The following is a 71624-nucleotide window of genomic DNA, read 5'->3' as shown; positions in this document are numbered from 1 at the left end:
TAAACACAGTTCTATATATCAGAGTTAATTAAAACCTTCGCGGAATAATATAAAACATCAACCATTCGTTACAAATATCCATAATTTTGTCTTTTAAAACATAACATAAAATATAACATTCAAAACATCATGACAATCTTCAGATGCCAGCCTCTTCAATCCTGCCATGTGTCCATCTGATACCAACTGTCTCAATCTGTTAACCTGCGTGCATACTAAAAGTCAGCTACGCTGAGTGAGTTATAGTTAATCACATAACTTACTTTACATACACATATACGTGCCCGAAGGTATGCATTACATACATATCCTATTCATCATTTGTCCATACACATTCATAGTTAACCATACATCATAAAGGGCATTTCACCCTACTTACTTCGGATATTAGTAGGGTCCGGTACTCTCCATCATCGGATATTATTAGGGTCTGGTCTCCCTTCATCCTCGGATATTATTAGGGTCCGGTCTCCCTTCATCCTCGGATATTATTAGGGTCGGTACCCTCCATCCTCAGATATTATTAGGGTCCGGTACCCTCCATCCTCGGATATTATTAGGGTTCGGTCACCCTTTCTTCCATATCTCCATACCATACTTTTCTATATACATAATTGTAAGTTTCATGCGTACATACATCAAACCATTACCTGGCAGTACATGCAATATCCGAAGATCGTTCATGTACCGACAAGAATCATTCATACATTTCACATAATACACATAAGACATACACTTATCACTTAGGATAAGTGTATTAACTAATCACATCGAGTATGCACACATCCCCAAAACATAACAAGGAATGAGGCTAGAAACTCACCTGAACTCGATTACGTTCACCGTTAATTGTTATTCATTTCCTTAGCTGTTCTCGACTAACTGTATAACAATTACACGTATCAATTACTATCACTACTCACATCGTGTTTCTCGTCTAGTTATAACCCTCAACGAACGGGGTCCGGGGGCAGCGCCCCTGACAGCGGGGTCTAGGGGCGGCAGCCCCTAGCAGGGTCCAAGGGGCAGAGCCCCTAGCAGCTGTTAATGGAAATTTTTATTTCCATTAACTGTCTTAACACATTTTCCATTAGAATTTTAAATCATTAATTAATTTACTAACTTAAAAGTTCAAGGGCTTCTTTGTAATTATATCATTCTTTTTCTAAGTCCAGGGACCATTCTGTCATTTTGTTAAACTTCTAGTTCGTTACATTGCTCTTAACGAATTGGGTTATCATAATGAACTGGTCCTTGTAACGAATTAGACCTTATAACGAACCGGTCTTTTTAATGAACTGGATCTCATAACGAACTGGTCCTTTGACGAATTGAACCTCATAGCGAATGACCCCTCTCTATAACGAATTGGACCTTCTAGTTCGTTATCTCCTTTTAACGAATGACTATAACGAATTGGGGGCTAATTCGTTATCTTTTCCTTAACGAATCTGGATACGAACTAAGGCTAGTTCGTTAAGCTTCTTGTAACGAATCATATGACGAATGGCCTCTAATTCGTTAACTCTCCGTTAACGAATTAGGGTTAGGTCAGAGAATGTTAGAAACATTCTCTGACATTCCCTTCCTCGTACCCGCCGCTTTTCCGGCGCCGTCGTCGCCGGAAAACCGCGGGCTCGCCGGAAAAGCGTATTTTTGCACCATTTTTACCGTTTTTTGTCCCGTTCGATCCAGATCTGAGCTAGGGTGACCCCTAACCTCATCTTAGGTTCGGTTTATACCCGATTCCACCCGTATCTCGTGACTTTAACGGTTTAAAGGTGTCGGCTCACCGTTTCGCAACTAGATCTAACGGTTTTGAGCTCATACAATATCATACTATCATTACCTTGGATCGGGATCGGTTTTACTTGGTGATTTCGGCTAGAGAGAGAGAGAGAGAGCAAGATGAGAGAGAGCTAATTGTGTGTTTTGGTGGTGTATGGAATATGTGTAAATGAATGAAAATGGGTAATTAAGGTTTATATAATTATGGATCATGGGCTTAATCCCATGGTCTTTTCCTTCTTTCCTTCATGACCCAAGTCCATAACCCATATCCATTTTACCCAACACTAGCCCGACTCATAATAATTCATATTCTCATTTTATTAACCGAAACTAGGAAAAGGGATGTTACAAAAATCTGCAACTTCTATCAAATAATATAGTTCAAATAACTACTTATCATGTTAAAATGTATTTTCAGGTGAATCCAAGCCTCAAACGAATGAAAAGGCAAAGAAAAATAAAAGAAAACAGAAAAACATACCCCATGCTTCATGGAACTCGCCCCATGCTTTCCTATGCAAGTAAAGACAAAAATATGCAAGAAAAGATAAAATACTAGACATGGGGCCGTGCTTCAGAGAACATGGGGTCGTGGTAACCTTTCATAAAAGACAAAAGAAAATATAACAGATACCCAAAAACACGGGGCCGTGCCTCATGAAGCACGCCCCTGTGGTGAGTCAGCTTGTACGATCTGACAGAGCATTAAATGCGAGTAGACACCTAGACTGTCACACCCCAACCTACGGCGGAAATGTTGGGGCGTGAACTGATTGCCCACAACTCTCAAGGTTACTATCATGCAAAATTATAAATTTTAATATCTATTTAATAAATTCAAATAAAATATTCAATACAATATCCAAACAAAAACCATAAAACAATTGTCTCATACAAATTCTCTAGCTTTATTCCTTAAGTGATCTTCCAAACCAGAACTACTTCACATCACAAGATGACCTGCATATGCGTTAAAAATAAAGTAGTTTTGTCAACACAAGGTTGAGTGAACAACACACCAGTTTAATGTACATATAATATATATAAAAATAAGTAGTGCAAAGTCATATGAGATAAATAAATTAACAAATGAGCAAAGACAATGAGATGTCGAGAAGCACAATGTCTATAACGACTGACGTATGATAATACTATTCTGAAATTATGTTGGACTTCTCCGAATGCAATTCACATTGAACACATAAGCACATAACAAATATGGTATAAATTGTTAACACAAAAGACAATAGTTGCAGTTTGAGTATAAGTATATATAGGAAAAATATGTTTACGCATATGTCCCCAAAACGTGGAAAAACAAGTAAAATATGGGGAATGTGGTACTCACCTCAATAGACGATCAAAGGTGAATGGGATTATTAAGAATGCGGGAATCACGCGTTGATGATAAAGCCTAATAAGGAACAAAGAAAAGTATGGACACGCTAAGTATATGTACACTATCGATTATGAAAACTCGATAACCATAATTATTAAGTTAATATTATATCTCTTTAATATAATAATATATATCAAGATTTATTATATGAAATTATTAGTTTATAAGTAAAACACATCTTAAAAGTATTATTATTAGTTTTATACACATATTTTTTATGTATATAGTTTACCTAATATCAAAATATTATTTTCCATGTTAATGTATATATATATATAAACATATATGTTTACATTTACGTATATACACGAACGAAAATGTGAGAAAAGTATTATAAAGTCGGTTTTACTAAAATAGTTTTAACTAGTTATTATTATTAATAATATAATTATTAAATGATTTAAAAAGAAAATAAACAAAAATAGCCTAAAAATCCGAGGTGGCTAAAGTTGAACCCGCGACCCCCCCCCCCCCCCGGTGACTCATGTGTTTAACCAGCTTGGCTACCAGCGACGTGCAATCAAAATCAATTTCTATTAGTTATAAACACAAGCAGTTCCATCAGTTTTGAATATAAACCCTAACAATTGATTTGATAACATTAATTTAATCAATCATGGGGCTTTTGTTAAGCATCTTAACACGATCAAAACCATATATTTATTTACCTCAAACAACGATCGGAGGAGGGACTCAACAGTGGCCGACGGTGAAGGGTTATGAATGAACCAGTAAATGACCAAAGTAATCCAATTAAATAGGGGGTTAAGGTCGGCCATACATTAAAGATCGTATCTGGTTATTTAATTGGATTATTACTGGGGATTTCGTGATCGTCAAGATCAAAATACGTTGGTGGTTAATTAAAAGGAAAAACGAATCAAGTTTGATGTAATTAACAAGTTTAAGTTGTCGGTTATGGCCGAATATTCCATTGTTAGATGATTTGCAAGATCAATTACAACATATCAACGAAAATTAAGGTCCAAGTAATCAAATCTTGAATTCGGGTTCAAGAAAAACAAAGTGGATGTGGGTTTGGTATTTGGATATCCAGTTAGGGATATGGGTTATAACAATATTAACAATCTGGACCCTGGGGTTTGAGTATGGACACAAATGAGATAAACTTAAATATTTTGGGCTAAATGTGTAAAAACACAAGAGATTGAATTAAATGCGGAAATATTATAAATGAGCATGCCCAGACCCGTAAATGGGTCAGGTAACGTTACAAATGATATGTGGTAAAACCCAAATTGTTACAGTATCCCCAACTTTTGGGAATTTCGTCCCGAAATTAGAGAATCAGCAACAACGAAAAGATGAGGGTATTTGAGTTTCATATGGTCCTCACGCTCCGACGTAAACTCGGCGCCTTGTTTGGAATTCCAATGAACTTTAACTAAAGGAATGCGGCTTCTCTTAGTAACTTTATCCTTATGATCCATGATCTCAACAGGTTGTTCCACAAAATGCATAGTCTCGTTAATACTAATTTCATCGAGAGGGATGTGGAGATTACTCTCGGCAAGACACTTCTTGAGATTAGAAACATGAAACACCGGGTGAATATAAGAGAGTTCAACAGGAAGTTTGAGTTGATACGCAACAGGACCAACTCTATCAAGATTCTCAAAAGGACCAACGAAACGAGGAGCTAGTTTTCCTTTATTTCCAAAACGAACAACTCCTTTCCAAGGGGAAGCTTTGAGTAAGACAAAATCACCAACACTGAACTCTAGGGGTTTACGTCTCTTATCAGCATAATTGAAGCAGCGGTGAACGATAACGAAGATCGATTCATGTTGATTCTAAGAATACCCGTGAAGAACTTCCCAAAACTCCCAAATCCCACCTAAAGGTCAAGGGGAAAATGAAGTGAAAAATATTTATTATCAAAATTGAAGTCTGATCTTTCACATTATATGTACTGAATATAAATAGAGTTTCTAATATGAAATGGGCCCAAAAAAGGCCATGGGCCAAACACAAACCAAAAAAGAAAAATGCAAAAACCGACAAAAAAAAACATAAAAAGGCCCACAACTTTATTTAGGAGGCGTTTTTGGGCTTCAGACTTGGGCCAAACCGCCATTGGATGTTTGCCACTATGTGCTCCTCGTTTCAAGATTCGATTTGACGGATAATGGGCTCGAAACGGAGCTTCGTGGGCCATGTTATGCCCATTTCGTGGGCCACCTTTGGAAGCACGATCATAGGCCTCCAAATACAACATGGCACATTCTTCAATACTTGGGCCTTCATCAATAAATCTTCTGACGACTACGAGCAATAAGGAGGTTTTGACAAATTTGAGCAATACGCAGTAGTTTCTTGAACTAATTCAGGACCAATGATTTGAGATTCACCAACTTCGTTTCAACAAATCGAGGAGTGACATTTACGACCATAGAGCGCTTGAAAAGGTGCCATACCAATACTAGAGTGGAAGCTATTATTATAAGAGAACTCGATATGCGGTGGATGAACATCCTAGTTGCCTCCAAAATCGAGGACATAAGAACGGAGCATATCTTCTAAAGTTTGAATCGTATACTCGGATTGACAGTCAGATTACGGATGATAAGTAGTACTAAGATCCAGACGAGTACCCAAAGCAGATTGAATAGACTTCCAAAAATGAGAAGTATAACGGCCCGATCGGATATAATGGATAATGGTGTTCCATGATGACAAACAATCTTCTCAACGTAAATACGTGCCAACTGATCAATAGAATACGTCTCTTTGATGGGAATAAAATGATCAGACTTGGTTAGACGATCAACGATTACCCAAATACAATCATGTTGCTTACGGGTAGAAGGAAACTTAGTGATAAAGTCTATAGCAATACCTTCCCATTTCCACTCGGGGACGGGAGGTTGCTCGAGTAAGCCAAAAGGTTGATGGTGTTCGGCTTTCACTTTGGAACACGTGAGGCATTTAGAAACATACAAGGCGATATCTTTCTTCATTCCAGGCTACCAATAGATAGAACGAAGATCAGTGTACATCTTACCGCACCAGGATGTATGGAATATCGTGAGTTGTGAGTTTCGTCCATAATAAATGTGCGAAGATCATCACGATCGGGGATCCACAAGCGGTTCAGAAAATAAAGCAGACCATTGGGTTTAGTTTCAAGTTAGGTTTCAGCACCACACGACATCTCGTCATACATATTGCCTTCATTGACGGATTCATGTTGAGCATCGAGAACAAGCGTTTCGGGATCATTTTGTAAAAGAACACAAGTAAGAAGTATAGATTTAAGTGGCTTCTTACGACTGAGAGCGTCGGCCACGACATTCGCCTTTCCAGGATGATAGCGAATTTCGCATTCGTAGTTGTTTCGGTCAAAAATTAACAAAGTAACTTTTGATCAAATTAGTACGTGAGGTATAGTGCTTGATTGAAAAATGAGTGAACACAACGATTTGATTTCGAGGGAAAAAGCCCTTGATCGTGTGCATCTCCGGCACAAAAAACCCCCGGACGGTGAAAACTATCACCGTATCTTTTATTAATGACAAAAAGGTGGTTACAACTGGTGGAGCTGATAAATAATCGTATGCTAAGTGTTACAATGAGTGCTAGTAGCTAAACCAGTGAAGTGTGTGTTCTAAATGATCATATCATCTCGTTTAAATAAACTAAAGAGTACAACTGAAATTCCAAGAAATCCGGAATAAACCCTAGACTAAGTCTCCCATGATCCGTTGCTGAAAGAGTCTTCCAATATAGCCGTTGGAGAACTCTTCTTTGAGTCTATCCACGTTCATCAACGTTCATCCCACGTCTTTGATCGATTCTTTTGGGAGTCACTGGTCCCACCTGCGAAATAACCTCAAATATTCAAGGATAGTACAATAGTTAGTAATTATCAGGGATACCGAATACTGAAACCCTGTTAGTAAATCCGGGATCCTTATGTATAGAAATGATTCCTGACAATAATAGAGTTCTCCCATGTGCTGATATTAACTATAAGCGCGAGATTTCACCATACAGTCAATATTTGACCGTCAACCATTACTTGGCCCTTAATCCTAGTGGTTATAGCTCATTCCACACGTTTTATGCAACCACCAACCGTGTATTTCACATGGACTAAATCAACAATTAATATATGCAATTATTAATCAACGTCAAGAGAGAAATATTTATTTATTAGCTTTAATACTCAGGATACTAAACTTATTTGAGAATCCTGAACATATTCGGGATCCCGAGCATATTCAGGATCCTGAGTTGACCACAGATCCGACTATAAAATTTGGGCCATAACAATTGTCCCCAAAATTTGACAGCTGTTTTTTTATCAATTTCAGCTGTTAAATTTTCTAATGATAAACTGTTTTCCATGTAGCACCAAAATTTTATGATTTAGCATCGGCTAAAGTTGACATCATTACGAGAATAGATCAATCCTTCGATTATGGGGATATACTGATAGACCTGCAATGTTAACATTATCCTGAAAATAAACTCATAAATTCTGGAAACAAGACCCAAATAAACTGGCGACAATGCCTAAATAAACTGGCGACAAGGCCTAAATATATTGGCGACAAGGCCCTTAGAATAGGTGAAAACCTCTTAAACCTTAAGAATAAACTGGCGACAAGGCCCTTATGAGAGATGAAAACCCCTTAAACCTTAAGAATAAACTGGCGACAATGCCCTTATGAGAGGTGAAAACCCCTTAAACCTTAAGAATAAACTGGCGACAAGGCCCTTATGAGAGGTGAAAACCCCTTAAACCTGAGGAAAGGTACGTCTACCATTCACTTTAGATTCAAACCAATAGCTGAGGATAGCAAGGTAACAAGTCACTATATTTCATGTGTTGGCCCCGCCTCTCGAACTACAGCTGAATAAACATGCGCTACAGGCGATCTTAAGAATAGGTGAAACCCCCTTAAACCTTAGAAGGCATCGAATAATAGCTCAACTGACGGTAAGGCCCGAAGAAACTGACGACAAGGCCCTTAGAATAGATGAGAACCCCTTAAACATTAAGAATAAACTGGCGACAAGGCCTTTATCAACTTCATTCCATGTGGGAATACCACATATCTTCAAGCTACAAAACAGTCAAATCTAGGTGAGGGGTGGGTGTTAGCCTTGCTAACACCCCGCTGATGCTTAAGTCAGTACCATGGTAAAAGAATAATAATACTGAATATAAATTCGAATACATACTTGATTGTTGTTGTGCGTGTGGTAGTAATATTATGAAAGGTTGGATGATTTGCTTTTTCACAAGATCGTGTTTTAAATTTATAAAAGTGATTTCTACAAAGACTAAACACACTCAAAATAGGCAAGTGTACCTATCGTATATGTAGAATAGTAATGGTAAAAACAAAGTATCGATCCGTGGACACACAGGTTTCTAATAATAAATCGTTGTTTTACTTCAATCGGAGGTTTTAATCATTTTGGGGATGATTTTTAAACTTTTTATTAAATATAAATACTGATATTTATAATATATAGGTGACCGAGAAAAGAGATTCTAAACGAGTTGTTCAATTATGCGAAGGTTACCATCTAAGATCAAGAATCCACTCCATTAGAATCCACTCCATTTTAGCATTGATAATTAATATGTAGACATGTGATAAACTTGCCGTAGCAATATATGATAGATAGCTCCTTAAACCTTAAGTGGGCATCTTCGGCACTAAGGAGATGGTATGCGCATTTTAAAGTCCACCCTTTCCTAATGTCATACCATCTTAATGATGTCGATTTGAGTTGACAAGTAGTTTCGTAAAGTAGAAAGATTAGGATTGACTTCGATTTCTCCAATACCAATTCTAACAACTTCGGGTGGTTGTAGTTCATCACACAACCTCCCCTTGGTTGATTTATGTAGGTTATAATTACACATTCCGTTAACATATGGTTTCTTTAACTAATTTGATATCCTAAGCAAAGCCATTTTCGGATTACCAAGGTTTAGAAAAATACACCATAACATATATCTCATCATTTCTAAGTACAATATAAGGATCCATGTTTCGATAATGTATCAAAGTATTTCTATTTTTCAAGAACATGAATCGATCATGAACGATTGCCAAAGATATTGACAACCACCAACTTTGATTTAGTGATTTAAGATGGTGAAACATTTCTCATCAAAAGATAATTGTAATATAACCATGTACTTTACTAGATTACATCACATGTCTTGATTAATTATCAAGTAAAACAAAGCTTCTTTATAGATTTTAGATGGTAAAAGGAGTTTAGCTCATAATGAGCATAATGATGAACATTAAGATGATTGATAATAACAAATACATGATTAAACTTAAAACAATATAACCAAATGTAGATGAATCCTTCTTCTTAATGATGGTAATGATGGGTGATGATGATGATTAGTGGTGATGACCTCCAAACCTTCAATCTCTTCACTCGATCTTCAAAGTGAGTGTTAGTGTGTGTTTTTATAAGTGAAAACCGGGGAGAATTCTTTTCAAGGCACACCCTTCAAATGGCACAAGAGCCACTATTTATAGGCAATCTGGAGTGTGAAGCACGGCCCCGTACTTGATGAGCACGGCCCCGTGCATTTTTATGACATGTGCCAGATTTGTTTTGTCTTTTCTGTGACGTGGCCACGGCCCCGTGGTTGGTAGGCACGGCCCCGTGATTTTTAGTGACATGTGTTAAATTCTTCTTTGTCTTTTCTGTGTTCCGTCCACGGCCCCGTGCTTTTGCTTCCAGATTTTGTCTTTTCTTGTTTCAGAAGCATGGGGGCGTGTTTCTTGAGGCATGGGGGCGTGTTTCTTTGTTTTCTTGTGTTTTTCTTCGTCTTTTTTGCTTGTTTCTTCGTTTGAGGCTTGGTTTCACCTGAAATTATGTTTTATTATGATAAGTAGCCTTTTATGCTATGTTATTGGATAGAAATTGCAGTTTTTAGAGTTTATTTGATGCCGAAAAGATGTATATTTATATGTACATCAAACATCCCCACACTTGAACATTGCTTGTCCTCAAGCAATCCTCTTATAAATATCCTCTAAAAACAGAAAACTTAGATCATAGCTACCCCTTAAGTGAGCTTCAAGAAGACGAAACAAAATAACCAATATTTTTGTTAGTGATAAACGAGAACTTTTGTTTTTATGAGTTTCTGTTTATGCAAAACGTCACGTTCTCACAATGTTCACTCACACTCGGTTTATATCAGATCATACCTATGATGTAAGTATGTGAACACTCTTAGCCAAAATGCAACCTGTGATAAATAAGCTTGTAACAAGTTCAAATCTCCACATTTTTGAAGGGTTGCATAACTTAGAAGGTAAAGAGGGGTTTTGGTTTAGTGTGAGTCGGAATTGGTATTTTCTTGTGGTTCAAGGGTTAATGGTAAATACAACTTCCACTTGTTTGGGAGTTTTGAGATGTCTTCAGTGGTTAGCTCCTTTTTCTCCAAGAGGTTTTTTTTTTTTTAATGACTCTTTTAGGTCAGATCGTCAAGACCAGTTTTATTGAGGATGTGGATAAATTCTTCCTCAATCATGTTCTGAATATAACTTCCAACTCTAATGGATCGTTCGGCTTTGAGCCTAATAGCCACCACCCTCATTAGTTCGGTATATTCATGCTGAGACTGACTTTGACTTTTTATACATCTTCCTTCGTGGGACCAGTTTCCGCAACCTAAACATCATTCATATCTTTTTGCTCTTCTCTTCATTGCATCTTTGGAAATTCCACAGAATGGTGGCCTTTGTTCGTCTTGGCGCCACTTTTTCCTTACTCCATTGCTAAAGAGAAAAAATTCTCCCTAAGTTCTGGAGGCAACCTAGGTTTTGCGAAATGTATGCAGCAAAGGAAATTGAAATCGAAAGAATGCATTTCCAGTTCTTTAGGGTCTGCCGGTAAAAGACCAGTGTTGTATTTTACCGGTGAAAATGGATAAAGTGATCGGTTTTTTTTGGGTTTTGTAACGGGTTTGATGGAATGGTGTAAATATTACCTTCTTCCTTATACAACTCTTCGTTCGGTCTTGAAATGAATAATTGTGACAAGTTCTAAATCACATGAAACATATGACTCACTCAAAGCTTCCGAAAAAATATTTATACGGCATGAGGCTTATCTCACAGTAACGGAGGAATTGGGTATTAACGCCATATTTTGCATAAATTTATTCTCAATATTACAAAACCTTTTCTTACGTTTTCACTTTTAAAAGATTGGTTATTTGCAAAAAATTTTCTTGGATTTTTGGTTTAGAATAATCTTTGTCTGCTGCAAAAAAAAATATTTGTTTTAGAGAATTTTTATGATTAGTTGGACAAACAATTGGTCAAGTAATTCCCCTCCCCACACTTGAATCTCACATTGTCCTCAATGTGACAAGATTCATGAAAATATAAAAGTTCTAATTTATGGGTAAAAATGGAGAGTTACTTCCCTACGGGTAACGAAATTTCGACAGAGCGTTCCCTGTTTTTCGTCCGTTTTCCTGTTTTTGTACCTGTATAATATAAAATTGCAAACATCCACAAACAACCAAGCATAACTACTGAAAATTGGGTATGGAATCATCCATCCCTTGCCCTATCGGGCTAAATTAGTACCTAATAAACTGTCTTTGGCACTCATGGCCATAATAGTATCCAAACCAACACAAACACATATAAACAAGTACGACAAAAAGTAAATTGTTCAAACACAAATAATAATAAGTTCATGAAGTAACACCAACCCATGCCCGTGCCCATGCCCATGCCCAACTACCTATGCCGACAGTCATCAGTTACCCATGTCCGGGTCAAACGGTCCCCACTGCCTGTCCATGCGATAGCCCAATCGCTCAATCTCTCGCCTCGTTGCTTCATACTCGGCTGCTCGCTGTGCATCGGATGCAGCCATTTACTCGTTGATGCTGTTAAATGAGGCGGTAGTGTTAGTTGAGAATTGATCGATTAGTCCATATATACCCTCCAAAGAGTATCGGCTATCATGTGATGAACTGGGGCCGACCCCTGATGAAGATGGGCCTCCTGTCTGATGGTAGGTTCGGCGGCGGTGTTTTCTGGGCGGTGATTGTCGTCTCTCATGCACATCCTGTATCATCATATCTAACGGGTCTTCTGGGTCCCAAACCTGCTTGTACTTGTCACAAAATCTCCACACACCCGGGCTGATTTGTTGTACCATCTGCATGCTCTCACAGTAATCAAGGTTGAGAGCTATCGATTCTGGGCTCGGAGTTCCTTCTATGTCTGCACCATAGGCCCTGTAGAGGTTGTAGATCCAGGGACCACCAAAGATCGGGGTATTTCCTTGGACAGTGGCATTTGATATGAAAACCTTGCAGAATAGCATAGTGATATTGCATGGTATTTCGTTTTTCATGCAGTACAATGCCCAAAGATCCCTTAGGTTGACAACCCCTTCGCTCTAACCTCTAGCTGTGACGGTATGACTCAGCAAACGGTGGATGTACCTCATGAGTGGGTCACGCAGTGCTGTGCTCTTTGAAACGCTCGGCCTATAGCTTGCTGTTCCGTAACTCAACTGTTCCCAAGCTTCGTCCCTAATGGCACCTGCTTCAGCCTCGTCATCATCACCTTCATCTGTAAAAGTCGTTTTGGCCTAGAACAAGATATCTGTGTCAGTTTCCTCGGTTGTGTAGATACCCAAATCGATTCCCAGTTGAGTGACAGAGGTTGTATGCCAAATACCCTCACATCGGAACTCTATTGCCTTGGTACCTCCAAAACTTCTTTAAGTGGACCGTCGATGTATGGTTTTAATCGATGTCCATTGACCTTGAACTTTTGACCGTTTGAAATTGAAATTTCGATGGTTCCATAGTCAAAAACTGTTTCAACTACGTATGGACCTGTCCATCGGGATTTCAGTTTTCCTGGAAAAAGACGTAAACGAGCGTTGTATAACAGTACATGATCGCCAACTTGAAATTTTTTGTTTCCTTTTAAATGAGCGTCGTGTATGCGTTTAGTCTTCTCCTTGTAGGACCAGGAATTTTCATAGGCCATTGTTCTCAGCTCCTCAAGCTCACGAATTTGATCTTCCCGGTTTGCTCCAGCGGACGTAAGATCAAAGTTCACCGCTCTGAGAGCCCAATAAGCTTTGTGTTTTAATTCCACTGGTAGATGACATGCCTTCCCGTAAACGAGCTTGAAGGGTGTCATTCCTATGGGAGTTTTGTAGGCTGTCCTGAGGGCCCACAATGCGTCATCTAACTTTTCTGCCCAATTTTTGCGGTTAAATCCTATAGTCCTTTCTAAAATCCTTTTAATTCCTCGATTCGAGACCTCTACTTGCCCACTGGTCTAAGGGTGATATGGTGTTTCCAGTCGGTGGTTAACCCCATATCGTGCTAAGACCTTGTCCATAAGGGTGTTACAGAAGTGAGTACCTCTGTCGCTGATGAGGGCTTTTGGAGTACCGAATCTTGAGAATAACTTTTTCAGAAGCCGTACAACTACTCGAGCATCGTTGGTGGGAAGAGCTTGTGCTTCTACCCATTTAGACACGTAATCGACTGCTACAAGGATGTATTTATTTCTGAATGAGTTAGGAAATGGCCCCATGAAATCTATCCCCCATACATCAAAGATTTCACAAATTTGAATGCCCTTTTGAGCCATCTCATTTTTCTATGAGATGTTCCCGGCTCTTTGACAAGCATCGCATGCTTGGATCAAAGTATGTTTATCTTTGTACATAGTGGGCCAGAAAAATCCTGCATCAAACACTTTCCTAACTGTGGTGGCGGTACCGTGGTGTCCGCTTGTTGGTCCTTCATGGCAGTGTTTGAGAATATCTAAGGCCTCTTTTCCTGCTACGCACCTACGAATGATTTGATCCGCACCTATCCTAAACACGTATGGATCTTCCCAGAAGTAAAACTTAAGATCGGAGAAGAACTTCTTCCGCTGTTGATGAGTAAGTCATTTTCTGAGGATCCACAAGCTAAGTAATTGGCGAAGTCGGCATACCAGGGACTTTCGTCCTTTTCTTCTATCACTCCTTAAATGTGCATGAGAACCTCATGTGGGAAATTATCGTTGATAATTTCTTGAAGCTCTTCGGGAGTTGGACATTCTAATCGTGAAAGATGGTATGTGGCTACATTTTCTGCTCCCTTCTTGTCTTTAACTTCGATGTCAAATTCTTGGAGTAGTAGGATCCGTCGGAGGAGTCTAAGTTTGGCATCTTGTTTGTTGAATAGGTATCGTATTGCGGCATGATCGGTGTAAACTATGGTTTTAGAAAGAACTAGGTATGATCTAAATTTTTCAAAGGCAAATACTACTGCTAGTAACTCTTTTTCAGTTGTGGTGTAATTCTCCTGTGCATCGTTAAGAGTTTTACTTGCATAGTAAATTGGGTGGAAATGTTTTTCTTTGCGTTGTCCGAGTACGGATCCAACTGCAAAGTCACTTGCATCGCACATGATTTCGAATGGAAGGGTCCAGTCGGGTGTGGTCATGGTTGGTGCGTTGACAAGTTTGTCTTTTAGTGTATTGAATGACTCAACACATTCCTCAGAGAAGACGAATGGTGCGTCTTTCTCTAGAAGTTTGGTCATAGGTCTTGATATTTTTGAGAAGTCTTTTATGAAGCGGCGGTAGAAACCGGCGTGACCTAGAAAACTTCTAATGGCTTTGACTGAAGTTGGTGGTGGGAGTTTGGATATGGTTTCTATTTTGGCCCTATCAACTTCTAGTCCATTTTGAGAAATCTTGTGACCTAGAACAATGCATTCCTTTACCATAAAGTGGCATTTTTCCCAGTTGAGCACTGATTTACTTCTTCACACCTAGCTAGCATTTTGTCGTTCCCATTCGTGTCAACATTGAGAAACTGTTTAAAGAAAACGCACTTCCGCTGGACACCAGAAGCGGAAGCAGCTTTTCAGGAAATTCGGTCACGCTTGATCGAACTCCCAACGCTCACAGCACCAGAAGCGGGGGAGGAATTAATCCTATACCTTTCCGCCACAGACAAAGCAACCGGGGCAGTCCTGCTAGTAGAGCGAAAAGGCATCCAGATGCCCATCTACTATGTTAGCCGCGTCTTAACAGACGTAGAAACCCGGTACTCTACTTTGGAAAAATTAGTCTTAGCGCTTGTACAGGCTTCACGCAGGCTAAGACGATATTTCCAAGGTCACCCAATCACCATTCTCACCAATTTCAAACTTGCAAACGTTCTAGGCAAACCCGAGTTGTCAGGACGTCTAGCCAAATCGGCAATAGAATTGGGAGAATACGCGATAAAGTACAAACCAAGACCAGCCATAAAAGGCCAGGTCTTGGCCGACTTTATTGCAGAAGTCCCCGCTTCGCGGGAGAAAGAGTGCCAGGAGGAGGCTCAACCCTCTCCAGCACAGGACATTGATGATGTCTGGCGACTCTACACTGATGGAGCAGCCAATAATGAGGGTTCAGGCGCAGGGTTGAAACTAACCAACCCAGCAGGCCAAGAATACACTTACGCTATTCGACTGGATTTTCCAAGTACGAATAACGAAGCGGAGTACGAAGCATTCTTGACCGGGTTGAGAATTGCGCGTAAGATGGGAGTGAAAAACTTGAAAGCCCACGTGGATTCCATGTTAGTAGCCAACCAAATAAACGGGACGTACAAGGCCGTAAACGACACAATGGCCCTGTACCTCGCACAAGCAAAAACCCTTATGCGCGATTTTAACGATTGTAAAGTCATACACGTCAAGCGAAGCGAAAACAAATCTGCGGATGCGTTAAGCAAGCTTGCATCGCTAGCCTTCACCCACTTGGGAAAGGACATCCGCATTGAACTCCTTGGAGCACCATCAGTCCCGCACAAGGAAATCTGTGTCATCTAAACCGGCACAGAAACGTGGATGACACCAATAATAAATTACTTTGCAGTGGGTATATTACCAGAGTCAAAAACACAGGCAAGAAAAATACGCTGTAAAGCACTGAACTATCAACTCGTTGATGACATACTTTACAGGCGTAATTTTCTTGGCCCACTCCTAAGATGTGTGGACAACCAAGATGCTGATTACCTCCTAAGGGAAGTACACGAAGGCATCTGCGGGGTACACGCAGGTCCACGTGCTGTTGTAGCCAAACTAAACAACGCGGGATACTTTTGGCCGGGGATGCATACGGATGCGCTGGCATACATCAGAAAGTGTAGGTCTTGCCAGCTCTACGCACCCAACATGCATCGCCCGAAGAATGAACTTGTCCCAGTCACTTCTTCATGGCCATTTCAGAAGTGGGCCATCGACGTGACATGCCCATTTCCCACAGCAGCAGGGAACGTTCAGTTTCTAGTGGTAGCTATCGATTACTTCACCAAGTGGATAGAAGCAAAACCCTTAGCCCAAACAACCACCAAACATATCAAAAAGTTTATTTTGGAATTCATTATTTGTCGTTTTGGACTTCCACAGAACTTGGTGAGCGATAACGGCACCAACTTTGCTGACAAGAAGCTACAAAAGTGGCTGGAAGAACTTCAAATCACCCACACCTTTACCTCAGTGGCACACCCGCAGGGTAATGGTGAGGTAGAAAGAGCAAATAAGAGCATCGTCGACGGCAAAAAGAAAAGACTCTTGGAGCATAGATCTGGTTGGGTGGACGAAGTTCCACACGTCCTTTGGGCAAACAGAACGCTGAAAAAGGCAAGTACGGGAGAAACCCCGTTCAGCCTTACTTATGGCACTGAAGCCATGGTCCCGGTCGAAATTGGTCTACCCTCACCAAGGGTCTTGACTCAGCCAGAAGACAATGATGCAGAAAGACGGTTAGACCTTATGCTAACCGAAAAACGCAGAGACTTAGCCGCAGCGCGTGAAGAGAACTACAAACGACAAATGCAAAAGTACTACAACACGCGGGTAAAACTCTGCAACTTCAATGTCGGAGACTACATACTGCGTAACAACGAGGCTTCGAACCAAGAGCGAACAGGAAAGCTGGCCCCGGTCTGGGAATGGCCATACATTATCAAAGAAGTTTTGGGAAATGGCACATACAGGCTCGAAAGGCTCGATGGCACCCCCATCCCAAGAACATGGAATGGAGCTCAATTACGCAAATGTTACATGTAGATCAATTCCAAACTTGTAAAGAAAAGGCCTAGAGCCACTTCTAATGTAAATGATTCTCCCTTATCACATTGTGTTGATAGCCTTACCTTTATACTTATGAACTTTCCACACTGATATGCCGGTATTCACCGCATAAATAAGTGTGTAAAGAAGTAAGTCGTTGCGTGTGGAAGGCGGCAAAACCCGCATAAACATAAAAACGGCAAAAATTTCTAAGGAAAAGATGAGAAAAACCTTCACGCAGGTCAGATATAGGTAAAGTTTGGCCATCCTAAGTGAAAGTGACGGTTTTACCCGCATAATCAGGATAGATGAAGCAAAACTTTTAACTTATTATCTACCACGTTGAAAGGTTAACCCATCCATAGTACTTAGGAAATTGCTAAGTTAAACTAGAATATGCATGAGCAAAACATATAAGGTTTACAACGCAATGCATTAACAAAAGATTTATATTCCATAAAAATTCAAGTATTACAAGAATGGCTGGGCACATACCCGCATACAAGAATATAAATCTATACAAAAATAAAAATCTATTCCAACGGTGGAAAGGGATCTAAAGGATCAAGCTTCAGGTTCACTCCCACTTGAACCCGCACCATCAGTTGAGTGTGGCGGTTCAAGGAAAGCCTTGAGAATAGCTAGCCCATCATCAGCAACAGCAATCTCGTTCACCTTCTCCACCACCGGATGCGGGAAGGCAGCATACTGGTTCACTGCTTGGTCATAAGCAGCTTCAGTATCCACGTCATATAGAGGGAAGTGGAAAGGCGGGATGCCCTTCTCAACAAACCCTAGACCAAGCAGGAAGCCAGCTTTTTCCCCATCCTCATGAGAAGCGTTGAGGGCTGCGCTCATGGCATCGTCATAAGATGTGTTCGTGAGAACCCGATGCACAACCTACAAAACAGAAATATATCAAAAACTCTTCTAAGTGTAAGGAAAAGTGTAAAGAAATTATGAAGCTGCGCATACCTGCGACAACGCTTCTCGAAGAAGCCATTCCTTGGTGACCAGAGCTTCCTGGAGGGCAGCTTGAGCTTCATCACGGGCGCGTTCGGCTTCGTTTTTAGTAAGGTTGGCAAGCAACACATCTTTAGCTGCAGCCTCTTTAACGCCCTTTAGCTTACGCTCTGTGTGGTCAAGCATGCCCCTCTGGTCCAAGATCTCTTGGAGCTTCTTGGCGTCTTCCATGGCCAAGGCATCATGAGCCTGCTGGAGCTTCTCTAATTTGGATATAAGTTCTTCAACTTCAGTGCGTAGAGGCTCAGCAACAGCTTCAGCCATGGTGGCCCTCTCAGTTGCGTTCCGTGCAGTTTCCTTAGCCAACCGAAGCTGTTCGTTAACAGCTTGGGTAGCCTTGGAACGGGCCTCGAGCCGGGCCTGAACTTCAACCTCGAGGGCCTTAAAGGCCTTCTCCTTTTCCGCAGCAATGGCGGCAAGCCTCTTATTCTCCTCCCGGATAGCCCGCGCCTGAGCCACTTCCAGGCTACACGCCGTCTTTAACTTGTCGTTTTCACGACAAAGCAACTCGACGCGCGGCTGCATCCAGGCAAGGAGAATCCGAAGCTCATTCGTCAGCATACCCTCCTGGTAGCTAGACATGGCTTCCCCCAGCGCACCACTTGGGGCGGCGTGGCGTGCCCACTCGACACAATCCGCAGCAGTCCGGAGGGTCGTTCCCCGGCGGATACTCCACCGAGGAGCGTACACCTCGTTGGAATCACGAACTGCAATAAAACAAAAAACAGTTAAAAAAAATGATAAAAGGGATATAAGGCCAAGATAACCCCACGCACCTGTAGGGTCGACAACAGGCCGATAGTCACCAAACCCATCACCTGAACCTAAGGGATATCCATCCAAAAGGTTAAGGAGACGGGAAGGAGGCAAAGATTGGCTAGAAGCCCCAACCCTGAACATACCTGAAGGACCGGCCGTAGTCGCCGGCGCCGGAGGAGGCATGGTGGAGGCCGCCGCGGTAGAAACCAACGGAGGTGAACTCACTGGAGGTGAACTCACAACCGTGGCCGTCGCTGCGGAAGAACCTGCAGGAAAAACCACCGCCGGCTCAGTGAAGGATTCCGTGAAGATGGCACTGACAGCCGGCCGGGATGATGTTACAGTTGGAACAGTTGCCTCAACGGGATGAGCAACTGAACCAATACTGCAAACAGGCGTAGTCGCCTGGGTCATCGCCTCGGGTAGGTTGACCAAACCTACCGTCATGGGTCCAGAGCTGCTCATTCCCGCTCCACTCTGGAATGCGGTTGCATCCACGCCTGCATGAAGACAAGATATTTAAATATAATGGCGGAAAGATATGCAGTTAAAGTAAATGAAATTTATACTTACGAGTTTTCTTGAGCTTGAAGGTTCGGACAGGCGGGGACGAACCCGATGGAGCCGGCCTCTTCATGCCGGTCACCGTCGTTGTACTGGGCTGCTCGGAGGTGACAGCTGTCTCAACCTCCGGAACAGTGGTCTCACCATCACCAGGGTTCCCAGCCGCCTCCTCGCTTTCGGTCTCCGAGTCAGACCGGTTCCCCTGATCGGCAGTGGAGGCAACATTCGCCTTGCCATTCCCGCCAGCAGCCTTCTTCTTCCTCGCGAAGAAAGGACCATCTGCGGATTCCTCATCAGAAGATGACAAAATTAGAAGAATTCCAGCAGAGGTTTGAGCATTGAGAGGGCGAGGGTTAAAGAATCCCTTACCTGGCCGCGTGGCGCTCAGAATCTCGTGGCCCGGCGGGTAGACCTCCACAAACCGATCCGCCATTTGCTCCAGGATGGGCAACTCGTTCTCGTCAAGATCACGAGTACCAAAACGAGCGTGACCACCGCTCTCCCGCGGCTGCAGAAGAGACTGCAAGTTGTTTCCCTCTGAAAATAAAAAGAAAGAATTGGTTAGAACAAAAACCCTAAATTAGCAAATAATATGAAGCATACCGTAAGGGATAGAGTTCAAACCGTATTCGAGGACGATGAGAATCTGTGGCGCCTCTGCCCCAGCATCTTTCCACACCCGGCTCATACCGAGCATCACCATCCCAGACTCCGCAAAGCGGTAAACCGGAGTCTGGATCCGGGAGATCTTGGTAAACCATTCCGCCTCCTGGTAGTTGGAGGCGTGAAGGTTGGGGAGTGCTCTCCCGTTCTTGAATGTCATCGCAATAGGGACGACACGGGCAGAGATATAGAACTCCCGCTTCCAAGACCGAAGACTGCGCTCGGTAGCACAGATCTTCAAACCCTTGATCCGAGTGACCAAGGTGTACCAGCCTTGGATGCACCTCCAGGAGTAGAAGGTCATCAGGCGGTCGACGCGGGGCTCCACACCCAGAATGAGGCACACCCATTCAAAATGGCGAATCTTGGCGATCGCCATTGGGTGTACCTCCGTCAAGTGCACACCGTGTTTCTCCAAAACACGGTATACAAACTTCGTCAATGGGAACCTGAGATTCCCATAGATGAAGAATGCAGGATCTTGCCTTTGGGGGCATCGTACACCGTCTGGTGAGGCTCAGGAAACTCAGGCTCGAAGGACTCGAGCATGAACTTCTTGACGATGTACTAATAAAGGTCGACGGAAAGAGCACACTGGCACTCGCCAGCAGTACTCTTATCGTCCTTATCAGACGTGGACGTCGGGTTCTCGGAATACACGTCGGACTCTTCAGCAGTAACTTCAGGATCATGAATGGAAGACATGTTTTAGATGTAAAGAAGGAACGATTTCAGGAGAATGCTCGACAAAAGTTAGAGTATTCGCCGGAAATCGCTTAGAAGAAGAAGTGAAAGTGAGTTGAGATGCATCCTCTCCCCCCCTTTATATACTCATCGCAATGAATGCGATGAATTTAATGCGGGGGAGAGAGAGAAAAGTGCAGGCACAATGAGACGACGACACGTGGAAAGCAAGCTGGAAACAGCTGTCGACAGGACGCGTGCCGTAAAATTCGCGCCCACGCGCCCTAAAACTCGCGCCCACGCGCCTGAAAAAGCGTCTGGATTTACCATATACTGTCACGTCGCCATAACTTCCTGCACGTCCTGAAACTATCAGAAGAAACCGTCGGAAGTCGCTAACGTCCCTTCAACAGTTTGGACTGTTCTTATCCTTTCACCAACTCTTCGAATTTCAAAAAGATTCAAAAATAAGAGGGAATATACCCCCCACCTTGGGAAGCAAAAAACCATAAGACAAGCGCGTGTACAGTGTCAAGGCGAAACCCTTCACATACTTAGCACTTGCAGGGAATTGAAGCCAAGAAGGATCTTATGGGCCATGCTTGCGGAAAGGGTAATAACACCTTCGCATGGCGGGAACGTTGAGAACCAGCTTGTGTGAAACTTCAAGGCGGAATTGGTGGTTTAACATAACTGATCACTATGTCCAAAACTACAAAAACCTCGTGAAGAGCCTACACAAATAAAACTCAACGCTCCCGACTTGCGAAGAGATTAAACACCTACCCGCATCATAACCAAAGATCAGGCAGAAAAGTCGGGAATTTCTGCAAGTAACATTAGGAAAACTGCGGGAAGAATCCCCTCGGAAAACCTTAAAAAACAAAAACCTCTTTAAAAACCCCTTGCTTAAAGTCCAAAAGAGCCAGTCCGTACGCTTCTGGAAGATCTTTTGTACTATACATGCCAAGGTATGGACAAAATAGACAAGATCTGACCAAAGCAGCCCATGAACCAATCACAGGGTGACAGCTCACTGACAATAGTACGAGGAGGAGCACGCTCCAATACAAAATGTCACTATCAGCCGCTGCCTACCCACCAACTCCCATCGTGGCACGTACATAGCCTGTAGTTGGTGGAAAAGGAATATTATACAGCTGGCCGTACCTGCTTGGAAACCTACCTTCGGCTATAAATACTCCAACACCTTGGAACGGTATCATCATCATATATCATCTGATATTATCTTATCTTCTCTAGCTATTTCTCTTAATATAAACTTATATTCAGAGCAACCTAGTCTGATTCTCACGCCGGAGGGTGGTCACAAGGAGGAACCCCCCCCCCTTCTCAGTGACGAGCTCACGGTGTCTGTTTTGCAGGACATCAGAAGAATAACCATCTTTGCCGGACCTAACCCTCGTGGGAAACATCTATTTAACCCTAAGATTATCCGTAATCTGCCGGGGTCACTTAGTGTTTCTTCAGAGAATAACATCTTACTTGCCGTCTGGAGGTCCGTTTGTGAGAATGGATAGCCACGTGTATACCGATTACGTTGTTCCACCAAGCTACGATTCTCTACTTGGAAAGGTTAGTAATATTCTAGAGTTCTTGAAAGTTTATACACATTCAGATCACCATATCAATCACACAAAGTCACAAACCATTAGTATTTTGTAACTGAGAAACGAGGTTTCACAAATTTTGAATACATTTTGGGTGAATTTTGAACCTTTCGACAGGTTCAACCTGTTTACATTTAACAAGATATTAGATTTTTAACTCAATTTGACCCATTATAAAGGAATGTATAAAACAAATCAACCCATTTGCTCTTAAACGGGCTAAACTTATGACCTCGAGGGTATAACATCCTTTAAGAAACTTGTTTGTGTAGAACTATATCATTTGGATCACTTTTGTCTCTAACCCATAACTAATTTATTGATTATGGTTTTAGCTTATTGTATGGGCCCCAACAAGAGAAAAAGCAATTGAACGAATGAAAAGGGCTCTTGATGATACTATCATCACAGGTAAAATTTAACTTCCTCACCAAGTAAATTTAAACCATCATTTTTTGCAGCTTCTTTTCCCCTTAGTTATATTTTCTCAGATTTCCTTCCATTTTAGGGTTTTGTAAAAAGTATTTGTTTTTATTATTTTATATTGCTATTTCAGGGGTTCCAACGACAATTGAGTACCACAAGCTCATCCTTGATATCGAGGTAGGCAACTTGTCATGTTTCTACTCTTTTAAAATGTTCATGTTTGTCATGTGGGGTGTAAACGTGCCGGGCTCGTTTAACTTAAGAGAGCTCAAGCCAAGCTCGTTTAACTTATAGAGAGCTCGAGCCCAGCTCTTTTAACTTAAACAAAGCTCGAGCCCAGCTCGTTTAACTTAAAGAGGGATTCAGCCCAGCTCGCTTAACTTAAGAGAGATCGAGCCCAGCTCATTTAACCTAAGGAGAGCTCAAGCCGAACTTGTTTAACCTAAGGAGAGCTCAAGCCCTGCTTCTTTAACTTAAGAGGGCTCGGGTTCTGCTCCTGAGTGATTTTACAAGCTTAAACTCTGCTTGTGCTGCATTTTATTTCATTTATTTCTTATTTCACTTCAGGACTTCAAGAATGGAAAAGTCGACGCTGCTTTCATTCCAAAGCACGAGGAAGAATTAGCTGAGGTAAGTAATTTGTTAATTTGGTATTAATCTTGTTAATATCCTTCTAAATGTTCCTAATACCGTACCTAAATTTTGTAATCTTATATTTACTCTTCCAAAACACTAAAAGTGTTATCTGTAACACTTTCATAATGGTTATAAACGGAGCAGTTTCATATATACCTCTGAAAACTCGCATAATATATCATACTTATCCCAACAAAGAGAAATTAGTATCAAGAAACCTATATAAATTACATTAAATTGCGTATTTACTCATTTTAGTAAATACAGTTTATAATATGTCTTCTTATTTCCTTTACACCCCAAACACTTACTCTTAAAGAGTCGTAGCACTTGTTATATGTGATTGCAGCCAACACAGAAGTTGATAACATCAAATGCTGCTAAAGAAGTTGCAAAGGCTGTAGCTTAAAGAGTGAGTTCATTGCTCATTTTTTTTTGTAATAAAAATGTATTATTAGTGTTTTAAGTCATTTGATCTACAAATGTATTTGAGATGACTTTCAATCTATGGCATCCATTTTAAATCTGTATTTGCTAAATAATGTTTTCTTGTCATCTTATGTATAAAAATTTAATACAAAATCAATTTTAAATAAACGAATCGCAAAAATTGAATTAAACCTGAAATTTGGTTTTGTTTCAAACTGAACTCAATTAAGGAATTCAAATTTGGGCTAATAATTTTCAAACCGAACAAACACGATTATATTTATGCTACAACTGATACGAAGTAGTGTAATAAAATTACGCTACTTGTAAAAGTGTGACGTAGCTTAATTACAAAAATGTAACTGCAGTCACTTTTTCCTTCACTTCTCAGGTATTGCAGAATAAAAACCACTTATACATTAACCCACCCAACTTTATACAAACTTATACTTACACTAATGTTTTTCTGTTCTTAATGTTATATAATATACACCATTTTAATATTTCATCTAACATATATTCACACTTAACATAAAACCACACCAACTACCAACTAAACATCTAAACATCCACTAAGAATTTTCAAGATAGTACGAAACAAACCGTTAACTCCGTTAGTCAACGCATCTACACCATCCGAAAACCTTTTCGCCTTAACCGCCATCTCTTCACACCATCCTCCAACCGAACCCTAGCGCCATCATCACCTCCGCCACCAACCTCCTCAACAAGATCATGCACCACCACCGCTTGCCTTGCCACATCATCAACCTCCAAAACCACATTCCTCTTCACCTTCACCCAGTCAATAATCCGATCCAGCTCACCGTTGACCAAGTCAACTCCAACTCCAAACAAAACGGTTACCAAAACGCTTCCAACGAAAACTGTCGCGTAAAACATCCGACGTACAAGATCTATTTCATTGCCATTGCCACGTGGCAGATTATCAATCAATTCCTCAATCAACGCCTTCGCGCGTAAACCATTATCCGTAGCCGGAGCTTCACCGACGACAAATCTAGTCAAAGCATCCTTCGCCTTAATCAATTTCTCCGTCGCTGGAAACTCACCGGATAATTCAAGCAACCGGAGACTGTAACTAATCAATATCCGTTGATTCGTTAACTGATTCACCTTCGACGATATCAAATTAGAGAGATCTAGTACCTTTAAACTGTAATCTATATACAAATCCTGATTGAACTGATCCTCTGCCTCGGAATGAAGCTTTGATAGAAACGTAACCGCTTCTGATAGGGAAATTAAACTGATGGTTGATGAATCTGGATCGAAAACTAGGGTTTTTAGATGGTGAATTATGTTCTGATCGAGTAATTGAGTGGCGTTGAGTAGGTTAAGGTTAGGGTTAGGGTTTGGTTTGGGGATATGTTAACGGGTGATCGGAAATGGTGAGATAAGTTTGCTTTGTGTACAAGAAACATGGTTGCCGGAAATTGGGGATTAGGGTTTCGTTACGGTGGTTTTATTTCATGATCAACAAAGCATGTGAAAGTGAAAGTGAAAGTGAAAGTCCAGGAAACTTCTAGGAAAATGGAAATACCTGAATTGCCCATGACGGTTGAAGATTATTTTTATATTAACTGCCAAAAAATAAAGCCAAACTACCGGGTAGTATAATGGTTAAAGATGACTTCATATGTCCGTAATCGTAGACAAAGCTGGGTAAAGGTGCATAAACCGGTTTAACTTAAAACCGGTTTGGCAACTGAAGTCAAAACCAGTTTATGATCAGTTTGGTTTGAAACTGGATTCTTGATCAGGTTACAATCGGTTTCGATTCGACTTTTGACATGTTTTTGCCTCGTTTTGGCCAGTTTCAGTTTGGCTAACCTGTTTGGAACCGGTTTTGGTGGAGAAAATTAAAAACCGATTCCGAACCTACAGCTCATTCGGTTCCAAACCGGTTTCTACATAATCGGTTTCAAACTAGTTCAATTTTCACGTTGGTTCGGTTAACCGGTTTAGAGAAAATACGTTTTCATAACATCTATCCAACATATTAGGCAACAAAATGCTAAGTAAATAATATACAACGATTTAGCAAAACAAAATATCTGCCATATGAATATATGATATATCACAACATCTATCCAACATATTAACCAACGAAATGTTTTTACCTGTTATTGTTTGTCAATATGTTATGTTGGTGTTTTTCTGTAGTACGCGCGTACCTTTTCAATGTCACGTCAAAGAGATTTAAATGTTGATACTAATGTTCTTGGGATGTTTGACATTCTAAGAAATATGTGTATTCTTGAAAGTAACATGAGTTTAAACACCTTGATAGGGAAACGACACAAAGCTAAATTTGTTTAAAAAAAACGACACGAAATTGACAACATTATTTGGGACGGTCTAGACAGTATATGCTCTCACAAGTGTACTTTCCACTACTGTAAAACATTTGCGAGAAATGAAAGACTGTCAAACATTTGTGATAATTGCTTATCACGAATACGATTTGAATATTAAACACCCTTAGGTTAAGCTTTATACGGCATAGAGAATAATTTATGCGTTTTTTTTTTCTTTTTAGCACAATATTTATGACTATCTTGCTTGTTTTTTAATATTGCATTGATATTCAAATTTTACACAGCTTACTGCTTGTTTCACTTTCTTGGTGCATTGCTCTAGGTATACAAATATTACTTTTAAACACGTGTTAATCTTAACAATGATGATATAAGAACAATATGGAAAATGAATGATGTTGTTGTAGGGCTTGTAGCAACTTCACTGCTTTAGTTTCTGCCACCTTTAGATGTCATATCTTAATGCAATAATGCCCACTTGAAATAATAACATGTATATCTTACTATACAAGTTAGATGATAATAATGGAGTTTCTTCAACCGCAAGCAAAGATGATTAGCATAATCAAACTACTTAGTTTTGGATTAATTAATATTAGCCTACAAGGCTACAACTTTGAAATAATAAATTATTTCTCTAGAGGAATAATAACACCATCTAAAGTAATACTTAACCACTACACTTAAAACAAACTATAGAAACCATAGTTCCTCGTCTTCCTCGTGTCGAACGATGAGTCAGCATCCTGCTGGCCCCACCCGACCCACCACTCGGTCTAAAATCGCTTACATGGCGGCAGAGGCTTGCCACATAAGCAAAGATTATGCGCATAAGCCGCTGCAGGGAAGATGTTTAACGGTCTTCCTTGCGGGATCTCTCCACATAACTTGTTTGCTCGGAAGTTAGCATGCCTTAGATTTTCGACCAACAACAAACTTGTCGGTATTTTCCCGCCAATCGAGTTAACTGAAATATCTAACCACCTTAGTTTCGTCAAACCTCCCAAACTTGGAGGAATTGTACCTGTTATGTAATTTCTTGAAACATCCAATGTTTTAAGTCCAACAAGTTTGGAGATTGTACTAGGAATGCTCCCTGTGATCCGATTGTTTGACAAGTCAACCGTCTCCAAGAACCGGCCTGCTGACGTCAGCAGGCCCGATAACGAGCCCGAAAGCTGATTCGAGTGAAGGTCTAGTGTTACAAGCCCATCTGGTAAAATGGTTTGTGATAAGTTTCCATTAAGTTGGTTGTTTGAAAGTTTGACTTTTTGTAAGCTGGTCAACCTTTGAAAAAAAGTTGATATTCCACCTGTGAAATGGTTATCAGAAAGATCTATAGATGTGATCGAATTTGGTTTTGTGAAAATTGGTAACAACCCTTTTAGATTACACCCTGACAAATAGACGGCTGACAGCTGTCTGCTTGTTATCCACTTCGGAATAGTTCCTAGATTGAACTTATTATAAGACAAGTCTATAGATAATAGAGAAGGAACGCCTTTAGACAATGCATCATTGGGTAAAGGATCTGAAAGCGCGTTTTTGGAAAGATTAAGGTACCATAAGTTGTGTAATTGTGAGATGGATACCGGGACTTGACCAACAAAGCGGTTGGAACCTAGAGAGAGGGTGGTTAAAGACACAAGACGCCCTATCTCAGACGACAGTTGACCGGTCAACTCGTTGTGGTTTAACGACAAGTCTTGAAGCTTGTACAAGTTGAACAATGAATTTGGTATTGGGCCTGAAAACTGGTTATTGGAAAGGTCGAGAAACTTTAGGCTTGAAAAGCGGCCCAAGATGAATGGGATCGAGCCCGATAACATATTGTAGCTCAGATCAAGATACTGCAAACGAGCCTGGCTACCTAAAGGTAAAGTGAGAGGGCCCGTGAGCGAGTTTCTTGCCAAACTTAGTTGAACAAGTTTGTTCAACTTTCCAAAAGTGGGCGGGATTGGACCGGTTAAGTGGTTGCCACTTAATGAAAGTGTTCGGAGTGAGGACAATTGGCCTAAACTTATAGGGATTGTTCCTTGAAGTGCATTATCTTCTAAACCAAGTTGTGTAAGTCGTAAAAGACCCGAGAAACTTGATGGGATCACCCCCGAAAGCCGTTTCATACCGTTAATAACCAAAACCTCCAAGAACTTCAAGTCCCCTAGAGTAGGGGAAAGTGTACCCTTCATGTATATGCTACTATCTTGACCAAATGACCTTTGTAACATAACTTGTGTCACTCTCCCTGTGACACTATCACATTGAATACCCTCCCAACCGCCTCCGCAACAATCTTTACCTCTCCAAGAAGACAAGATCCCAGTGGTGTCAATCAAGATTCTTGCTTTGAACCCAATAAGTGCTTCCCTATCAACTTCAGAACAAACTTGCGCTTGTGACGACCCGGAGACATAAACTAAGAAAATGATCAAGATTTTGAAAACCCATGTAGAAATCATCATTTTAGAGGTGGGTTTGTTTTGGTTTTTGGAAAAAATAAGGTTTTGATGGTGAAAACTGAAATGGGATATCAAAGGGAGTAATGGGGTTTAAGTATGTTTGTTTGGTTACTTTGACAAGAAGGTATGATGATGAAATTGTTAGTGGAAGGATTATAACTTATAAGAATATAAGATGTGACAGGTGAAAGATATGATAGTGTTGATGAAGAATGTTACACTTATTTATAGGATCAGAAAGCATGCAAGGAGCCAGATACCAATGGAGTTAAAATGGGATCACAAGTTGGTGTAATGGCATTTTATACCCTCATTCTTTAGGCTAGTTTTTTGTTTGTACCCTGGCATGATACTTTCAGCCACAAATCCACAATTGCATATCTTGTAATAAGATAGAAATGCTAAAGAATTTTTTGAAGCTAATGTAAATATTTTCTGACTTTTAAACTTCATTTTTATAGGAAAGACCAACAAGTTTCAGATATTGCATTCCTTTATTTGGTTATTTAAGATATAATTTTTCCTTTCATAATGACTAATAATATTTAGTACAAATTTATTTAGAAAGTTTTTTTATTTACTTTTAATTAACTGAAAATTGAATTGTATCGAAAATAAAATCGTGAGATCCAAAAAAAAAATGATTGATTTTAAGTACAACTTAGTTTTCAACAATACTACAATAAAATGTAGAGAAATATCATAATAAAATGATTTATACTAAAAATTTGAAATTAAAAAAAAACTAAAACGTATATTAAATAAAAACTTTTAAAAAAATAAAACACTTAAAAATCAAAGTGTTATATTTTGTAATGCAGTTTTGAAAAATAAAAAGTCACACCAATCTTAAATCACTTATAACATGAAAAAAAATTGGTTAGAAGAATTGATTTGGGATTTTATTGAGAAACATAATTAGATTTTAGGGTTGAAACTGAAATATATCAAAAGTGAAGGGTTGAAAAGTAAAAAAAAAAAAGATTTGAAAGTTAACGGACTAACGGGGGAGCTTGAGTTTGAATAGATTCACGTGGGCGTAATTTCACGAGGGCTTCAAGTCTCCGTGTTAGTGTTTGTAACGTTGGAGCGTAAGTTTTCAAATAGTCACTTCACTTGACGGTAGAATATTAACAACTATATCCTTTGCAATTATTTATAAGTAAACAACTATTTTTATTTGATTGTAATTTATTAATTAACTAACAATAATACGAGTTGAACAAACCCAGCACTCCTAAAGTACTTAATATCAACTTGACAACTTGTTTGTTGAGTTTAAATGAGTTTGAGTCTGAGCTAGATATTAAAAATAAACTCTAGATGAGGCCGAATTTCATATATGTCAAGCTCGGCTACACCACACACCTCGACGTATATTCTTTTTAGGTAAGTTTTACTATTAAACAAGTTAGTAATAATTTATGTAAACGCTCATTTTTTTTATTATTAATAATAAATAGTATTTAACAAGTTGATCAAAAGTAGTACTTTACGAGAAATTCGGCTCATTTACACTACTAGTTATACATCGGTTTTCCTAGAAAGTTACCGTTTAATAAGTTTAATCTTAAGCTTATGATATTTTTATTTGAACAACACCAAGTCTATGAAAATTAAATCTTTTTATAAACGTTTGAACCTTATATTTGGTATAATCGATGTTTATCCCCATTAGAAATTTTATATCAAACAACGTATGCCATTGTTTAACATTTTTGTACACCTATTTTTTTTTCATTTTAAAGTTTGAACAATCTCCATGATAGTGAAAGTAGTCATATCGGTTATGTCTTAGCAGCATATATGAAAGTTTGACTTTCAATTGTATTTCTTTTGTTCTATTAGACCACCCACTATGAGACACCGATGGGCATGTGGAGGGGCTCCCTTGGGCGCGGAACACCACCAAGGGGCGCCCTTGGTGGTGGGGTGCAAAGCCAAGGACCGTTCCAATGATGGGCGCCTTTGTGGTGTAAAGGTGGGCCCTCCCTCACCAACGGCTACATAACGTAAACGTTAAAAAAATTAATTTAATTATTTTCTATATAATATAAACCGTATTTCCAATTTTTACTCAAACAAATCTCAAAATTCACTCTAAATTCTCTCAACTTTCTACCATAGATCTTTTATCAAACCTAAACTCGAACACAAGCTTGAGCTCAAACTCAAGATAATGTATGAAAAAAGAAAAGCGATGCATGTGGAATATAAAGCCATGCATGAAGAAAGAAAGAAAGAAAGCTAACTCAGAGTGGCAACGAGAAAAGGATTTTAAGCTCCTTGCAAAGGATCTCTCGCATCTAGATGTGGTCACGCGGACGTTTTTGGAGAAAAAAAAAGCAAGGATAATGGCAAAATACGCAAACGAGGACGAGGTCGAGAACGAGGACAACAAATATTAGTTATATTTTTTTTATTTGTATGTTTTTAATTTTTATGTTTTTTTATTTATATATTTTTAAATTTAATTTAATTTGATTTTTATTATGATTGTATTTAATAAATTTGTTGGTTTTTTTTGTTTTATAAAAAAAATTAAAGGGGCATCGATGCTCCCTCGCCATAGAGGGGCATCTTTGGTGGGGTTTTGATGCCCTCAGCACCCACGTGACGCTGATGTGGCACTATGGATGAGCATCAATGACCCCTCACCATAGAAGATGGTCTTACTGCTTATTTTGGCCCAATTTTATCCGTTGACGGGTTAAATTACCCAACTCAAACACATGCTCTATATTTATTTGTATTGTCACCACGTGTCGCTCTAACACACACAAAACCAAATGTGTCGAGTTCAAGTTGTCCTTTTTGTGTTCATTTTCAAATATTATTAATAGCAAATCAACAAGTGACTTGGTTAACAATTTAAATATAACTTTTCTAAAAAGCAATGGGCTAATAAGTTACTCTAACTTTAAAAACATGTTGCGTTTGTGTTAAACCTTTTATTAAATGGGCTATTTCAATCTAATCTAATTGATAAAGAAGATAATATCGAAGATTATAGCAGTTAACCAAAAATCAGATTACTTTGTCATGATATAATTTGTCCTCGTTCATTTTGTATAATAGAAAATGATATAAGATAAGTATTAAGACACGGTACCCTAAATTCAGACCAAATCGATTTCTATTCATAAGGGTGAACAATTGTAATGAATCATCGCAACCTCCATGAAATATCATAACATTTGGTGGTTAGTGGTTACAATCATTGTAAGTGCCAATTCACAGTTTGATACTGAAAAAACAAGTTTGATACTGAAAAACAAAGTTAGTGTTGACCTTTAGCTTTGATACTGAAGAACAAAGTTGATATTGACCTTCAGTTAAAATATCAACAACCATTTTTAATTTTCAAGATTAAAATTAATGCTGATTATCAAATTTAAGTTTTTTTTTCTTTTTTTTAAGCAATTTCTAGTACATAATAAACAAGGAACTGAAAGTAAAATTTCTAACTAAGTGATCATTTTCCTTATATTATAATGCATATCCTATATATAGTTTTGTTACGGTGAGATTATATTGGATACGTTTGTTTGTTTCTAAAGCATACATTCACTTACATTTGATTACTTAACTATGACGTTTTATTTTTAAACCACCGGTTCTTAGTTTCAAGTTGTTTTTTTTTAACATCAAATGAAGAACAAATATTAGTTTAATTTTTTTTTCCACAAAAATAACATTTATATTATTAAACAGCGCAAACGCCTTCAGTGGAAAGCTTGAAATAAGGTACAGAAACATAAGAAAGAAAAGAAAAGGACGACAAAATGAAAACATCAAAAGCAATCCGAGGAGTCTCTCAATCCATAATACATAGACAATGCAATGTGAAAGCATCCGACCAAATACACTAATCAACTTCCTCGTGCTTGAACATAAGCTTAAACCATCCAAACACACAACTTTCTAATTTCTTCAACAAAATTAGTTCATTGGTTTTCAAGACAAGATCAAACATGTATTTGAATATTCCCTTAATGAGCTTTTATGATGCATAACTTTAGAACATCTAAAGAAGTATCAATAGCAGCTCGACAATAAGATACACGTATATAACTAACTTCAATACTATATTTTTATTACTCATACTTACTCAAACAACTCAAAATATTCATATATCTTTTTTAAAGTTGTCTTCAAAATAAGATCTATTAGTGTTTGAAATAACTTTAGTCGAGCTAAGATAAGCTTGAGCTTAGTGTGGTTTTATGCTCAAGCCAGAGGCGAAGGTTAGTGGGGGCCAGGGGTCCCCCCGGATTTTTTTTGCATAATAGTGTAAATTTACCTGTTTGCGTTCGAAATTTTGCATAAAGTAAACAACAACGTTCAACGAACCAACTGTATGTATGCATGTAGTAGTAGTGAATGATGAGCAAAAAAGCCATCCCAACTTTACCCATTATTATTATTATTAACAAACCACTTTCTTTTTCACCACATTTTCATCGGTTATTGCTCTTCAAGTTTTGATGTAATTTGAAGGTTTCAATTGCTCAATTTCAAGGTTAGTACTTAGTTAGTTGTCAGTTACTGTTTAGGGTTTCATTGATCCAGATTGTTTCTATTGTTCTTGCTTATCATGATATATATGATATTAATAGTATAGTCGCTCTTAATCTGATTATTATTATTATTATTATGGGGTTTTGTTATAGATAGGGGAGTAAACGAGCCGATCCCGGGCTCGACTAGGCTCGGTTTGACTTACCAGACCTCGAGCTCGTCTCGTTTCAAGTTTTTTTTTTTTTAATTAAAGCTCGAGCTTGGCTAGGGAGTCGTTTATTATTTTTAATTAATTTATTAAACTTTTTTTATTCAAGATTTTTTTTTAATTAAAGCTTAGCTCGTACTCCGCTCGTTTATTTTTTTTAATTAATTTTTATATGTTTTTAATTGTTTATATATATTTTGAGAAAAAACTTAAACTAGGCTAAGCTCGGCTCAAGCTTGTGTAGTACTTAACAAGCCAAAGCTTAGCTGTGGTAGTGAATGCATCAAAATCCGAAAAAGGTAAAACTTTAAAATACACAAACGAGCCTAAACAAGCTTCCCATATGAGGCTCGAGCTTAGGCTGCTCGAGCTCAAAAAAGCTCTACTGGTTTCGAGCTTTTTTTCGATCCGATCTTGAGTAGCTCGCAACCGACTCGTCTCGTTTGCACCCCTAGTTTTGGATTAAGGAATCAAGGGTTTTTAATTTGGTAAGGTGTGAACTTGCAGTTTTGAATGATGAATCAGCACACGATTTCGTTCCGATCGGGTGGTGTAGACAGTACATCTGAGATGAGTATGATGAGTCATTACTATCCAGTTAATAGTGCAGCAACAACAAGCACAAGACTTTTAGGGAAGTCCAGTACATTAAACAGCAATTTATCAGGATTTACACAGTCAGGGAGTTCTTGTGGGTCTGTTTTCGGTGATTCGGTTGCAGCGTTGAAGCATGATGCAGGTTTGGCTGTTGAGTGGTCTGTTGAAGAACAAAATAAGTTGAATGAAGGTCTTTCCAGGTAGGATTTGTGTTCCAAATTTATATATAATAATGTTGATATACGCTTAATTTGTATAATATCGGTTGAAATTATTGCGGTTTAAATGACGAAACATGCATTTTGTAAATATATGTAATTAGTGTTTTACAATTTATTACCAATGTGGTCATTATGCTAATCTTTTTAAAAATTTATATACATGTAAGCTTTTAACAATGTATGTAGATTTGCGGATGAATCTAGTATCATGAGGTATATCAAGATTGATGCAACATTGAATGATAAAACAGTTCGTGATGTTGCCATGAGGTGTAGATGGATGGCGGTAAGCACCCCCCCCAAAAAAAAAAAAAAAAGCACGCGTGCGCAATGATTTTGAACTGTTCTTACTGTTAAAATGGTTAACAAGATGAGATTTTGGCAGAGAAAACGAAAGAAAGTGGATGAACCGCATATGGCGAAAAGGATAATGGACAAGAAGGTAATAACATGATTGCATGAAGACTGAAAAACGCATAAAGAATGTGTTTAGATCGGTTGAGTTAATAAAAAATATGATTCTAATTGTTATATGTTTTCAGGATAATTTGGTTGTATCATCAACAAAACCAAGTATATCATCACTTCCAAAACTGGATGTAGCTCCATTTTCCGTTGCCATGAATAATCGGGAACAGATTGACAATAATACTTTTGAAGGTAATTATCTATTCATTCTATTCACAAATAACAATATATACGAGAATTTTAGCCACAAATGTGTGTGTATTTCTACTCATTGATGCAGCATTATGTGGTTCTATAAAGCAATTAGTTGAACAAAACAAACAACTTCTTGGTCAGATCTCAGCTAATATTTCTTCAATGAAAGTAAGTAAATTTCTGTTCTTTTAAAATATATACGTTAAAAGAATCACTATCTAACCTATTTTTTTATATTTATCCGACAATTTGTTTTACGAGCAGCTACAAGACAACCTTAACCTCTTCGGCCACACGAAGGACAATATAACCGCCATTTTAAACGAGTATGGGGGATGTCCATTAACTTACTATTCAAAATTTCAGTTTTATTGTTGCTAATATGATAATAATATTATTATAATTATTTTCAAATGCAGCATGAGGTATGTGCCAGGGCCTCCATTTCGTGTATCACTAAATGAAGATCTTGCTCATAATATTCTACCTCATAGTCCTACAAACCAGGTAACGACATTTTAGTCAAAATGGGTTCGGGTCAAACTGGTCAAATCTTTTTCTTGTTTTGAATTATCTGTCTTGACACTTTCAGAGAATGATGTATATGAAACAAGAGCCTGAATTTTAACCAAGACATTTTCGAGTTTGACTGCAAAGTACAGAATTAAACCAGATGTAAATTTAATAGGTATGTATTGTGCAAATCTGCTATGATTGCTTATTTGGGTCCAGACCCGGCTACAAAGAAAATTCTTAAAGATCCCATTTTTATAAAGTTTCGGTCATTTATGATCTATCATATTAGATTTTGATGGGACCAAAGTAAAGATCTTAAATTTGTAATGATTTTAGCAAAGAAATTAGATACTAGGATGACGATTCTCTTTGGCTTTTTGGCGATTTTGTAATTTCGTTTGATGTTACTTTTAGACTTTTAGTTGAACTTTTTGCAGACATGATATATCTGAATATTATGTATAAATGCATAGTGAATTTGTTTTTCGAGTTTTGTTTTACTTTTATATTGTTGTGGATATTGTACCCGTGCCGTTTCACTAAATACGATTCCTGTAAATGGTTAGCCAAACCGACCTGGTTGGTTGGATCGGTATTACAAACAATTCAGTTTGACGATTTGATGGTTCAAAACTTTTTTTATATACATATTTTTTTTTCTATAGTTAAAAAGTAGTGTGGAATAAAAGTTAATGTTTGACTATTTTATCTAATTTTGACAAAAAACATACAAAATTAAATAAATAAAATACAATCCATCATCAATAATGTTCAACAAGCACTTTTATACATGACAAAAATCTTTAGAACACACTTTGATCCAAAGAAGACTCAAATCACCCAAAGAGACATAATATTACAATAACATACATCAAAATCAGAATATTTAAATGCATATAAATAACACATGCCACCATTGCTCATGAGTTGAACTCGATATCATCTTCGGATTCATGAACCGCTTGAAGTGGACCGCTTCCAAAGACAGAACCATGGTCCTCTGATATGGTGTCCAACGGACCATTTCCAAATAGACACACTTGCGGTTCTATCTGGTTCAACCGTTGATACTCGTCTTCTGATAAACTCCAGTTATATATGTCTACGTTTTGTCTTATCCTCTCCGGTTTTACACTGCACGGAAGCACACTTGTCCCTCTTTGGAGACCCCATCGCAAAATAACCTACAGGTCAAGGGTGAAATTGTAATTACACGTGCAAGATTAAGCCTATGACACTTCAAATAATTCATATATTCTCTTAAAATTCTTACCATAAAAACCAATATACTTTATTGTTTTTCATGAAAAAAAGTCCCTCAACCTAATTTTGGTATATTAAAATCTCAAAACTTTATACATGAAAAAATAACTAAATTTATTTTGTATATTAATGTATCTAAACTTGTCTAAAATGCAATACTTTAGGAAATAATTTTTTTTTTAATAATGACTTGCTAACTTTTAATTGGTTAGTACAATATTTTTAAATTATTGAGTCTCTTTATCAAATTTTAACCAAGTTAAGAGTTAACCAGTTATTATTTAAAAGAACTCGTGCATTTCAGACAAGTTTAAGAACTTTAACATACAAAAAATAATTTAGTGACTATTTCATGTACTTATTTGGTATACCAAAATTAGGTTGTAAGATTTTTTTCATAAAAATAAGAGTATATTAGTTTTTGTTTTTTTTTTTCAAAATCAATAAGTGAAATGTACCTGTTCGGGAGTCTTTTTATGTCGGTCTGCTATCTTTGCAACAACTGAAAGTTTAAGCATTGGTCCGTGAACTGATCTGGACCGCCTAAATGATATACGGGGTGTTCCTGGTTCATCTTCTTCACTTGATCCACTTTCAGATGGTTTAGGGGCTGAAGTCGGTACCCCTAAAGGCGTGTGAGCAGATACATGTATATTTTTTGACTGACAGAATTTTACAAGCTCATCTTGCCTCCAAAATGGATGTAATTCCACCTGAAAAAACAAAAGATTCAATGGGTTATGTAAAGGGTCAAAATAGCTAAAGGTTGAAACGGGTCATTTCAAATACGGTTCAAACGGGCCAGGGCGAGTACGGTTGACCCGCTAACATTTGTTCATTATTTTATTAGCAAGGAAAATCTTGAGATTGCAAGATGAATCATGAATGGGTCAAAACAGCTTCTGCTTGAAACGGGTCGTTTTAAATACGGGTCAAACGGGTTAGGGTGAGTTGGGTTGACCCGTTAACATTTTTTCAATTTTTGAAAGCAAGGAAAATCTAGAGGCGGGAAGAGGAATCATGAGCGGGTCGGGTAATGGGTAAAAGCAGCTTCTTGTTGAAACGGGGCATTTTAAATACGGGTCAAACAGGCCAGCCGCCAGGGTCAGTTGGTTTGACCCGCTAACATTTTTTCACTTTTTTATAAGCAAGGAATATTTTGATTATAATTATCATAAACAGAATTATTAACAAGAATAATCAAAATTCAATAATAAGATTCAAGAGGTTGTATGCAATGATGCATCAAAATAATAATCAAAATTCTACAAACTTATAATCCAACCTGATTAACCGCGGGCACAATTTTAGCAAATTTGAGCAGTTCTTTCATCTGCTGAATATTAAAATTACTAACTCCAACAGCTCGAACGAGGCCCAATTCAACCAACCGTTCCATCATTTTCCACGTCGTTTTCAACTTACTCAAAAACTGCCTATATTCCGAGACCGAATTCGCAGGTGGGTCAGTTGCGTCACCAAAAGCCGAGCTTTCGGGCCAGTGCATTAAATAAAGATCCAAATATGACACCCCAAGATTCTTAAGCGAAACCCGAACTGAATTTTCAATCTTGTTAATTGAATTCATTGTACAGTAAATCTTGGAGGTCAAAAAAAGATCCTCTCTTTTTACCGAACCTTTAAAGAACTCGGTTAAAGCTTCACCGACAACAGCCTCGTTCCCGTAAAAGTGTGCACAGTCTATATGACGGTAGCCAACGGATAAAGCGGTTTTAACTGCTTCGGCGCAGAAATCGCCACCGCTTTGCCAGGTTCCGAGCCCGATGGCCGGAATCTTGGCTCCGGTATTTACCGAAAAATAAGTCCCTGATGACCCAAATTTTCCTTTCATTGCTTATAACCTTATTGAAGTAATACTAAAATATGATAACTGCTTGAATGAAAACTCGAGTAAAGAACGAAAACCCGGATGATCAGATGAACCAAGAGTTTAATTAACACAAAAAAGGTTCAAATTTAATGAACAATAGAAGTGCCTGAAAGATGTTTGTTAAAATGTCTGAAAGAAGTAAATGTTTAGAAATAATAATACATTAATACCCAATAAGAAACACTAAAACCCAGATGATTAGATGAACCAGGAGGCTAATTAAAGCAAAACAAGAAGCAATCCAAGTGAAAAAAGTTCAAATTTAAGAACTAAACAAGTGCCTGCCAGGTGTTTGATGAAATGTCTGAAAGAAGTTTAAGACAATAAATGTAAAATCTCACTATATAACAACCAAAGAACGAAAACCCAGATGATCAGATGTCTAATTAGAAGAAAACAAGAAGCAATTCAAGTAAAAAAAAGGTGAAAGTTGAAGAACAAATGAGTGTCTGACAGGTGTTCGATGAAATGCCTGAAAGAGAAACAGCAACAATATAATATAGTGAGTGAGTGAGTGAACTTGATTGAAAATTACTTACAGACAACCGAATATACCGGAGATATGAATGAATGATTGATTGATCAAGAACACGAATGCAAAATGCCAATAAATTGGACCTTTGAAATTGTGAACACAAAATTATGGGTCAATAATGTGACTAGTGGCATTCTCACTTGTAATATTTTAGATGAATATAGCTATGTCTCAAAGGTTGTCACTTTAAATCTCGAGTTTATATAGGTTTAGTCTCACCGTGTGTTTTGCCAAAGAGTATAGGTACAACGATTGTATAAGAATTGTTAAGTGGCAGCCGACGATATGGTTTTTCGAGGAAGGGTCAAGTTATTCTAAAGGGGAAACAAAAATAAGAATGATGAAATGATTTGTAGCCATAAAAAAATACCTCAAAATAAAGTAATAATAAAATCATAACTTAAAATTTAATAAAAAAACGAAAAAAAGAAACAAAATTGTTTCCACCGTCTTTCTCGTTCAAAAAAAAAGACACAATGGTGAGTGAAAAAGATCATTGTGTCTATTTGTTTATCATTGTGTTTTGTGCTTATTTCCGCCATTGATTGTGTCTTTTTTCCTTGACATTGTGTCTTTTTTTCTTTATACTGTGTTATATTACTCAACATGGTGCTATATTTTATTCGGCATTGTGTTATATTTTACGATCTATTGTTGTTTTTTTTTGTTATAATTGTGTCTTTTGTTCATTTTCGTGAGTGTGTCTTTAATCTTGACATTGTGTCTTTTCGTTATTTTTTTTAATTTTTTTTAACAGGATTGATGGCGGTAAACATTTTAGTTTTTTAAATTTTTTCGTTTTTTATTTATATTTTGGGTTATAATTTTTTTATTATTTTTTTGAATTTATTTTTAAGGGTTTTTCAGTGTGGTCACAACTTCTCACACTTTCCATTTTTGTCTTCATTTGTATTTTTACTTTACCCTTCAGGGGAAACACCCAATAAAATTTTAAAGTCGGCGTGGGTCCAATTAAGAAAACATAGTCTGGTTAGAGTAAAACAACAGACCTTTTTAAATTGAAGAGTATTGTGACCTAACAAAAAAAATCTAAAAATGAGAGGAAAAAAAGAAAAGCCGACAGAAGAAATGTCCAAAACATGAGACAAAATAGTTGGCTGTAAATGATGATGATAATGTAATTTAATGTAATCTCCCACGAGGAAATAAAGTACAATATAAGCATCTAATAAGACAAATCTTGATGTGTGACATTGTGATTATTCGAATATGACAAAAATATGGTCTGGGTAAAGGACTTTTAAGGATTAATTAATAAGGTTTTAATAAAAACAAGTGGATTAAAAGTTTAAAACTAAGCTTTGAGTTTGGGTTTAATGATTTAATCCGAATGAGCGGGTTGGGTTAGTTTTGGGTTGAACTCGAGAATGTGTAGTTAAACGATTCGTGTGTTATATAATTCTAATAGGTTTGTGATTAACTTGTTTAATGTGTTTACTATTATAAGAAAATACTAATGTTTTATGTGATTATTATGTCTGGTTGGTTATTTATTTGAAACCGGTACATAGCCCGTTTGATTTCATAGATGTTGAAATCGGTTTGAACTGATTTGAACCAATTCCTACCATTTCGGTCTCTCTCTCTCTCTTAAAAACTGAAATCAAAACTGTTTTAGACTAGAACCTGGGTTTGACTTATGTTGACCGAATCCAAACCAATATGGTCCAAATCTAGGAGGTGTTGATATGTTTAGCCTAAACCTCTTGGGCAGAGCTCGAATGAGGTATCCTCTATTGTAGGCAACATGTTTTAAATGTGTTTGTTTTATATGCGGCTGTATTTCTAGTTATTTTTATTTTAAAATATTAATATATATAAGAAACGATAAAATAAATTATTTGTGTTTTGAGTTCATATAAAATATATAATTTGGAATCTAGTTTATGACAAACACAACCAACTAGTACACATAAATGGGTCATTCCCACTTTGTTGGTGATTAAGGTGTGAAATAGGAGGTCATTGATTCAAACCCGATAGAATGCAAAAATTTAGTCGTTTAAAAAAAGTACACATAAGGGGAGCGCGTGAGTAGGGTTGCAAAATACGATGAAATTAAGCATTTGGACCGAAGAAAAGGTCGTAAAAGATCCACTGTCGGCTTTAATGAAGGCTGACTTTTGGTTCCATTGCTGCCAACAATTAGGAAAGCCTATACATTTGGTGGTCTAATTATTCAAGTTGCATAAATAATGAGCGTATTAGGCTTAGCGATTACTAAACTAATTAATGCATATGAAGGTCGGTTATAGTAAGAAGTTAGCTTTTCTTGTGTTGACGTGTATATTTTTAACGAGGGTATATACATCCGTATAATTACACAACGTATGTATATAGGCACGTAAATAAGATTATAACCAACAAATGCATAATCACGCAACATACAAATCATAATTATACATATATATACATAAAAAATAGTTACCTAAGGTTATAAACTTATAATCAACATTTGCATAATAGTTATTTTTGCTTAAAAACTTAATAGCAATTATTTTGTTTAGCAGGAGATTTACCAATGAAAAAAATAGGTTAACCATATCCAGTAGAAGGAGTAACAGGGCCAGATAATATCAGTTAATTAAGTTAAATAAGAATAAAATAATTTAATCCACATACAGGTTCAGTGTCCCTCAGTATAACAACTCACTAAAAGACTGAACATATTTCACAAAATGTATAAATTACTACAATGAACATATACTCCAAAAGCCCTTGTTTGTTATCAAGGGTTCTGAAATCTTCCATTAAAACACATAAAGAAGCTTCATGGCATCTCTTATCGAATAGCATGATATTGTATGATCCCGCGCTTTGGTGGCAGTTTCCTCAAAATATACAGAACCAGAGAAGACGGTAGAATCTCCACCAGCTGTTCAAATACAAACAAAATAAAATAAAACAGATGGCAGCAATATTCAATAATTCAACTGGCAAGTGTCAAATTTTAGAATTAAAACAAAGTAAAAAGAAAATATGGTAACAATCTCTATATTGTTGCAATAGGGGTGAATTTTAGACAATACGAAACGTGACGCGGACCTATCACGAATTCATGGGTCAGGTCAGGTCAGGTCAAACTCGTGAACACGTTTAGCTAGACCTAATTATTTTAGGTTGGTTTTAGTCAGGTTTTTAGATTTTGAGCTAGTTCCGTTTAATTTTATTATTATTTTTAATGTGTGTTTTATGTGATAACTCAAAACATATTGAATATTTTATGCTAACTTGAAGGATAAAAAGGAAACAGGTATCAAGTTTTATATTTTAAATGTAGCTATTTTATATATATGTACTTAGTACTTACGGTTATAAATTTATAATTTTAGAGAATAATATGTAAAAGATATAAAACAAAATAATTTTGAGTTAGACAGATCATGTTCGAGTCAACCAACAGAAACTCGAGTCCAGGTCGGGTTCACGTGTCTGACACGAGTTTTGGGTTCACGTCAAATTTCTGGGTTCAACCCGTCAATGCGATCACGACCCGTTCACCCCTGTGTTGCAGTACAGGTTTAACAGAAGATTTCAACTATAGACTTTAAAAATCCGAAATTTAATTAAAAATCAAGATCAATAAAAGAGTTAAAAGTCTTACCAGGTAATATATAAAGTTGAGAACAGGATGCTCCAGCATGTCGAGGTTGGCACCTTCGTTGAATGCATTAAAACACATCTAGAAGACAACATATTAATTTAATTGTGATCAGAACATATGAAATGCGGTTTGCGTATAAAATTTATATGACAAAAATGCCCTCACCATGATACATCTCACAAGGAAACATGCAAAGCAGATAGCTGTCACGTAGCCAACCTGCACGGTTACATATAACAAAATATTATATACTTATTATATAAAGGTCAATCTGGGTTGTAATTTACTTAAACGATTTACAAATTGTTTAGATTGTTATTCTGTTATTGTTAATTTTGTAAACCATAATCATGTATTTAAATATTATAATTAAAAAAACAATGTATTTGCGATCAAAGTATCGAACCAACCTATTTCAATTTCAACTCACAAGAAAATGACTTTTTTGACTGGAACCCGTATTGATGGATCAACCAACCCACCATCTTTCCACCTCTAATCGTATATGGGTCAAATTTAACAAACTATAATACACATTTACACACATACCTCATGTAACTTCTTTCGACGGCCTATAGATTCCACAGGAAAATGCTGCAACATCAGAAATAGCCTGCATAAACATGTGTGAAAAAAAGAGATTATTTTATTGTTGCAAATTCTCCTTTTCTTTAACTTTGATAACCAAAAAAAAGTATACTAATATACCTTCCTCCATACACAAGAAAGCCCAAGGCTGCGAATAAAGAGACCCCTACAAAAGAAATATAAAGAAATTTAGCAAAAGAGGTATACGATTTCCAACTGTAGAATATAACCATTTAACCAGGTTTTAGAAACAAGACCTGCAAAAAAAACCTTTGACAGCATCACCAAGATATCAATAGGCTTCCACCAGATTACTAACCACAGAATAATCTACAAACAAATCATAAGACTTAGGGTTAATATAATAGTCATTTATAAAAGAAATTGCAACAAAGTAATATCATATTAAGGTTATAATTGTCATAAGTTTTATCAAAACTTCTACCTGAATTGCATAAACAATTGCATTGATTGCAAAGAAACCTGGTCTTAAACTGTCAGTTGAGACGCCTCTTGCCTATCAAATATTCATGACTTTAATAATCAATTAACACAAAAAAAAGAAAAGAAAAAAAAAGATGATAAAATCAAACCTGGTAATATATTTCTGCCCAAAACAAAACCAAGAGAGCATATGTAGTGAAAAACACAAGACTTGGCATATCAAGCAACATATGTTGTGAAATCTGAAAAAAAAGAATGCATCCAAGCAAAATCATTCATAAATAACTAGTCTATTAAAATAATAATTATTCCGTTTAATAAATATGACTACAAATAACACTAGTGCAATATTAACTTTAAAATATTCCTAACCTCAGGTGTTAACTGTTCGATATCGCGACGGAAAACAAATGTCAAACATCTAGCTGCAATAATAACACGCTTAAAATTCAGTATAAATCAAGAATAAAAAAGTTTAAAAAAATGCAAGTTTTGGTTAAAATATAAAATAAATGAAATATACAGACCCCCATTAACTAAGATATTGAGGAAATGAAAGACCTTCTGGGTAGTCCAACCATATTCAGGCACTCTTTGTTGTATCCTAACTAACTGTACCTGCAACAATCAAACATCATCTAATCAAATTTGAGATCCAACTGCAAATTAATCAATTAGAACAGTTGTGAATCATCTATACGAGTAGCAGGACACATGACTAATATGTCGAATTCGATTTCATCATACGATAAACAGAATGTTGTTAGTTTCGAGTAGAAATCCTAGAAATCGAATAATTGCGATTCAGACAAATTACAACAGTACACAGCAATGTACACCACCATCTATGATTCAAAGTTCAAACCCTAGAAAAGTAACTGTAAACTCACCAGCACGACAATTTTTCGTTTAGGTTTTAAAAGAACGAACATGCCCTTTTTCTTGATAAAGGAACATGAACAGAAGATATTGTTCAATTATATGTTCATGTTCGTTTGGTTCGTTTACAGGCCTATGATTGAATAAAAAAACTGATGTCCAAAACTTATACATAAAACTATAATATTTTTTTGTGAGATAAAAGCCGGAATCTATACATCACAAAATAAAAAGTAGTTTATTAGATTTAGTATTAGGCTTAATTACAGAAAATGTGTCATGTGTAGTGTAACAAAAAGATAAATTAAAAATGTAACATGCTGTCTTATACCAATACTAGCCATGTAAATTATCATGAAAATATGTTATGGAATTGAAAAGTTCAAGTCCCGATCGATAAAGAAACACGAAGTAAACGACAAACTCTCGTTTTTATTAATCAAAAAATATAACTTAAAAAACTGATTACAACTCTCAAACCCTAACTCAGTTTGTGATAGGAAACCGGTTATTCAGCAAAAATAGGAGTAGTGGAGCAGTTTAATAACTGTTATTAAGATTAGTATTTATAGCATGTTGCATTTATTTTGGTTATCGATGTTTTAAATATTAAAATTAGGGTTTGTTGACCTTGTAATCTAGAGATCACCCATCTCGAATCGGGTCACTATCCATTTCAATTCCAGTAATCAAGTTCTTAATTTCGGTTCCTATCGTTTGGTTCCATTGCCGGGAAATTGAATGACGCATACAACCCGGAATCTAGCAGATCAATTAGCAACCATTGCGGCACAATTAGATGTTATTCTTGCAACTTTGAGGGACGATGTTGAAGAAATTAAAGTTCGGGTGAACGGAGATGGCTGTAACAGTGAAGAATCAGACGGTGATTTGATAAACACGGTGGTGAAGAAACCGCAGGGCCCGAGCATAGTTGTCAATAGCGAATAGCGGTAAATAGCGACGGGTCACCTATATGCTACGTAGCGAATAGTGGTAAATAGCGAGCACTATTTCGTGTTTAGCGATAAAGTAGTAGAATTTTTTATAAAAATTTAGAAATACATCAAGTCAACTATTTTGGCAATTACAATCAACAAAAAAACATTCAATCCACCAAAATAGCTACAATACCTACTAGTTAGCAAATTATGATCAAATAACCAACCCAAAAAACCTTCACAGTTTGCAGTTTGCACCAAAATAGCTAATAACCAAAATCACTAATCACTTAAATCTTCATATTCCGGATCCTCCTCGTCGTCGTCATCATCATCATCATCGCGATCCACATCATCTTCAAAATCTTTAAAAGCCTCAACATCAATTTCTTCTTTATCATCAACCACATCAAAATCATAATCGGGTTCATCTACTAAACCTCTTTCTCTAGGCCTTGAGCTCGATGTGGAAGTCTTGGCCCTTTTACTTCTTCTTGTCGCATAAGGTACCTCATCCGCCCCGATAGCCGTTGCAACATCACCATATGTCAAATCTTCACCCTCGAACACCGGAGCATTTTCTTCATTCTCCTCTAACTCCTCTAAAGCTTCCATCAACCACTCATGGGGATCTTCTAAATTTCCATCATCTAAGATAATCGGGTCAATCGTATCACGCATATCATACCTTCTTTTTAGCGCCCGATTATACTTAAATGTACACAAGATCACTAAGTTTTTGTTGATCAAGTCGACTTCTTTTTTTGGAATGAAGCTATATAAATGAAAATATAATTAGTTAATAAGTATATTTATATATATTTAATATCAAACAAAGAGCTTCTTACATGTTCAAATATGCTCCAATTGCGTTCGCACCCTGACGAACTACACGTTAAACTAAGCACCCTTATGGCAAACCTTTTTAGTGTCGGTGCCGATGCTCCGTATTGCATCCACCACTCCGCTAATTTAATAATATTATTACGAAAAAAATGAGTTAAACTTAAAATTTTTTATATTTATATATACATATATATAACTATATATATAAAAAGCATACCCGGCGCAAGAGTTGCTCTCATTTTCTTGGCAAATGGAGATCCAAAAATCCCTTCAGCGTGTCAATATAACGGGATCTCAAGGTGAATTTTTGACTTTACTTCTTCGGTCAATGCCAACTTATCAATGCATGAATGTAACCCACCTACAATCTCACTATCATCTTCCACTTCTAGATTGTTGTAGTACAAACTTGGATTCAAGTAATAACCCGCTGCATGCAATGGTCGATGTAACTGATTATTCCACCTTTTATCAATTATTTTGAAAATTTCTTTATATTTTTCTTCTTTGTTCTTAAAAGAGGCGGCAATAATCTCATTTGCCCTATCCATAGCCTCATAAATATAACCCATCGGAGGCTTTCTCTCTCCATCAACTAAACGAAGCACTCCTAACAACGGATAACCAACTTTCACAGCAAGATTTACATTGTCCCAAAAGCTAGGTAATTAAATAGTATTGGCAATTTGCCTACCTCCCGCCTCCTTTGCAAACTTGCTTTTTGTCCACGCCGAAGAAGTGAACATTTCTCTTAACTTCCTTTTGTTTGCTTTGAAACAATTAAGGGTGATAAAAGCGGTGGCAAATCGAGTCTTTGCGGGCCTAACCATGTCTTTTTGCCCCGTGAACTCTCTCATCAAGTTTAGTAGCAATGTGTGGTTGTATATATATGTGTTCACCGCAATTCCCCTTTCAAGAGTTCTTTTTAAATGGGGCAATTTAAATATGTCTTCAAACATCAAGTCAATGCAATAGGCAGCGCAAGGAGTCCAATATATGTGCTTATATTTTTCTTCAATAAGTTTGCCTAAATATGGGAAAAAAGTGTTAAGACTTAGGACTTTGGGTGACACAAGAATTTTAAAATAAAAAGATTTTGTTATAAACTTACCGGCACTAACATTATTACTCGCGCTATCCGTCACAACTTGAATAACATTTTCCGGCCCAATCTTCTTGATAAATCGGTCAAACAATTTGAACATGTTCTCACCCGTGTGAGAATAGCTAGAGGCATCAACCGACTCAATAAACATACTACCGCGAGGAGTGTTAACTAGAAAGTTGATTAACGACCTTCCTCTTCGGTCCCTCCATCCATCGGCCATCAACGAGCACCCATAAGTTAACTTCTCCGCCTCATTTTCTCGCATAAGTTTTTTCGTATGCTCTTTCTCTAGCTTCAACATCGTAACACGTGCCTCATGATAGGTAGGGGGTTTCATACCAACACCGAATTGGCCAATTGCATCAATTGTGGGCCCTAGACTATCATACTTCAACGCATTGTAAGAAATAGACGCATCATACATCCAACGACAAAACCTTTGCACCGCATCAAGCCTAATCTTCTTTTGGGCATTTTTATATTCTACACTTCCAACTAAGTGCCCCCCTTTCTTCCCGGTTGTGGTAGATGGCTTGAATACCGAATATAACGGGCCTTTTGCTTTTTTATTAGAAGTATCGGTCGCATCGGTTGATGAATCGAGCCTCTTTCCCTTTGATTTACTAGGGAGTTCAATTTCATCTTCATCTTCATCTTCTTCTAAATCAACCACATCATCAAAATGTGGTATTTTACTCATTGCTTCTTTTGCTTGTTTCTTCTTTTCAAACATCTCTTTGAATAAGTTTTTCACTTCGGCGGGAACTTTAGTACATTTTGCCACGTCCGGGGAGTCGCATGCAGGGTGATGTTTGTGCCTTGTAATCCCACCACTTGAAACAGAATGACAAAAATTGCATCTAACTGAATTTTTTGATCCGTCTACCTTAGTACCGTAATTCCACCCGGGATCAAGATCTCTCATTCCGATGACGATGACTGATCAGCAGCTGGTTCGTTAAATAGTTCATTAAATAAACACTCAAATAATTACCTTTTTTTACTTGTTATAATAACTATTCTTATAATACTTTCCTCTTAAACAATCTGATTGTTATAATAAATATCCTTATAATAATACCCTATTACCCTCCCAACCCAACGATGACTGATCAGCAAGCACCCTCAAATAGATCATTAAAGAAACAAAAAACTTGAAATTGAGGTGTTAAATACTTAATTGATGGAGATTTAAGAAGAATAAAACCTAAAATTGAAGAAGAAAACCTAATATGAAGATCAATTGTGGTGGACGTTGGAGAGTATACGTGCGACGGTGGGTGAGACAGGTAGAGAGAAGGTTTGAATAAAAAAAAACCCTAAAAAGTCTAAAATACGCTTTATAGGATCGTAATTAAAAAAAATGCCGTACATCGCTACCTACCGCTATTATGTCGATATTTAGTATATAGCGGACCATATCCGCATCGCTACGTAGCGCGCTATAGAGCCCGCTACGAACGCTTTTGACAACTATGCCCGAGGATGACCCTCTTCACGTACCACTGCTATATATCATCAATGAAGAAGCCCTTGATGGCAGCCCTAGAGTTGAGGAAGATCGATCTTTGGGCGTTCAATTGAAGATAGGAGATGATAGTCAATCGAAGATTGAAGGTGGTGTTCAATTAAATGTAGGAGATGATGTTCAATTGAAGATAGAGGCGGATCAACATTTACATAACTGCTCAATCAGAGGTTTGACCAAACACCAGAATGGGTTGTTAAAGCCCAGATTCTTTGGGCTGCATGGTTTCATCAGTAAGATAGGCCAAGTATTTTATAAACATGCTAGCCCACTGAGCACTTGCATCCATCGGATCATCCATGTTACAAAACTCAAGCCGATAGATCATGTTAAACTCCATGCTCCATTGAAAAACTCCCTGGCTACTACTAAAGATTGGAAAATTAATATGCAGATTCATTCAATTCGAGATAGTTATGGAATCCAGGAGGCCGATCAAGCTGCATTCGAATGGCTCATTGCCTGGTACAATAATTCCGGAATTTCCGACTTGAGGACAAGTCGATTTTCCGAGCCGGAATTATTGATAGGAAACCGGTTATTCAGCAAAAATAGGAGTAGTGGAGCAGTTTAATAACTGTTATTAGAATTAGTATTTATAGCATGTTGCATTTATTTTGGTTATCGATGTTTTAAATATTAAAATTAGGGTTTGTTGACCTTGTAATTTGGAGATCACCCATCTCGAATCGGGTCACTATCCATTTCAATTCCAGTAATCAAGTTCTTAATTTCGGTTCCTATCAGTTTGACTCTTGATGAACCCTAACTCGGTTACATCATGTGTGTGTTTCTAGATGAACCCTAACTTGGTTGCATCTCACACATAATCAATAATGTCTAACCATAACTCAGTTTATATAGACTAACCTAACTTGCCAGCCAAAAAAAATACCAATTGTAATTACAAAACAATTAGAAAACATAACGTAATTAGAAAACATAGCCAACTATGACCGACTTATACATAAAACCAGAATTTTTTTTGCGAGGTAAAAGCCGGAATCTATGCATCATCAGAAAAAAAAATAGTTTATCAGATTTAGTATTAGGCTTAATTACACAAAATGTGTCATGTGTAGTGTAACTAAAAGATAAATTCATAATGTAACATGCCCAAAAGGATATCATTGCGTGTCTTACACCGATACTAGCCATGTATATTATCATGAAAAAATGTTATGGAATTTAAAAGTTCAAGTCCCGATCGATAAATAAACATGAAAATATGTTATGGAATCTAAAAGTTCCTGATCGATAAAGAAACACGAACTAAATGACCAACTCTCGTTTATATTAATCAGAAAATATAACTTAAAATACTTATTACAACTCTCAAACCCTAACTCGGTTTGACTCTTGATGAACCGTAACTCGGTTACATCACGTGTGTGTCTTTAGATGAACCCTAACTTGGTTGCATCTCACACATAATCTATAATGTCTAACCATAACTCGGTTTATATAGATTAACCTAACTTGCGAGCCAAAACATTACCAATTATAATTACAAAACAAACGTAATTAGAAAACATAGCCAACTTGTCATTATTGGTCACTCAAATTCACCGACTTGTGACCATGGAGTCCAAAATTTCATCCAACAAAAATTCTCAAGTGAATTAGTTTCGGACGATATTTAATTACATACATGTGTTTTATATAAAAAAAGTAAAGTTTTTTATAAAATTTAAAGAGCAGTTAACATGGCAAATTGGTTATATAAGTTTCATAAATTAGTAAATATGAAGGTAATCTAACTAACTAACTGCTAATTTATCAAATTTCATGATCCACCAAACATAAACATAATTTATTACTTTCAATTAGAAACCCTAGAAATCAAATACCACAAATTGAGATCAAATCACAACACAGACTTAAAATTACCAGAGCAACGATGGCAACGGCGCCGTAGAGAGCAGCAAGAGCGTGAAAGATTCGATCTTGCCAAAGAGGTGAATGGTTTAAGTAATCCCATAACGTGTAGGGCTCTTTGAGCGTGTACATCGTCACCCAGGAAGCATCAGCAGCTTCTTCAGGTGGGTTGGCAACACTCATCGTCGGAAGGAGATTAGATTGATTAATAAACAACCGGCCGGTGAGATCTGTACGGAAGAGAAAGATGAAGTTGAGATGGTTATTATTTATTATTATTATTATTATTATTATTATTATTATTATTATTATTATTATTATTATTATGCAGTTGGAGTGTGTGTGAAATGATTTGATGATTTATTGGAAGTTGAAAACGGCCGGCAAACGTAAACGTGACAAATTATGAGATCACGACGGACGGAAATATAGGGGGCGGTGCGGGTACCCATCAACAATCTCAAACTCACGTTATAAAATTTATTTCTGTCTCTTCAATCTACAAAATTTAACACACTCCAATCTTTTACTTCCATTAACAACCCAATCTCATCCTTTTTTTATTAAATAAATTCAATTTATAATTAGTTTTGTTAACTATATATAAGTAATTATATTTTTTTAAATATAAAAAACTTTAAATATATATATTAATTAAACACATTTTATAAAATAGATAAAAATAAGTTACAATAGTAGCATGAAATACAAAATTACATATATTAATGATACAAAACTACATACTTATTCGTCAACACCAAATTTCTGCCATATATGCTCAATCAAAACTAGTGGTTCAAATAAGATAATTCAATAATGGTTAAAACTAAAATTTTATATAAAAAATACGATTTTTTAAATAAACTCCATTTTTAACGAAATTTATACCGGAATGCTCACAAAAAAAAACTAAGTAAGATTGTGTTTTTAGATTTTTTTTAAAAAGTCAAATATAATAAGTTATAAAACAAAAACCAAAATATATATATAAATAATTGTTATGAATTAAAAAGAAAAAATAAAATAAAAGCATATCCATTCATATGTTGACATGTGGCCATTATAGAGAAAAATATGGGATTGCAATCCCAATTGATGGACCGATCGGATTGCCCCTTTCATGCCATTTTTTCTTTTCTTTTTTTTTTCTTAAATGTTGAGATTGCAATCTAAGATCACAAATTGGAGTAGTCTAATATCACACGGAACAGAGAATCGAACCGAAACTGATTATGTAAAAACGGGTTTGGAACCGATTGAAAAAATAGATTTGGAACCAGTTTGTAATTTTCTCCGTCGAAACCGGTTAATCAAACCAAAACCGATCAAAACTCGAAATAAAACCGATTGTAACCCGATCAAGAAACCAGTTTTAATCCAAACCGAAACCGATTAAAAACCGGTTTTAACTTTTATTCGCTAAACCAAACAAGTTTTGGGTTTTAAACAATGGAGAAAAGTTGGGTGCTAAAATAATATTTTAATAGCTTTGATTGATATCCAAAACTTGTAGATACAACTAGACTTTTCTTCACAAAATAAAAAAAAAAAAAACAGTTGATCTACACTTATTAGATTTATCATTATATAAAATGTATTGTGTGTATCCGAAAGAAGTAACATAACATGCCTAGAAGGATATCGGTATATGACTTTCATCGATAGTAGTTATTATAGCATAGTGTTTATAAAAGCACACAGAATGGTCCTAAAAAATAAGAGAAAATGAGAGTGAGATGGAGGTGGATGGTGTAAGCGGTTGAAAGTGGAGAAAACCGGGGGAGTATTCAACAAAAGTAACCGAAATACAAGTAGAAGTCATTACAATCTTGAAAAAAAAAAGAAGCCAAGAATTGGATCCGGATTGAAAGAGGAATACCATCCCCCAGAATTGGGGAAAAACCGGAATGAGTAGTGTCCTCTTAAGTTTTATAAATAATTATGTGATGGTGCGTTAAGGTTACAGTTTTTAATGTTTCTTAAAACTCAAATATTGAAATGCATCATGTGATGTTTCGGCTAACTTAATACAATATGATATCATACTGTATTAGAAACCAAACCAATTAAGTAGGGTCGTTATATAGACGACACTAATGGCTTGAGTAAAGAATGATTTAACAATGCTATGTTCGTAAAGTAAACGATTAACATGTCATATGGTAAAGAAAATGGTTTATATAACATTTAGTCATTTACAATTTTACTTGAGATGCGTAAAGTGTTTCAAAGTGCACATGCCTATTAAACTATTTATGCCCTAAATTCGTTGTGTGCAATAACCCCAAGATCACTCAAAGCATCCACAACGAGACATTTTCAAGAAAAGAAGGAACGAAGGGAATGATGCAGGTGAAAGAGAAACGAATGAGTTCTTTTAAAAAACGTCTAGAACTAGATTATGTGATAGGAGAGAGGGAGAGCACACGCTTTTTGAGCCGTTTTCGTTGTGAGATAGACAAAGCCTGAACAAAGGTGACGTTGAGCCGCTTTAAAATATCTCTTATTGTTAATGACTTAAAACTAGAAAAAAAAATGTGCAGTTCTGTTTTAGTAAAACTAGATTGATGAACTCAAAACTACTTTCTCAAATGGTCTAACAAGCAATACTTTTTTTGTGTTATGATGTTTTTATCAAGAAAAAAAAAACTAAACATCTACTAATGATAAATGCACTCTTCACAAAATCAATATCAAAATCAACAATCAAAAACATGCTTTAACAACAAAGTTTGCCATTAGGATTAACATAAACATAATAACAGTCTTAACAATCACAAAACCAAACCAACCTTTAAGTCTCTAATCATCACCAACATATCGAAACAAAGATAAACCAGACACAATTCAAATTACTACAAACATTACTTAATCCTTTGTGGTCCTACGCCACGAGTGTTCGCGCGCCCCATCTTGGTCCACAATCTTGATGATAAAGTTCTGGGGAGCAACAACAAGCCTTGACCGAATTTCCTCAATGCATTGGTCTGCAAGCTTGATGGCTTCATCAACAGTCATGTTTGGGTGGTAGTGACGGTCCATCATGGACAGCGCGAAGTAGGAACCGTAGCCAAACGCTGCCTTTTCGACTTTGTGCAGGGTTGCAATGTAGTCGATGAAGTATAGTGACGGCACTGTTTCCTTGTCATAGCCCGCTAGCACAATGTTGACCTGGTAAGGATTCTGCAAGAATAATAATTTAGTTCAGATAAAAAGAATTATGCTTATATAAAGTTAATTTAATCTCCTAAATTTGAATATCATGTTTCTAGATGTTGAAAGAATTGTTGGATAATTAAACTAGTTTTAGATACAGATAACCGTGAAAATACTAAATATGTGATCTTGAAAACAAGATAGACTAAATATGTGATCATGAAAATAATAATTAAACTAGTTTTATATACGGCAAATACTTTAGAGATATAAGAATAAACGAACACAAACATATCATGAAATTGTTTACCCCGAAAATAATTAAAATAGATTATACCTTTCTCAGAGCCGTGGCGAGCTCACCACGAATGAAATTTGCAGTAGCATTGGTAGTCAGTGGAATATTGTTTCGGTATTGATATAAAGCCACATTTTTCTGTACATACTCCGTGAATTGAGCTCTAAAAATAAAAAATAAAAAACAAGAAATTAAACAACAAATATTTACATCATGACCATTGTAACATAGCATGTAACTCATGATAAAGTAATCTTCCAACTTATAAAAAAATATAAAAACTAAAATATCAAGAAGATTAACTACTTAAACATCAAGAAATGTCTTATGTAACAAAAGATGTAAACAAATGCCATCACAATCAATCTATGCAAACTAAATCAAATTACAAGAACACTAAACTGTAAAATAAATGTTACATGCTAATTCAAGAAATTGAACTATGAGCCTGTTTCAACAAAGCTAACACTCTTTCACCTCTTAAAAGCCATAATTTTTCCCTCAAACTCAAAGCCCAAATTCAAGCTATAACCACTTCGCATATTTTACCCGAAAACACATGAGATCATGACCCGTAGTAATCTTCAAACTTATAAAAGGAAACTGATATATCAATAAGAGTAATTACTTGAATATTAAAAAAATATCTTATATGTTCTTTCTGTAAAACTTTATAAAAAAATAGAAAAAAAAACTCGCTTAAACATGTAAACAAACGATGGACACAAATACCAACACATTCAATTTCTGCAAACTAAATCAAATCACTAATAAAAACTTTATCCCAAGCTTGGTTTCGGTTATAACCGAATCGACCAAAACCAACAAAACCGAACCGAACCGAACATTAACATTATCTGTTTTTTCTACCCTCGGTGAACCGAAATCAAAAAAACCGAACCATTCAGTTTTCATATATATTGCTAGCTTTTATAACCTCAATTTCATTCTATTTATAAGCAAAAACTTTATCCCAAGCTTGGTTTCGGTTATAACCGAATCGAACCAAAAACCAACAAAACCGAACCGAACCGAACATTAACATTATCAGTTTTTTTTTCTACCCTCGGTGAACCGAAATAAAAAAGACCGAACCATTTAGTTTTTATAACACCTCCCTTTCATGTATTTCGGTTTCGGTTATTAAACGAAACTAACCGAATCGAACCAAAAACCGACAAACGATTACTAATTCAATAAACTAAACTACGATCCTGTTAAAACAACCTCTAAAAAGCCCTAATTTTATCTGAAACTCAAAACCCTAATTCAATCTACAACACCCATTACCCTAATAATAATAATAATAATGATAATGAAATTAAAAGGAAAGCCAGAAGAGAAGAGAAGGAATCTGACCGATCACCAGCTTCACCACTAGCACCCATAAGCTTATGCGAATCAAGAAGCATGATCTTGTCTTCGTTTGATTTGTGAACGAGGATACTGTTGACTGCAGATGAGTCAGCTACCACTAGTGCGAACCCTTTGCCCACCATTCCGAATACACACTCCATGATTGATTGATTCTCTCTGTGTGTGTTTTGTGTTAGATCGATCGATTGATTGATGGGTGTTTATATTGGGATTAATAAGTGACTTGGGGAAGAAGAAGAAGAAGAAGAAGAAGAAGAGAACATGGGTCAGGGTTTTGGGCTGTTGGTAGTCCAGCCCAGTATTAGAATAGTGATTTTGATTTTGTGTACCTGTTTTATATGCACTAAATGTCGTCTGTATGATTTTCTCTTGTGAATTTAACTCACTATTATTTATTTATTTATTTATGTTGAATAGTTATGTCCAACTTTAATACCATGTGAATCCCGACAGTTTGTTTCTCTGATAACTTGTTTTTATGTAGAGGTGGCAAATGGGCTGGGTTGGGTCGAACGAGTCATGAGTCATAATGAGTTTGGGTCAAAACGAGTTAATTAAAAAAGTTTGTTTTGGTTTGGGTCAAAATAGGTTAGGGTCGAACCGGGTTTTGATTTTTTTTTGAACGAGAATAATGGCGGAAACATTTTAGTTTTTTTAGAATTTTCGTTTTTTATTTATATTTTAAGTTATGATTTTTTTTATTTTTTTATTTTTTGAATTTTTTGAGGGGTTTTCTATTAAGATTAAAAACTCTCAAAAAAATATTCAATAATAATAATAATAAAATTATAACTCAAAATATAAATCTTAAATAAAAAAGGTAAAAACACTAGGGCGCGTTTGCTTCACGGACTTTTTTTTAAAGGATTTAGAATTGGAATTGGAATTGGAATGGAATGGAATGTTTGAGAATCCCTATCATGTGTTTGGTTGGTTAATATGTATTGGAATTGGAATATTCTATTCTTGGGTTTTTTTTAAGAACGAGGGCAAAGACGGAAACGTTTTAGTTTTTTTACATTTTTCGTTTTTGATTTATATATTGAGTTATGATTTTTTTATTAATTTTTTTGAATTTTTTTTGGAGGGGTTTTTATTGTTAATAAGAAAATCCTTAACAATCCTTTCAAATAGATGGGATTTTAAAATCCCATGAAATGTGGGATTTAGTTTCCATTCTCATTCTTTCATTTAATGAAACGAACATATTAATTCATGGGATTTAAAATCTCATTCCTTAAAATTCCTTACAAATCCTTGAAACGAACAGCCCCTAAAATGTTTCCTAAGTTGTCCTCGTTCCATAAAAAAATAAAAAAACAAATAAAAAGAGAAAAAAAACCACATAAAATCGAATCGAAACCGAAAAAATCGACGAAAGTGAAACAAAGAAACAAAAAGCCAAGGACAGCATCAATCGAAATCGAAAAAATAAATCAAAACGAAACTAAAAGAATTCAAACCAAACAAAAACAAAACTGAAAAAACGAACTAAAACGAGTTCGAAATTGACCAGAAAGAAACAAAAGAAACCAAAACCCAACACGTCACCGGTGAAAACTCGTGTTGGCTTGAAAACTAATGCCGAAACCTGTCTTGTACGAAAACTCATTCCAATCCGAAACCTGTCACATTTCCTTATGACACTAACCCACATCGACCAATTTCTTTGAACTTGTCGACCCATTTTGACCCGAAAATAAAAGGATGGAATTTTAAATGACTTATTTTGACCCATTTAGTTAAAAACTTTTTACCCAAACTAACTCATTTAACTTTTAAAACAACTCAAACTGACTCATTTAAAAGAGTTTGGGTCAATATTGCCACCCCTATTTTTAGGTAATGTCTTATTGCTTAGAAATGACTGAGGAGAGGTAACCAAGGAGCTGCTTCTATCCACCCTGAGATCCATGTTGAATCATGATATCATTGGATCCCTCCCTCAACTTACAAAGGGCATTATTCCGGACTTATATTTCGCAGGGTAACTATGTTGTTTCTCTTTATTATTTTATCCTAGCCTCAAACTCACAACACAATATTAATTTTGTTGCAGAATCAATGAGTTTCAGGAAAGTAGTTTGACTGATATATTCAAACTGCTTGGCGTCCCACTTTACCATGGCTGGATCGTTGATCCAAAGTCTGAAGCCGCTGCTTCTGTCGGTTTAAGGTCATACAAGGAACTACAACTAATTACTACTATTAACACACACAATCAAGATACAACCACTACTTAAGTTTTAACACTTTTGCTTGTAACATTTGCAAAAAAAAAAAGAAAAAAAGATTCGTTAATAAATCATGTTTAGCAATAAAATTTCGTCATTATGATAAAAATCCTCTTTATTAGTGATCTATATGTTTCAAAGTCAACAAAAAGTGCAAAAAATCGCTACGTAACGAATCTGGCGTGGAATGACCTCGGGTAACAAGTCAGAAAGTAAATAATTCATTAAAGGGGTTAAATGATCTCGAAAAATTAAAATATATATTAAAGTAGTGGAGATAATATTTAAACTTAATTTTAGAAGGTTTGAATCGCGAAAATTAGAAAATAATTAACCGAAAGCCAGTAGGGGACACCGTAAGAGCCCGACATCAAGTTTTTCAGAAAACTAATTAATAGGCAGGCATTGACTGTAATTTAGTTTTGCTCAAAGTCTGATAAAAATTATCGAAAACGGACTTCGTTGGACTAGATACATTACGTTTTACGTTAAACTTTATTACCTAAACCATACAATATATATTTTAATGTACCAACCCTTACCCCCAACCCACCCCCTAGCCGTCCACTCCTCCTCCCCCTCTTGACAACTCACTCTCATTCACCCACTCTACATGTAAGACTTAATAATTGTACCTAAATCTATAAGTATGTGTTGGGTTAATGTCACCAACACACACAATCAACCTACTATCCGCCTCACTACCCTATTTCCTCTTCTCTCTCTCTATAAATCGTATTCCACCACCATCACTTCACCATCATCTTCAAAAATTCATATTTATCACACACACACACCTCAAGAACATGGAGAATTAAACAATAGGAAGAAGATTAAAGAAGGAGCATCACACAATCATCACATTATCATTTTCATCTTCATTCTAACAAAACCCAAGTAAGTAAAGATGGTGATTTGATTTTTATGATTGCATAAGCTAGATTTGATGTTCTTGGGTTGGAAATTGGGATTGAAGGATTGATAATAATGGGTTTGGGTGTATGTGTGTGTGAACCATGTATATGTATGTGTGTGCATGTGTGCCGTGGGTATGTATGTGTGTATGAATGGAAGTATTAAACCCCACTTATACATACATACATTCACCTTAAAAGATGATTTTTGATTTACAAGATTGATTAGAAATAATTTTGAGATCTAGGAAAAATCATCAATAATAAGATGTTTAGAAATTGAGATTAATGAGAGGTTGGTGATTGTTAGATGTTAGGATGAGATTTTGGTTACTTGGAAAAGTTTGAATCATAAAATGGATAATGATGGATTTAAAGATTTCAAGAACTTGTTCATATTTATAAATTGGAATTTTTGATTTTATTTAAATTTAATGGATAAATTAATGACATTGGTGAAACTAGGATGAGTTGGAATGGGATATATGCTAGATTAAACCATCAAAATTATGAAAATTATAAGAACTTAGAAATTGTTAAAGTTACTAATTAAGAAAACTTTAATTGCTAACTTGTAAGAATTTTGATAAATGATTCTTTGTGATATGAAACTTGGATTGGAATGTTTGAAATGAATGATTGATTGATAGGATGCATGTTAGAGATTCATGGAATAACATGTTAAGAGAATAATAAAACTAACTAGTCTTATGGTCAATTCTAATTTTAGAAACTTTAATATTTATTCAATGTGAAAATTGGAAATTTGATAATATCTTTGAATAATTGACTTAATTGGATGAATAATGAATAGGTTGTGTGTTAGAAATTCATATAAACTTGAATTACAATCAAAACTTAAATACATGAATTGCTTGATAGATGTTTACTAGCAATGGAAACTTTAGAAAAAGAGAATACTAAGAGATTAAAATTTGAATAGAATCATAAGATGCATGAAATCTAAATCAAGTTAGTTGAATGATATAAACAAGTTGCTACTTAATAATACTTGTAAAGATTGTGATGAAAAAGGTTAACAAGAGTTGAAAATTTCCATAATAACAAACTTTGTCAAATAAACACTTAGGAAATTATGAAATGTATGAACTTGTTGATTTAAATGACTCATTGATATTAATTTTAATCTGGAAAATTAAGGTGTGTTTTGATAAGTGTTCATATGAAAAATGATAAAACTTGATTGTTCATATTATTGATAAACATAGACTGTAAAATATGAACTTAAAATCCGATTTAAATGTACTATATGAAATTATGTGACTAAATCTGAAAATTTAGGACAAATTATAGTTTATAATGTGTATATTTAATGCATGAGATGTTTGGATAGAAATGGCTAAGTCTAATTTACTTGTCGGTAACTTCAACCGTCCAAAAAGTGACTTTTTAACGTAAAACCGACACCACGGTTATGGACTGTTTTAGAACAGCCCCTAAAGTGGTATAACTCTCATATATAACATAATTTGATATGTGAGAAAAGGACAAAATGACTAGACTCGGTCCTAGACGGTTCGTGTCGGAAAAACCGACACGAAAACGTCAAAAGTTGCTAATTTATGAAAATATTAACAAAATGAGAAATGACATGTTTTTATATAATAATTTATAAAACTTAATTAATATATGTAACAAGTGTTTTACAAGGCATAAAATGTATATTTTACACGAAATGCCGGTCGGTTCATTTTTGAACCCGAAACCGACAAAACTGACAAAAATCGACGAAACTGACAAGAATTATGTAAAATAAATTAATATTTTCTTAAACTTTCCAGCAACTAAAACTCTAATATTTAATATAATTATATATTATATTTATTTATTAATTAAATTATTTAATAAACAATAATCGACGAAAAACCGAACCATACGTGTGTTAAACTATTAGGACTCTATTTGCTTGCATGGTTGTGTGGACATTAGAGTAGGGATAATAAGTAAAAGAATTTTTATAAACTAAGGCTCAAAAAAAGTTTTTAGGTACAAAACGTGTACTAATATAGGACACGCGTATTTTGGAGAAAAGGACTTCAAACCGTGAGTTTCTCTATCGAACCCCCCCTCGTTTTTAATTGGAATTGTTTTTAAATGTTTTTATAATTGTTTTGGGGGAAAAGCATATTCTTTATTACATATTAATTTCATTGATATTTTCTTTAAAGGCGTTTTATTTTACAAACTGTGTCAAACATGGGATGAGTCTAGTTGGCTAAATAACGGTTAGCCCTAGAAAGGGGCATATGAATATGGGTAGATCTATCGGGGTGACTCCCCCCCCACTTCCAATTGCGTTGGGTTAAAAGTAGGCGTATTTTGAGTCTGGTATGTATCAGGTTATCAACTATGATAGTCATACGTAATGTTGTATTCTTTGCTCTTCTACAACAGCACAATTTGTTTAAGAAGTAAAATGCCAATTATTGTGAAATAATGACGGTAGATCATTACACACGGGGTTGTGTTATAATGCCGGTAAACCGTTATACTTGGGATGTTTTTGGATATAATTCGGGGTGTAGTGACGATTACACACGAAGTGATATTGGTATATAACACTACAACAAAAAGGGCCTTTTAGGACCTTTTGTGTGGGACACTTGTAAAATAGGGTCCTAAAATCTATTTAATAGGACAAATGAACTTTTGGGGTCCTTTTATAGTAAACACTACATAACCAGTGTCCTAAAAAGTTATTTAATAGGATGGATGATTCTTTAGGGGTCGTAATATCATATAACTTAATAAAACACTTAAAATGTAGATCCTAATAAAGTTATTTATAAGACATGTAGTTGTTGGTGTCCCATTATGTGGTATTGTAATAGGACACTTGATCACCGAAGGTCTTATTATAACATAAGTTAATAGGACACTTTGTAGTTAAGTCATAAATGTTCGGTGTTAAAGGACCCTTTCTAGTCGAAGTCATATAACAACATAACTTAGTAGGACATTTGACACTAGGGTCTTATAACTTTAACCTTTATAAGACGCTTAATCATTGTGGTGTTATTATAATACACCGTAATAGGACATTTGATATTTGACTCATAAAACAACTGTTTTATAAGACGCTTATTATAACATAACTTAACAGGACACTTGACACTTGAGTCTTATAACTTTAATATTTATAAGACACTTAATCATTGTGGTGTTATTATTATACAACTTAATATGACATTTGATATTTGAGTCATAAAACATCTGTTTTGTAGGACGCTTATTCACTAAAGTTTTATTATAACATAACTTAACAGGACACTTGACACTTGAGTCTTATAACTTTAACCTTTATAGTAAGCTTAATCATTGTGGTGTTATTATAATACACCATAATAGAACACTTGATATTTTAGTCATAAAACATCTGTTTTATAGGACGTTTATTCGTTAGAGTTTTATTATAACATAACTTAATATGACACTTGGCACTTGGGTCTTATAATTTTAACCTTTACATGGCGTTTAACCATTGTGGTTTCCTTGTAATACACCGTAATATGACACTTGATATATGAGTCATAACATCAGTTTTATAGTACGCTTATTCGCTAGAATTTCATTATAATATAACTTATTGGTACACTTGACACTTAAGTTTTATAACTTTAAACTTTATAAGACGCTTAATCACTGTGGTATTAGTATAATATACCTGATGTACATAGAAATATACATCTTTTCGGCATCAAATAATCTCTAAAAACTGCAATTTCTATCAAATAACATAGCACAAAAGGCTACTTATCATAATAAAACATAATTTTATGTGAAACCAAGCCCCAAACGAAGAAACAAGCAAATAGTCGAAGAAAAACAGAAGAAAACACAAGAAAACAAAGAAACTCAAGAAACACGCCCCATGCTTCTAAACACAAGAAAAGACAAAATCTAGAAGCAAAAGCACGGGGCCGTGCTCATCAAGCACGAGGCCGTGGACGAGAATACAGAAAAGACAAAGAAGAATTGAGCACATGTCACTAAAAACCACGGGGCCGTGCCTACCAACCACGAGGCCGTGGCCACGTCACAGAAAAGACAAAACAAATCTGGCACATGTCATAAAAATGCACGGGGGCGTGCTCGTCAAGCACGGGGTCGTGCCTCACTATCCAGATTGCCTATAAATAGTGGCTCATGTTGCACTCATTTGGTGTGCCTTGAAAAGAAATCTATTCGGTTCTCTCTTATAAAAACACACACTATCACTCACTTTGAAGATTTAGTGAAGAGTTTGAAGGCTTGGATGTCATTACCATCAACCATCGTCATCAACCATCATTATCATCATTAAGAAGGAAGATTCATCTATAATTGGTTAGATTGTTCTAAGTTTTATCATGTATTTGTTATCATCAATCATCTTAATGTCTATCATCATCATCATCATTATGAGCTAAACTCCTTTTACCATCTAAAATCTATGAAGAAGCTTTGTTTTACTTGATAATTAATCAAGACATGTGATGTAGTCTAGTAAAGTATATGGTTATATTACAATTATCTTTTGATGAGAAATGTTTCACCATCTTAAATCACTAATTCAAAGTTAGTGGTTGTCAATTCCATTGGCAATCGTTCATGATCGATTCATGTTCTTGAAAGATAGAAATACTTTGATACATTATCGAAATACGGATCCTTATATTGTACTTAGAAATGATGAGATATAAGTTATGATGTATTTTTCTAAACCATGGTAATCCGAAAATGGCTTTGCTTAGGATATCAAATTAGTTAAAGAAATCATATGTTAACGGAATGTGTAATTATAACCTACATAAATCAACCAAAGGGAGGTTGTGTGATGAACTACAACCACCCGAAGTTGTTAGAATTGGTATTTGAGAAATAGAAGTCAATCCTAATCTTTCTACTTTACGAAACTATTTGCCAACTTAAATTGACATCATTGAGATGGCATGACATTAGGAAATGGTGGACTTTAAAATGCGCATGCTATCTTCTTAGTGCCAAAGATGCTCACTTAAGGTTTAAGGAGCTATCTATCATATATTACTATGGCAAGTTTATCACATGTCCAAATATTAATTATCAATGTTAAAATGGAGTGGATTCTTGATCTTAGATGGTAACCTTCGCATAATTGAACAACTCGTTTAGAATTTCTTATCTTGGTCACCTATATATATATAAGTATTAATATTTTATAAAAGTTCAAAAATTAACCCCAAAATGAGTAAAACCTCCGATTAAAGTAAAGCAACGATTTATTATTAGAAACATTTGTGTCCACGGATCGATACTTGGTTCTTACCAATACTATTCTACATATACGATAGGTACACTTGCCTATTTTGTGTGTGTTTAGTCTTTGTAGAAATCACATTTATAAATTTAAAACACGATCTTGTGCAAAAGCAAATAATTCCATCCTTCTATATTTTATACCACACGCACGCAGCACATCAATACCCTAATAGGATACTTGATATTTGAGTCATTAAACATCACTTTTATATAACGCATATTCGCTAGAATTTTATTATACACTAGTACATAAATGATGTCCTTTTGAGCGGTAATTAGGCTTGTTTTAGGTGGTTAAGAGACCATCCAAATAGATGTCAACCGCCCATAATGAGGAAGATAACCGCTCAAAATGAACCTAAATATAACAAATAATATGACCGCCCAACTACTAAAGGACTGCCCAAAAAGTCTTTACAAATATATAGTATGTGGTATGCACCGCTCAAAATGTGAGAAATTAAAAGGAAATATATTTTTTAAAAATTCAGCAAATATTAGCTCTTTAAATACCATTAGAAAAATATTTATAAATCTAGCTGAAAAGAAATCAAACCCAAACCAATTCAATAAAACTTGTTTGAGCAAAATCCGTAACAAGATCCGTAGCAAACTTGAGAAAAATATTCCGTTGCAAGAAAAAATCATTAGCAAAATCCGTAGCAAACTTGAGAAAATAAGTATTATAAAAAAGACTTCATAAAATCGGTAGCAAAATCCGTAACAAACTTGATAAACTAAGTATTATAAAAATGAGTTCATAAAATCGGTAGCAAAATCCGTAACATACTTGAGAAAATAAGTATTATAAAAATGATATCATAAATTTGGTAGCTAAATCTATAGCAAATTTGAGAAAATAAGTATCATAAAAATGATTTCAAAAAATTGGTAGCAAAAATCCGTAACAAAATAAAGAAAATTAATATCTAAAACTTTTTAACATAAAGTTTAGTAAATCCGTAGCAAAATTCGTAGCAAATTTGAATAAAATAAAAAACTTTAAAACATATTAACATAAAATTCATTGCAAATTTATAACGAAATCCATAGCAAAATTAATAAAAAATAATTATACAAAGATGAAGTAAAGAAAAACTATAGCAAAATCTCAACAACTTTTTCTCCTCATCGGCATTAGTAGTAACAAATTTCCCAAATTTTTAAATATTCGTTTAACCTCGTGGGACACCACGAAACAATAATTGTATTCTTGTTCGAACTATAAAGAGGGAACTGTGGTTTTCATCCCTGTGGTTTGTCCAAATCTGCGGTTTTAGTCCAATAGTTTCAAATTTACGATTTTCGTCCCCGTGGTTTCATTTCACTTGCAATTAAACCCGAATTCATTAACCCCATTAAGTCTGGTCGTTAAACCCATCAGCGTGCCCCTCACGTGAGGGGCAGTTTGTTCTTTTTTTCCCAAATACACCCCAGCCCCTCACGTGAGGGGGCTTGCGAATCAGGACTGAGGTTTATTTGGAGAGAAAAAGAATAAAACTGCCCCTCACTTGAGGGGCATGCTGATGGGTTTAACGACCAGACTTAACAAGGTTATTGAATTCGGGTTCAATTGCAAGTGAAATGAAACCACAGGGACGAAAATCATAAATTTGAAACTATTGGACTAAAACCGCAGATTTAAACAAACCACAGGGATGAAAACCGCAGTTTACTCAACTATAAACAATATTTGCAATATGTGATCTGGTTTTTTTTTTGGGTTAGTTTAGGAAAAAGGAAACCTATTTAGAATAAATTTAAATGATAAGGCTCGACAATTTGATCATGCACCAACGGGTCGCTTCGTGTTTTCAAACCAACTTGTTTCGTGTTCGAAACTCTTTATATCCGGAAATACTGATGGGGTTGACCATGTGGGTACGGGTTGCCTTTGTAATATATATTTCATTTTTAATCATAAATTGTTAAATTTATGTGTAACAATCTGTTTTATTTTTATTGACAAACATAGTCAGACCACCCTTTATGGGGAGCTTTTGAGTGAAGGGAGGGGCTCCCTTGGGCGCAGAACACCACCAAGGGGCGCCCTTGGTGTTGAGGCGCGGAGCCAAGGGTCATCCCAACGACCGGCACCATTGGGGGAATTTTGGTGGGCCCTCTCCCTCTCTCATCTCTCTCTCTCTCTCTCTCTCTCTCTCTCTCTCACACACACATATATATATAATAGATATAAGAGAGAGAAAGTTGAATGTTGAAAATTAAGAGTTTTGTTACATTTAGATGATAGCATAAGGTACAACCCATTGTTGCATGCAAGAGCCCAAACCGTGCTCACGCGGGTATCTTACAATTGGATCAGGGGATTCAAAATTCAAATTAACCTTTCTACTCTCTGTCTGTCTCGAAACAACCGCTTACTTTCTTTCTACCAACCTTCGATCGACGATGATGAGAGACTGCCACAATCGGCGGCGACGAAGGTTGTTTTGTAACAAGAAGAACGCCACCGTGTACTTCCCCACCCTTCAATCATGTAAAATGTCACACCCTCAAAATCCACTAACGGAGTTTTACCGTCAGAGGGTGCGAACTAACAGGATCGGAATCATCAGTTATAATCAAACCATAAAAACGTTTAAATGAAAATAAGTGCGGAAGCGTAAAACCATAGAAACAATGTTACGTCACGCAGGACGATTTAAAACCAAGGATAACAGTTAAAAGTAAGTTTGCATAGTTAAAAGTTTATCAAGTAATGCATGTTCCTAAACCGCGCGCCCGCCTCGGCTACCTGAGAATAACATACTAAAAGTGTCAACACAAGGTTGGTGAGTTCACAAGTTATATAAAAATAAATCGTTTAGCGTTTGCGTTCAGCGTTACAGCGTTACAGCGTTTTGCGTTAAGCGTTTTGCGTTACAGCGTTACAGCGTTACAGCGTTTTGCATTACCAGATAGTGTTATGTCAAATTATATATCGATAGGTAGCTAGTCTATACAACAAGTATTACTAAGTGTTCGACACCGAAGCTGACTCGTTTATTAAGTGCCTTGTCACCAGGTCCTCCAGACCATGGTACGTGTTAGCCAAAATTACACCCGCTCGACCTCCAGTCGAGTTTAGCGTTGGGTGGGGTTTGTCAAACCCAGTAGTACTACTCAACAGTGACTCGCTATTCTAAATATTAACCGGTTCGATGTCTAGGACTTCAAATATTTCGTTTGCCACTTAGCCTTTGCAAGTGATATATAATTTATAACAAAATCTTAAATGCATTGTGGAGTATGTTATCTCCCCCAAGTGAAAAGCGTTTGAAAACAGTTTAAAGAGGGGAAAGTGAAACTCACTGTTTGCGAAGAATTTCCCAAATTAAATCACCAAGATGCGCGTCACCGAAAAACTCACTCTAATGTTCTACAACAACAAAGAGATTTTTCTAAGTGTCGGAATATTATCGAGTCTCTAGACCCGGCACATAATACCTATGCACATAACATGTTTCGTGCTTCGTTAGTGAATCGTGTGTGACTTTAACAAGTGTTTTTGTGACACATTACATGTGTAAGCAATCATATACGTGCCATGTATTCATAACGTACATTACTAGCAATTATTCCCCGTAAGGGTATTTTGGTCAAAACATAACAATTATATAGCAAGTATCATGTTTCATGCATCTTTACACAACTCAGCAGCTAGTTTCACCAAGACAGAAATCCTACTAGAAAGATTGTACTATTTCACCGATCATAGCATCTCAATTAATTTACCAAAAATCATCACAGAAGCATATATGTCTTAGGTTTCCAGAACATATTTAATTATATTTTTATTCCACATAGTTTTCTCACAATCATCAAATCATTACAGCAAACTCATAACAGTCAAGTTCATGCGCAACAGAATTTTATTTGCAATTCCCGTTAAACGAAAAATCCAATAAATGCAAGACCACTTGAGTTAGGTTCCTAACTCAATAAGTCAACTTCCAGAAGTAGAACCAACCCAATTGGTCTTGTAGTTCATGAGATATAACATTTACAACACAACCTAACAGCAGGTCTAACAGCTCAGCTTTGCACAATGTTTTTGTAAATTCATAAAAGTTAACTTCTACTTGTCCAAAAATTTCAAGTTTATATTCTTTAGAAACTAGACTCAACCTAGTTTACTGTAGTACCAACAATCTCAACAAATTTTCATGTTTACACTTCGTTACAGTCACTTAAACATCATATACACATTCTGTCCAGAAACTGTTTGCATCCAAACTCAACATATTAACAACCTATGAACTATCATGCATTCATATGATCCTCTAAACTCCATAAACACCATCCATGCACATCAATTACATATTACATACTTGATTAGGGTTTGTGTTTGAACTCAAATCAAAGACACAACAATCAACATGCAACAAGATCAATACTAGTTATCAATCATCATTAATTCAACAACAATCATGTTAACTTCCTACATACACATGAAATCGGCTCACTAGGGTTTGTAATTAACCCAACAAACATCAAAATCAAGTAACAAGGATGTAAAGGATGATCAATTATACCTTCCTAGCACCTAGTTCTTCAATCAAACACTTGATTTGAGGGTTGTATGTGTGATTAGAGGTGACGGCAGCCTTGTGGGGATGGGGTTTGGGTTCCGATCGGCAGCTAGGGTGTAGGATAATAATAAGTTAGGGTTTAGTTAATGGTGTATTTATAAACATAACAAGTTACACTCAAGTCCCTCCACTTTCAATTGTTGTTTTTCTAACTTAACTAACTAGTTTACATCTTGAGTTAATGTTCATAACCATGTTATCACGTAACACATAAGTCTAACACATAATTATCACATAATTACTGTTTTGACGTTTTTCGTTTATTCCTCAATCGTTTGCATCAACTCGTTTGCGTTTCGGTGCAAATCCCGAAAGACTACACATGTAGTAAGTGTTAAGCGTCATTTAAACCCTAGTTTAAATGTAATGAAGTGTGCGTTATAGATTCAATGATCTTAAGTTTGAATTGACGGAGTTGAGTTAACGGAGTTAACCTGAAATTGACGATTGTCACATCATTCCCATGTTAAAGAATTTTCGTCCCGAAAATTTGAGTCAAGTCGTGATGAGTGTCTGAAAGAGTAAGAAAAAAAATTTCAGTTTGTCATATTATCCCCTAGTAGAAAGAAATTTCGTCCCGAAATTTAATTCATACCTCCGGTGATGTCTGACGGTTTGCCGGGTTTCGCGGTTTTCTGTGTTTGGTTAGCCCTTCAAAAAGGTGAGGATACTTTTTCATCATTTGATCCTCGCGTTCCCACGTGAACTCCGGTCCACGTCTCGAGTTCCAACGAACTTTAACGATTGGAATTTTGCTTTGTTTGAGCGTTTTGGTTTCCCAATCCAAAACCTCGACTGGTTCCTCAGTGAAACGTAACTGTTCATCAACTTGCAGTTCCTCCCAAGGAACTACTTGGGTTTCATCGGACAGGCATTTCTTTAAATTTGATACGTGGAATACATCGTGTACGCCACTGAGTTCTGTTGGTAGGTCCAGTCGGTACGCCACCGGACCAATGCGCTCAGTTATCCGGTAAGGACCAACATATCGTGGGTTGAGTTTGTTTCGCTTACCAAAGTGAACCACACCTTTCCAAGGTGAGGCTTTGAGTAACACTCGATCGTTCACTTGAAATTCGAGGGGTTTTCGGCGCTTGTCGGAGCAACTCTTTTGGCGATCTCGTGCTGCTGCCATGCGATTTCGGATTTGAACAATCTTTTCCGAAGTTTCGAGTACCAGTTCCGGACCAGTGATTTGGCTGTCACCCACCTCTGCCCAGCAGAGTGGTGATCGACACTTCCGTCCATACAGCGCTTCAAACGGCGCTGCCTTAATACTTGCGTGGTAGCTGTTATTATACGAAAACTCTACCAAGGGTAAGTGGGGTTCCCAACTTTTTCCGAAATCCAATACGCAGGCACGCAACATATCCTCCAGGGTCTGAATAGTTCGCTCACTTTGCCCATCCATCTGAGGATGGTATGCTGTGCTCATATCGAGACGGGTGCCTAGTGCGCTTTGCAGCGACTTCCAAAAGTGCGAAGTGAAACGAGAATCTCGATCAGAAATGATTGAGACAGACACTCCGTGTCTAGACACTACTTCCTTCATGTAAACACGAGTCAGTCTTTCCATTTTGTCCGTTTCTTTAATTGCTAGGAAGTGTGCCGATTTAGTCAACCGGTCAACGATCACCCAGATGGTATCGCATCCCGTCGGTGTCTTAGGTAAACCCGTAATAAAATCCATTGAGATGTGTTCCCATTTCCACATTGGGAGTTCCGGTTGTTGCAGTAGACCAGATGGTTTCTGGTATTCTATCTTGACTCTGGCACAAGTCAAGCATTTGCTCACGTAGGTGGCAATGTCGGCTTTCATGTTCGGCCACCAGTAAAGTGCCTTTAAATCATGGTACATTTTATCTGAGCCAGGGTGGATAGAATATCGGGACTTGTGAGCTTCGTCCATCACTAGAGTTCTCAACTCTCCGTATCGTGGAACCCAAATCCGGTTCTCAAAATATCGGACCCCGTCCGATCTTGTTTCAAGTTGCTTGTTCATGCCCCGCATGAGTTCCGATGGAAGATTGTCATCTTTCAAAGCTTCAAGTTGCGCATCGCGAATCTGATCAGGTAAGCTGGCATGAATCGTGAGTTGCAATGCTCGCACTCATCTAGGTTTATCTGTTTCTTTTCTGCTGAGGGCGTCGGCCACTACATTGGCCTTGCCAGGGTGGTACTTGATGGCACAATCGTAATCTTTGAGCAGCTCGACCCAACGACGCTGTCGCATGTTCAGCTCCTTCTGATCGTAGATATGTTGGAGACTCTTGTGGTCGGTGTAAATGGTAAACTTGGTACCGTACAAGTAATGCCTCCATATCTTAAGAGCAAACACCACAGCTCCAAGTTCCAAATCATGGGTCGTGTAGTTCTTCTCGTGAACCCGTAGTTGTCGAGAGGCGTAGGCTATAACCTTCTCGAGTTGCATCAGCACACAACCGAAACCTTGTATAGATGCGTCACAGTGTACCTCAAAATTTTCCGTTCCCTCGGGGAGGGCTAGGATAGGGGCGCTGCAGAGTTTGGTTTTCAATAGTTGAAAGGCGGATTCTTGCGCGTC

At 36.6% G+C, this 71624-nt stretch overlaps 7 protein-coding genes, 1 long non-coding RNA gene and 1 pseudogene across 9 annotated transcripts; 3 read left to right on the top strand and 6 right to left on the bottom strand.

The window, feature by feature from the left end:
- The first annotated feature begins 22510 nt into the window (after window positions 1-22510).
- LOC143540417 (biotin carboxylase 2, chloroplastic-like) lies at window positions 22511-24254 on the top strand. Its single transcript, XM_077033485.1, has 5 exons — window positions 22511-22610; window positions 22981-23056; window positions 23202-23248; window positions 23639-23701; window positions 24057-24254. Exons 1-5 carry the CDS (start codon window positions 22548-22550, stop codon window positions 24114-24116), a joined length of 309 nt encoding a protein of 102 aa, XP_076889600.1. The 5' UTR covers window positions 22511-22547; the 3' UTR covers window positions 24117-24254.
- Window positions 24116-25525, bottom strand: LOC143540429 (uncharacterized; annotated as a pseudogene).
- Window positions 25526-27165: 1640 nt separating this feature from the next.
- LOC143540416 (uncharacterized) lies at window positions 27166-29130 on the bottom strand. The gene has a single exon (XM_077033484.1). It carries the CDS (start codon window positions 28938-28940, stop codon window positions 27255-27257), a length of 1686 nt encoding a protein of 561 aa, XP_076889599.1. The 5' UTR covers window positions 28941-29130; the 3' UTR covers window positions 27166-27254.
- Window positions 29131-34071: 4941 nt separating this feature from the next.
- Window positions 34072-34938, top strand: LOC143540428 (uncharacterized). Its single transcript, XM_077033493.1, has 3 exons — window positions 34072-34463; window positions 34671-34770; window positions 34870-34938. Exons 1-3 carry the CDS (start codon window positions 34180-34182, stop codon window positions 34936-34938), a joined length of 453 nt encoding a protein of 150 aa, XP_076889608.1. The 5' UTR covers window positions 34072-34179.
- Window positions 34939-35020: 82 nt separating this feature from the next.
- Window positions 35021-35890, top strand: LOC143540415 (uncharacterized). Of its 2 annotated transcripts, none has more exons than XR_013136588.1 (4): window positions 35021-35144; window positions 35233-35315; window positions 35412-35473; window positions 35567-35890. It is a non-coding gene; the product is annotated as an uncharacterized LOC143540415 (long non-coding RNA). The 2 variants fall into 2 exon arrangements; XR_013136587.1 differs by having other exon boundaries at window positions 35409-35473.
- Window positions 35891-36430: 540 nt separating this feature from the next.
- Window positions 36431-39307, bottom strand: LOC143540435 (aldo-keto reductase family 4 member C10-like). Its single transcript, XM_077033498.1, has 3 exons — window positions 38212-39307; window positions 37385-37639; window positions 36431-36847 (listed from the first exon to the last, which is right to left on the bottom strand). Exons 1-3 carry the CDS (start codon window positions 38776-38778, stop codon window positions 36584-36586), a joined length of 1086 nt encoding a protein of 361 aa, XP_076889613.1. The 5' UTR covers window positions 38779-39307; the 3' UTR covers window positions 36431-36583.
- A 2722-nt stretch (window positions 39308-42029) lies between these two features.
- LOC143540434 (tobamovirus multiplication protein 3-like) lies at window positions 42030-51430 on the bottom strand. Its single transcript, XM_077033497.1, has 11 exons — window positions 51202-51430; window positions 44537-44627; window positions 44382-44434; window positions 44159-44251; window positions 44011-44082; window positions 43823-43895; window positions 43686-43731; window positions 43527-43590; window positions 43143-43196; window positions 42978-43055; window positions 42030-42248 (listed from the first exon to the last, which is right to left on the bottom strand). Exons 1-11 carry the CDS (start codon window positions 51370-51372, stop codon window positions 42156-42158), a joined length of 888 nt encoding a protein of 295 aa, XP_076889612.1. The 5' UTR covers window positions 51373-51430; the 3' UTR covers window positions 42030-42155.
- LOC143540433 (uncharacterized) lies at window positions 46884-48678 on the bottom strand. Its single transcript, XM_077033496.1, has 2 exons — window positions 47787-48678; window positions 46884-47702 (listed from the first exon to the last, which is right to left on the bottom strand). Exons 1-2 carry the CDS (start codon window positions 48514-48516, stop codon window positions 47344-47346), a joined length of 1089 nt encoding a protein of 362 aa, XP_076889611.1. The 5' UTR covers window positions 48517-48678; the 3' UTR covers window positions 46884-47343.
- A 2553-nt stretch (window positions 51431-53983) lies between the features above and the next one.
- Window positions 53984-56175, bottom strand: LOC143540414 (proteasome subunit beta type-2-A-like). Its single transcript, XM_077033483.1, has 3 exons — window positions 56003-56175; window positions 54683-54806; window positions 53984-54372 (listed from the first exon to the last, which is right to left on the bottom strand). The coding sequence occupies exons 1-3, from the start codon at window positions 56158-56160 to the stop codon at window positions 54058-54060; spliced, it is 597 nt and encodes a 198-aa protein (XP_076889598.1). The 5' UTR covers window positions 56161-56175; the 3' UTR covers window positions 53984-54057.
- Window positions 56176-71624: the final 15449 nt, after the last annotated feature.

Source organism: Bidens hawaiensis, unplaced genomic scaffold (genome assembly GCF_021521415.1).
Source record: "Bidens hawaiensis isolate Kalapana, Puna unplaced genomic scaffold, B.hawaiensis_p1.1 tig00012230_1, whole genome shotgun sequence".
Classification (NCBI taxonomy): Eukaryota; Viridiplantae; Streptophyta; class Magnoliopsida; order Asterales; family Asteraceae; genus Bidens; species Bidens hawaiensis.
Note: the sequence above shows the minus strand (reverse complement) of the source record. Positions and strands in the feature narration are given on the sequence as shown.

Coding starts and splice junctions, on each gene's coding strand:
- LOC143540435 (XM_077033498.1), bottom strand. CDS start 38,778: ATGAAAGGAAAATTTGGGTCATCAGGGACTTATTTTTCGGTAAATACC. Junction 37,640..38,211: donor TTGTGCCCGCGGTTAATCAG/GTTGGATTATAA, acceptor TTGTTTTTTCAG/GTGGAATTACATCCATTTTG. Junction 36,848..37,384: donor ATAAAAAGACTCCCGAACAG/GTACATTTCACT, acceptor CTTGACCTGTAG/GTTATTTTGCGATGGGGTCT.
- LOC143540434 (XM_077033497.1), bottom strand. CDS start 51,372: ATGAGTGTTGCCAACCCACCTGAAGAAGCTGCTGATGCTTCCTGGGTG. Junction 44,252..44,381: donor TCGAACAGTTAACACCTGAG/GTTAGGAATATT, acceptor CTTTTTTTTCAG/ATTTCACAACATATGTTGCT. Junction 43,197..43,526: donor GTCGAAAGAAGTTACATGAG/GTATGTGTGTAA, acceptor GTAACCGTGCAG/GTTGGCTACGTGACAGCTAT.
- LOC143540416 (XM_077033484.1), bottom strand. CDS start 28,940: ATGATGATTTCTACATGGGTTTTCAAAATCTTGATCATTTTCTTAGTT.
- LOC143540417 (XM_077033485.1), top strand. CDS start 22,548: ATGGATAGCCACGTGTATACCGATTACGTTGTTCCACCAAGCTACGAT. Junction 23,057..23,201: donor TGATGATACTATCATCACAG/GTAAAATTTAAC, acceptor TTGCTATTTCAG/GGGTTCCAACGACAATTGAG. Junction 23,249..23,638: donor AGCTCATCCTTGATATCGAG/GTAGGCAACTTG, acceptor ATTTCACTTCAG/GACTTCAAGAATGGAAAAGT.
- LOC143540433 (XM_077033496.1), bottom strand. CDS start 48,516: ATGTTTGAAAAGAAGAAACAAGCAAAAGAAGCAATGAGTAAAATACCA. Junction 47,703..47,786: donor GAGTAATAATGTTAGTGCCG/GTAAGTTTATAA, acceptor TCCCATATTTAG/GCAAACTTATTGAAGAAAAA.
- LOC143540414 (XM_077033483.1), bottom strand. CDS start 56,160: ATGGAGTGTGTATTCGGAATGGTGGGCAAAGGGTTCGCACTAGTGGTA. Junction 54,807..56,002: donor AGTGGTGAAGCTGGTGATCG/GTCAGATTCCTT, acceptor TTTTATTTTTAG/AGCTCAATTCACGGAGTATG. Junction 54,373..54,682: donor TCGCCACGGCTCTGAGAAAG/GTATAATCTATT, acceptor TTATTCTTGCAG/AATCCTTACCAGGTCAACAT.
- LOC143540428 (XM_077033493.1), top strand. CDS start 34,180: ATGATGAATCAGCACACGATTTCGTTCCGATCGGGTGGTGTAGACAGT. Junction 34,464..34,670: donor TTGAATGAAGGTCTTTCCAG/GTAGGATTTGTG, acceptor CAATGTATGTAG/ATTTGCGGATGAATCTAGTA. Junction 34,771..34,869: donor TGAGGTGTAGATGGATGGCG/GTAAGCACCCCC, acceptor AGATTTTGGCAG/AGAAAACGAAAGAAAGTGGA.